The sequence below is a fragment of the Diceros bicornis genome, chromosome X, assembly GCF_020826845.1.
Source record: "Diceros bicornis minor isolate mBicDic1 chromosome X, mDicBic1.mat.cur, whole genome shotgun sequence".
Classification (NCBI taxonomy): Eukaryota; Metazoa; Chordata; class Mammalia; order Perissodactyla; family Rhinocerotidae; genus Diceros; species Diceros bicornis.
This window is the reverse complement of record NC_080781.1, coordinates 128,027,182-128,099,270: the sequence shown is the minus strand read 5'-3', so window position 1 is coordinate 128,099,270 and position 72,089 is coordinate 128,027,182. Positions and strand designations below refer to the sequence as shown.

Here is a 72,089-nt window from a genome sequence, read left to right as displayed (position 1 = left end):
TATGAAGTCTTGGGAGAGTTTGATTGGGAGGCAGATTTGATATTATTTCCTTATTAAAAATCTTTTATAGCTTTTACAGTTCTGTGAGGAAGCAGAGTGACAGGAAGCTGTTGTAGGATCCATCAGAGTGATGATGGAGATTTAAACAAGGTCTGTAGCAAAGAAAACAGTGAGAAGTAGTTGAATTTGGGATGTTTTGGAGATAGAGCTGGTTAGATTTGTTGGTGGGTTGGATGTGGAGAGTAAGAGAAATAGAGAAAATCAAGGATGAGTTCTAGGTGTCTGACCTAAGCAATTGGATGGATGGTAGTTTAATTTATTGAAGTGAGGAATGCCACAAAAGCAACAGATTAGGCTGAGATCATGGATTGAAAGACATATTTTTGCCTTGTTAAGTTTGAGATGCTTATTAGATACTTAAGTGGAGATGTTGACAATCTGCATATATGAGACTGGAGTTGAGGAGAGATCTATGTTGGAGACATAAATTAGTAGTCATCAGGGCATAGATGGTACTTAAAGACATGAGATTAAAGGATATCACCTAGGAAATGAGTGTGGATATTGAACCTGGGCACTCCACCATTTAGAGGTGAGATAGAAGAGGGACAGCCAATCAAAGGAGACTGAAAAGGAATGACCAGTGACATAGGAAGAAAATCAAGACAGTGGGGTCTACACAGTCAAGAGTAAAAACCATATATATATATAAATACATGAAGTCATATATATATATGTAAAAGTTAAGAAGCACAATGACTCAGCCCTATGCATCCTTAGACAAATTTCTTATTGCAAACAATGCATTATACAAGGGAAGAGAGAGCTCTTCTGTTTGGGTGGTGTAGTCTTAATAGGAAAGTCTTAACAGAGGAGGAAGTATTTTGTCTGAGCTCTGAAAGATGAACAGAATTTTGATAGGAACAAGAAATGGAGTAATTTCCCAGACTAAGGAAACAGCATGAAAGAAAGACCAATAGTAATGAGTTATTAAAATTTGCTAACTTTCATGCTTATTGTTTGTCATGTTCTGAGGAAAGCACTTTACACCCATTAACAAATTTGATCCTAAAAATACATCTACAAGATAGATACAATTTTCATTCCCATTTTTTTTAGATAAGGAACTGACACTCATAGAAGTTAAGTGACTTAACTTCCAACTAATTAAGCAACTAGAATCTGGTTGAATCTTGATGGGAACCTTTGAGATCTGACTCCAGAGTCTGTGCTCCTGACAACTATACAAAGAAAATAACACAAGGAGTGTACCTATATAATGGAAGCTCCAAGTGAAAGCCTAATGCTATATAAAATAAAAATGTCTGGAAATCTGAAAAAGCATAGGCTTTGTACTATGGGTCACAGTTATACTTTTCCAAAATCTTTTAGAAAAGTCATAGAAATCCATCAGATCTTAGAGTTGTGAGATCCTTAGCAACTGCTCAGAATAATCCTTTCTTCACTTTTGGGGAATGTATTAGTTAAGGCTAATACATAAAGAGTCCCTCAAATATACTAGTTTATATAATATGGAAGTTTTTCTGTCTCTTGTAACAGTACAAATGGCCCAGGGTGGTAGAGCAGCTCTGCTATACAAGGTCATTCCAGAATGTGGGAACTTTCCATCTTGTTATATTGCTACCTGTTGCCTGCATGGTCAAAGTAGGTCTCTTTCATGTCCAGTTTCCAGCCCCTGAGATGGAGAAAAAGAGGAAGTCCAGAGGAAAAAAAAAAAAAATCTTTTTAAGCCAGTAAAGTAGAGGTTGCCCACATTACTTCTGCTCTCATTCCATTGGTGATAAATTAGTCACATGGCCACACCTGTTGTAAGGGAGGTGGGGAATGTAGTCACTAGCTGGGCATGTAGTTGCTCAAGAAGAAAAGAATAATGAATTTTGGGAGAAAAACTAATATTCCTCAAGAGGGAAACTCAGGCCCTGATGTAACTGTGCCTACTTAGCTAGCACTTTGCTGCTATTTTTTTTTCGTCTTTTAAAATTTTATTTATTGGGGCAGGCCTGGTGGCATAGTGGTTAAGTTCACATACTCCGCTTCGGTGGCCCGGGGTTCATGGGTTCAGATCCCCGGCGTGGACTTACGCGCTGCTTATCAAGCCATGCTGTGGCGGCGTCCCATATAAAGTAGAGGAAGATGAGCATGGATGTTAGCCCAGGGCCGGTCTTCCTCAGCAAAAAGAGGAGTATTGGCAACAGATGTTAGCTCAGGGCTAATCTTCCTCGCACACACAAAAAAATTTATTTATTATCTACTCTCAGAGGCAGATTGACTGAAACTATTGAAGCTTAAGCTTCAGACAATTGTCAGTTTCGCAGACCTTTTCCATGACCCTGCACCTAATTTTGTATTTTCAGTTTTATATTCATTTTCTTAGAGGCCTCTAAAAATTACATAAGCTTTAGGACCCACAAAACTTAAATTCTAACCCACTCATTACAAAATATCATGTATTTACTATAAAATATTTTTAAATATAAAAATATAGACAAAATCACTTACAGTGGAATCATCCAAACATAAACAATGCTAACATATTTTTTAAAAATTAACTTTAATGAAATATAATTTGCGTATGATACAATACACCCATTTTTAAGTGGCCAGTTTGATGTGTTTTGAGAAATATATACACCCATGAACTACCACCATAATAAAGTTAAAGAACAGTTCCACCACCCCTCGAAGCTCCCCCACACCACTTTGAAGTCAATTACTACCACCACCCCAACCTAGTTCCAGGCAAGCACTGATCTACTTTCTGTCAAAACTGATTAGTTTTGTTTGCTCAAGAATTTCATATGAATGGGATTGTACAGTAAGTGTTCTGTTTCTGGCTTCTTTTGCTCAGTATAATGTTTTTGAGATTCATCCATGTTTTCACTGTATCAGTAGTTTATTCATTTTTATTGCTGAGTACTCTTCCATTGTATGGATATACTTCAACTGGTTTATCTATTCATCAGTTGGTGAATATTTGCATTGTTTCCACTTTGGGGCCCCTATGCATACAGCTGCTATTAGTGTTTGTGTGCCAGTCCTTTTTGAGGGCATATATTGGTATTTCTCATTGGATAAATATCTGAGAGTGAACTTGCCGGCTCAGAGTGTAAGTTCAAATTTAGCTTTAAAAGAGATGATTAAATTGTTTTCCAAAGTAGTCGTTACGTTTTACATTCCCACAAGCAATGTATGAGAGTTCCCATTGTTGAACATCCTCATCAACAGTTGGTATTGTTAGTTTTTACTTTTAACTTTAGCTATTCTAGTAGGTATCTCATTATGGTTTTATTTTGTACTTCCCTGATGATGAGTTAGTCTACCATATTTTCATGTACTTACTGGCCATTCACATATCAACTTTTGTGAAGTGTCTGTTCAAATCTTTTGCATATTTTCATTAGGTTGTTTGTCTTATTATTGTGTTGTTGAATGTTCTTTATATATTCTAGACAGGAGTTCTTTTGCAAAGATTAGTAATAAGAAATGTAATGTCCGTGGCTTACATTTTCATTTTCTTAACAGCATAGCATTTAAGAGCAAATATTTTTAATTTGTTGAACTCATTTATGAATTTTCTTTAGGGTTCATTCTTTGTGTAACTCATATAAAAAATATTTGGTATCCCAAGATCTTCTAGAAGTTTTAGAGCACTAACTTCTACATTCAGATGTAAGACACATTTTGAGTTAAATTTTACATATAGTGTGAAGGAAGAGTTGAGGTTTATTTTTTTCTGTATTCTTATCAAGTTGTTTCAGCAATATTTGTGGAAAGAGCTATCCTTTCCTCCCATTGAATCACCTCAGAACTTTTGTCAAAAATTAATTACTATAAATGTGTGGGTCCATTTCTAGACTCTATTCTTTTCATCTATACGTCTCTCTAGCACAAGTACCGCACTGTCTCTTGAAATCAAGTATTGTTAAGTCCTCACATTTTGCTTTTCAAATTTTCTTGACTCTTCTAATTCCTTTGCGATAAAAATTCCAATAAAAATTTTAGAATCAGCTTGTCAATTTCTACAAAATAAGTCTTCTACCATCTTGATTGGAATTGCATTAAATCTATAGATCAATTTAGGGAGAAGAGACATCTAAACAATATTCGGTCTTTTAATCTATGAACATGGCATATCTCTCCATTTATCTAGATCTACTTTTATTTCTCTCAGTCATGTATTATAATTGCCAGTGCATAGTTCTTACATCCCTTTTTGTAAATTTATTCCTAAATATTTCATATTTTTAATACTTTAATAGTAATTTTAAATTTACTTTCTAATTTTTCATTGCTAGTATATACAAATCAATAAATATTTATATTGACCTTGGCTACTATAGCCTTGCTAAATTTGATTATCACTTCTTTTGGATTTATTGGAATTTTCCTTGTATGTGATCATGTAATCTTCAAATAGAGTTGTACTTCTTCCTTGCCTATTTGAATGACTTTTTGTTCTTACCTTATTCATTGGCTAGAATGACCAGCAAAATGGTGATTAAAAGTGGTGGGAGAAGATATACTTACTTTATTTCCAATCTTAAAGAGAAAGTGTTCAGTCTTTCATCATTAGTGATGTTAGGTTTAGCTTTCCGTAGATGAGAATACATAAAAATTAACTCAAAATGGATGATAGATTCCACTAGTGGAAATGATTGATAGTGGCTCTAAATTCCTCTTTTTTTTTTTTTTTTTTTGGCATATAGATAGTCAATTTTTCCAGCACCATTTATTGAAAAGACTATCTCTTTCTTGCCGTCTTTGTAAAAAGTCAATTGGCCACATATGTATGAGTGCCTTTCTGTACTTCATTCTGTTCCACTGATCTATATAATAATGCAGATCTATATCTGCACAAGTGCTCTGCTGATGATCAGCCTTATAATCAAGCAGTGTAAATGCTCCGACTTTGTTCTCCTTTTTCAAAACTTTTAGCTACTCTAGGTCCTTTCAATTTCCATATAAATTTGAAAGCTTTTGAATTTCTTCAAAACGCCTTTTGGAATTTTGACTGAGATTGCATTGCATCTATAGATCAATTGGGAAAGAATGGACATCCAATCATTTAGTCTTCCAAACTACGAACCTGTTATATAGCTTCTTTTATTTAGATCTTTAATTTCTCTTAGCCATGTTTTGTAATTTTTAGCGTATAGGTTTTAGACATACATTGTTAAGTTTATCCCTAAGTAGTTCATATTTTTTATGCTATTGTTAAGTAATATTTGCATTTCAATTTCTAATTTTTTGTTGCTCTTATGTAGAGATACAATTTATTTACACATATTAACCTTCATCCTGCAACCTTGTTATACTTGCTTATTAGTTCTGGAAGATTTTTCTGTAGATTCCTTATAATTTTCTACACAGGTGATCATATTATCCGTGAATAAAGAGTTTTATATCTTCCTGCCAATCTGTATGCCATTTTTTTCTTGCCTTAATGCACTCTATTCTAGGGGAAAGGCGTTCAATCTTTTACCATCAAGTATGCTATTAGCTGTAAGATTTTCTAGATGTTCTTTGTAGATTACGATAGTTCCCTTCCATTCCTAGTTTGCTGTGAGTTTTTAACATGGATAGCTCTTGAATTTTGTCAAATGCTTTTTTGCTCTGTTGAGATGATCGTTTTTGCCTGTTAACATGGTGAATTAGACTAGTCAATTTTCAAATATGAAAACAACCTTAAATTCTTGGGATAAACCCCATTGGTCATGATGTATTTGTTTTTTTAATATTGCAGAATGATATTTGCTAAAGTTTTCTTAAGAATTTTCATCAATATTCATGAGGGATATTTTCCTAGTTTTCTTTGGCTGCAATGTCTTTGTATGTTGTTGGTATTCGGATAATGTTGGCCTGTTAGAACTAGTTAGGAAGTGATCCCTCCTCTTATTTTCTGTAAGAGTTTGTGTTGAATTGGCACTCTTTCCTCCTTAAATGTTTGATGGAATTCACCAATGTAGCCATATAAGCCTAGAGTTTTCTTTGTGGTAAGATTTAATTTCAAAATATTTGGGGATTTTCCAGATATCTTTTTCTTACTGATTTTTTTTAATGCAATCCTGTTGTGGTTACACAACACACGGTCTATGATATTAGTCCTTTAAAATGTATTGAGTCTTGTTTATGGTCTATCTAGTTTAATGTTGCAATGTGCCTTTGAAACAAATGCATATTCTTCTTTTTTGGTGGTGAAGTGTTCTATATGTCAATTTGGTCAAGTTGGTTGATCATGCTTTTCCAGTCTTCTATATGTTTACTGATTTTGTGTCTTTCTCTTCTATCAGTCAGTGAAGTAAGAGCAATGACATCTGCAACTATAATTGTGGATTTGTGTTTCGTTTTTAAGTTCTAGCAGTTTTTGTTTAATCTATTTTGAAGTGCATAAACATTTTGAATTTCATGCCATTTCAGTGAATCAATACTTTTATCATCAAGAACTATCCCTTTTTATCTATAATAGTATTCATTATCTTGAAGTCTACTTCTGTTATTAATATAGACACTTTAGTTTTCTTATGATTTGTGTTTGTGTGATATGTGTATTTCCACCCTTTTGGTTTTAAGATATTTATATCCTTATACTTACAGTCTGAGGTCAGTTCATGTCTTCTGGGAATTAGACACCAAAGCAGGACTAGACATGCAAAAAATGTATTAGGTGAAATACCTGTGAGAGAAAACTATGAGACCATGATGCAGATCTGACCCTTGTACTCAGAAAGTCAAATGGAGAAAATCCCCCACAATAATATTTTTTAAATTACCACTTCAATTATATTTACCATCTTCCCGTTATCCATTATCCTTAAGTAATGTATTTATTTAGTAATTTTATTTATAATCTCTCCCCTTTGAAATGTATCTGAAAAGGAAACATGTCAAGCATGGATAAAAGAGCCAAGCCAACTTTATCCATAACTGCATTTAAGTGGGCTGAAAGCTGGGGCTCCTCAGATCTCAGGAACGGGCAGCAAGAACACTGTGTCCATCTTGGAAAAGGTGCATGCCCAGTCACTCATCTGCACTTACTACTCCCTCTGCTTCCCTGTTTCTCCCTTCCTTCCTCCTTTCCTATGCCAAACCCAAGGGCTATGGATGCCCCTGCCCCAGGTTTAAACCCCACCAGCTACCCTGGCATTGGCCAAGAACCAGCTGCTCCTGAATTGTGCTGCCTGATACGTTTGGGCAGAGAAGGATTATGTACACAACACTAAAATAATTTTGCATATGACTAATAGTAATTTTTCCACACCCTGGGAAACTGTACTTAGTGATGTCACTTCTCGCATTTTACAGTTTCAAGAATGCTCTTCTGGCCAGTACTGCAAAACATCAGGCCTATAGGGACGACCTTTTCATAACTAGATTCTGATCTTGATTCTCAGCCTACCAAAACTTGATACTATTTATGAAACCATCTTCACCACGTTATGTTTATAAACTCATGTTCACCCTGTTTATTATCTATGCTTGGCATGTCAGCATATACAGATCTGGAAACCTAAATTCCTTCAAGATTCTTTTCTTATGTTAATCTCTTGTACCTCCCACATTCATTTTTTTAAATGTTGCCTTCTGTTCCCTTTAGTAACTGGTTTCGTGTGTTTATCAGGTCGTATTTTATCGTCTTTCATCATAGTCAGTTTAAGCAAATATCCTTATCTCTATGCTTTCGATATACATTCTAACTTGAACGAAGAACCCATCCATCTGGTAACTAAAGCTATACTTCAGAAATTCATATCCTATTTCCTCAATAGACAAACATTATTGACTACCCACTAAGCTTTCCAGGCACTCTTCTGGGCCCTGGGAATACAGTGGTTAAGTAGGACAGGTGAAGTCCTTGATCTTACAAAACTTACATTCTAGAGGGAAGAGACCAACATATAAACAAATAAATGTCACAGAGGAATAAATGCCAGACAGAGAGTAAAACAAGGCGATAATATTATAGTCTGACAGGGCTACTTTATTTCTAGTCAGGGAAGTTATCTCTGAGGAGGTGACATTGGAGTTGGACCTGAATAATAAGGAGCTAGTTACAGGAAGTTCTGGGAGAAGAGCCTTCCAGAGAGAGTAATCCTCTAGTGCAAATGCCCTCAGGTGGGGATGAGTTTGAACTTGCCTGAGAAGTAGAGAAAAGGACACTGGAGCAGGAGCAGAGTGGTCAAGGGAGAGAATGAGATGAGTTTCAAGAGGTCAGCAGTAGCCAGATCATAAGGGGGCCATAGCAGTCATTGTAAGGACTGTGAATTTCATTCCAGGTTCAAGAGAAGCCACTGGAGATTTCTAAGCAGGGGAGTGATGTGATCTAAGTTTTACAAAGGTCGATTCTCTTGGGAGCCCTTCACCAACCAGAGCTGCCTCTCTCATCCCAGACCCCAACCAGCAGTAGGAGGGAGAGAAGAAAACATTACTTGTGTTACCAAATCTTTCTGTTTCTTGTCCGATGCCTCCTTGGTCTTTTCATCGGACACCATGCAAATAAGCAAAAGAGAATATTGGACAGAGTGTTTCACAAAGCACTCTATGCCCTTCATCTATGATATATGCTCCAAAATGATAGCACAGCTTCCTGCAAGAAGGCAGATGTGTCTTGGTTCTAACCTAAAGAGGTGTGTTCTGAGGACTGCTGGGCAGATTCACAGCATAAAAGCTGAGCACAGAGTTACAGAGATTTAGTGGGAAAGATTGTTTATTCAAAAAAAGAGAATTAAAATGTAGATCCTAACGTCACCTCCAGTTTGTTTGGCATCTGTGTCATTGACTGCTGTTGTTTTCTACTATTTCTGTTTGGTTCTGAAGCTTGTGTTTCTAAAACGGTGACCCAAGTTTTACATAACCTGTAATTTAGAGATGTTCTATGTTGTAAACTGTACTTTCTTTTCAGTAAAAGCATTTACGTGTCAAGTAGCAAAACAAGAATGTCATGAAAGGAGGTGAAGTTCCCCATTAAAGAAAGAGAAATTGGGTAGAGACCTGCTAATGTATACTGCAGAAAATAAAAGGGATGGTGATATGAACATGCCTATCAACTTACCCTTATAATACAGTGATTTTCAGATGTTAGAGGAGAATTTGTGAGCCTGTGTTATCATAGTGGAATAGTGCCAGCGGATGCTGTTTTCAGAAGGTCAGAGTTCCACAGCTGATCAATCAGTATGTTGAGAATTGGTCTTTAATCCTCTGGCTTCTTTGTAGTTCTGACATCATGTCCTTTCTGTTTTGCTATTATAGAAACATGCCTGAGGCTAATACTGTTGCCCGTTGTACTGTGACATTTACCCTCTCTTCTTCATAAAACAACACAACAACAACAATAATAATATCAGGAGCTACTATTTATAGAGTGCTAGGCACTTTGCATCATGATTTTACCTAATTTTCAAGAGTCCGTAAGTCAGGATTTGGGTCCAATTTCCAGATGAAGAAAATAAGGCTACTTCCATGGAACTGACAGAAGGGCCATTATTCAGGGAGAGGTCAGGAGATGGAGGCCTGTAAGACAGCACTGTTTCCTCCTTTTCAGCACCGTAGAGCTAGCCAAGTGAGTACAGCCTGGCAGCCTCTACAGGAGCTTTGCTAGTATTAAACAGAAAATTCAATTCTCACTGTTATTTGAAGTAGGGACCTTTAAACCTGATCCTATTTAGCTTGCCGTAGACTGTCTGTCTAACAGGAGATAACCTCTTCCACTTCCAGATAGTCCATATATAAAAGCTGCCCTATGAACAGAAGACGTATAACACATAATTATTGCCCAACAACTGTAATTTGCATAGAATAATGTAGTATATTAACTTCTTCTCTGTTGCCTCCCAGCTATATTCAATTCAGCTTGAAGGTTGCACTTCTGGTAAAAATTACAGCTTTTCTTTCAGTGCAAATGCTTGGTACCCAAGCACTTATTAAAACTAGAATTCCTAAGAGGCAAATTTGAGAAGAGAAAAGTGCCGTTGTTGGCACTAATGGGAAGGAAGCTGTGCTTTCATCCCCACATTCTTTTCGTTTGAAAAGAGGACTGAGACGATGGAAAGAGTATAATTCTTTTTTTATTTCTCTGATATTAGAAGATCCAACAAACACCAGGACTGGGCTCTCTGAACCAGTTGCAATTGCATCCTGTTACAGATACATGGGACTACATCAGAAATATCAATACCTTCACTCTCAAGATAAGATCACATTAGTTTCAATCCAATCCTGAGTATTTAATCTAAGGAAGTGTCAGAAAAACAATTTATCTCTACTCCTTGTGAGAAAAATGCGCATACTAGGAGCGGGAGGTCTGATTATACTATTTATTTGAAAACCACCAGCCTTAGCACTGCCTCGCCGTCCGTGGAATCAGTTTCTTCATTCTTTTTGACACACAAAATCTTCCCTTTGGTCTCACTAGGTCACAGCTGTTTATTACAATGTCTGCATCTTCTCTATGTGTCCTACTGTTTACGTACTATTTTTTCTGAAGTAACTAGGGAGCTTTATACTTATGTTCCAAACTCTGCATCTAGTATGGGGGTGTTTAGCAACACTACAGCATGGAATAAACAGTATTCATTATGACAGACTCCTTAGGAATCATTCATCTGATAGACAGTACAGTCATTACATGGAACTAATTTGACACTGTATCTCTAAAACATGTTTAGACTCTTTGATGCTAAACATTGCATTTGCAGAAGTGATTGTTGGAAGTCACTGTAAGTGAGAGCAGTGTCCAGTTCTCAAAGGACAAACAGTGTAATATCTTTGGGGTCATTACTCAGGCCTCCCTGCCGATGGCTTGCTTCTGGCCTCAGAGACAGCAGGCCCAGTTTCCTGGGTTTCTGGCTTCTGTCTTCTCCACTCAATAGCTTCTTGGCTTTCTACTGACTCCCTGCGGTGCAGAGATGGGCTGGTGGCCAAGAGTCTGACCAAAAACTACCCAATAAATTATGCAGCCAAATGTCTGCTGGGGAAGCAGATGGTAGGCTTACCTGAATGGGGAGCCGGATTGTGTTACAGAGAGAACATGTGCTTTGTTAATAGGCCGGGGTTCAAATCTCAACTCTACCACATATTGGCTGGATTTATCTGTTAACTTCTCTGCCCCTCAGTGTCCTCATTTATGAAATGTAGATAATTACACATACCTTGTAGAGTTGTTGTAAGAATGAAATGCTATAACGTGTGAAAGCACTTCACACAGTACCCAGAATATAATAGGCACTTAATACCTGTTAAGGTATTCTTCTCACCCATGAGTTAGGAAGAATACGATTTGCCCTGCTTAACTCAAACCAAACAGCACAGTGGTTTTTAAACTTTCTTTTGGGGTAGAGACTTTTATTTTCCCCACGGGGAGAGTTTACGTGGAAACTTGCACAATAAAACAAATTAAAATAGGGCTCTGGAGCCCACCCTATTGGTCTTTCACTCATTGCCTTCAGTGGTCTCTGAGACATTTCCAAGTAACCCAGTTTGAAACCCAGAGGTAGCGTGTTACTATGGCCTGAATGTGTGTCTCCCCTGAAATCATCTATTGAAGCCCTAATCCCTAAAGTGATGGTATTTGGAGTTGAGGCCTTTGGAAGGTAATTGGGTTTGGACGAGGTCATAGGGGTAGAACCCCCATGATGGGATTGGTGCCCTTATAAGAGGATGAAGAAACCAGAGCCCTCTCTCTCGCTCCCCACCATATGAGAATACAGCAAGAAAGCAGCCATTTGTAAACCAGGAAGAGGGACCTCACCAAGAACCTAACCATGCTAAAACCCTGATCTCAGACTTCCAGTCTCCAGAACTGTGAAAAATAAATGTTTGTCATTTAGGCCACCCAGTCTATGGTATTTGTTATAGCAGCCCAAACTGACTACGAAATGTGTGCAAGTGCTATGTAAAGTGCAAAGTAACTCGTAGATGTCACTTGTTATTTTTATTATAGGTTAAAGTGAGTTTTGGAAGTGAAGATGGAAGGGTGGTGGTGAAGGAGTAAGGAGGTGCTCTGGGGGGAAATCTGGTTTGATCTGGACCAGCCAATTATGCTATGAGCAGGGCCAACTCTGTGGCTATTTATATAGTTGCACAAGGCATGATGCTCAGAATGGTCCCACACTCTGTTTAAGGTGTTGCTGTTGCCATCTTAAAATTTTAGTAATTTGTGAACAGGGTGCCGTGCATATTCATTTAGGTCCGGGCTTCACAAATTAGGTAGTTGGTCCCCTCATGGGAATATAAGTTTTATAGAATTCTGGCTGCTTGTTCTTGTTTCACTCAGATAGGAGTATGCCGTTATATGGCAGCTAGATCCTACCTTGAGTCCACTCTCTTTTCTTTCCTCTTGAAACAGATGATCTTTGTATGTTAGCCCTGACTTTTTCCTGCTGCTTGTCCCACTAGGTCTCATTCCAGAACTAAGCTGAAGCTTCACCAAAATCATTTCATCATTAAATATGAGCAAAATCAGTAGTACTTGGGAACACTGGAATAGACACACTGATTGTATTCATCAGCATTTTTCCTATGTGAAATCAGGGGAGTTTTCCCTAATCTGGGTCCCACGACCACCAGGGGACAGTTTGGTATCCACAAGATTTGTAATGCTTGTTATAGCCAAAACACTGCAAAATGCCTACTTTAGGTATGAGAAGGTATTTTTTTTTTCTGTATCTTGATCATCAGGAATGATCATATAAGTATTCATCTGAACTAGGCCACTTTTAAGTTTGAAAAAGGGTACGGTTAATGATTATTAATAATTGTGCCACTTCAACAGTTGTAAACTTTGACTGTCCTGGACAGTCTAGGATTATGATCACTATCAATATCTTCAATGGGTCATTTTTTCCTCTAGGTTTGTCTGGAGAGAAAATAATGTAGTTACTTTAAAATGTTCTTTTGAATGTAGACTTGGTTATCAAAGTAAGTCATTTAAGGAGAGGTAGATTGTGAACATAGCCTGAAATCTGTACACTTGCTTACTCACAGATTTCTCTGCAGCAGTCCATATGGGTACGTATGGCACAGGTTTCTTCCTAGAGACATTGATACACATGAGCCCCAATGTATCAATGCTCCCATTTGTCAGGAACAGTGATTTTACATGTGACAACATGGGCTGATCCACACGACCCATCCTCTTTAATATATATCCTACAGTATGCTACTATTTTCTATAATGCTATTCCCTTCAACACTGTTTGTTATGAGAGTGGTGAGTGTTAAGATGTCTTTCATCCTTTGCGTCCACTGTGTAGTGCAGGCTCTTCTCTTCCCTTGCCTGGAATACTGCCAACACTGGTTGTCCTCTGCACTCCCACTTTTCTCCAACCCACCCCTGACACTATGGTCTTTGTGATATTTCTGAAACAAAAACCAGGCCACAGTGAGTCTTCATTGTAAACCCTTCAGTAGTTTCCCGTTGTCCTTAGGGTGAAGCCTAAGCTTCTTAACTTGGCTGGTAAGGATGTTTGTGATCAGGCAGAAATCCAGGCTCAGTGTAGATATATCAATGTGAACAGAGAGGAGGGTGATGGAGCAGAGATGAGAGGGGCAGGGTCAGATTTTATCTGCATTATAGGTGCTCTCTGCAGTGCCCACTAGTTCTCCTTCTCCTTTTGTTCTGGCTCTTTTTAGGCTCATTTACCTTTCCTGCTACCAATTGCCCTCTCCTTGAGTTTTCTTTAAAAACTTATAAGAGCAGGCACACTCAGTAACCACAGGCAGGTTTTGTCTCTGAATCTGGTTTCTGGTTTTAAAACATCACTCAGGCTTCAGTGTGAGATGGACAGTCCCCTCTTCACAATGTGGATCAGTGAGATCCATCAAGTGACCAAGAAAGGATCAAAATTTCCCTTACCTAGCTGTACAGATATTACTTTGAAAGGATTTTCCTAAGCAACACAAAGTGTAGAATGTGTTGGATAGTATCACTGGACTTCCCATTCCCATTTTATTCAGAAAAATAGCCCAAGCGCTTGTGGTGGCCTACAATCCCTCCATGACTTGTCAGCTGGCTGCATCTCTGCCCTCATTCCTACTGTTGCGCTCTCCCTTCTGTGGTAGGCTGAAAAATGTCCTCTCCTAAAGATATCCATGTCAAATCCCTGCAACCTGTGAATGGTACCTTCTATGGCACCATGTATGATTAAGTTAAGGATTCTGAGAGGAGGAGCTTATCCTGGATTATCCAAATGGGCCCAGTATAATTCCAGGGGTCCTTATAAGGGAGAGGCAGATAGAGACATACAGAGCAGTCACAAAGAGGAGAAGGAGATGTGAAGAAGGGGGCAGAGGTTGGAGTGATGTTGCAAGGAATGCAGTCACAAGAAGCCAGAAGAGAAAGGAATAGATCCTCCCCTAGAGCCTCTATAGGAAGCGTTGTCCTGCTGACACCTTGATTTTGGACTTCTGACCTCCAGAGCTATGAGAGAATAAATTGCTTTAAGCCACCTGGTTTGTGGTCCTTTGTTACAGTAGCCCTAACAAAATAATCTACTTTCCTTTCAGTCCCACTAGTTTCCTTGCTGTTCCTCAAATAGGCCAAGTGAACTCCACTTTAGGACTTCTGTTCTCATTGCTCTTTCGGACTAGAAAGCTCTCCCGCCAGATAGCTCCCTATTGAGACATAGCTACATGGCTTTCTCCTTCACTTCCTTCGCTTTCCTAATGCTTTCCACGACCACACTATTTAAAATAAGCCCTCTGGCACTTCTTAACACTCTTGCCCCATATTTTTGTCTTCATAGTACTTGTTGCCTATATGACATACGATCTATTTTATGTATTTACTCGTTTATTATTATCTGCATCTGGTTGTCTATACACCCAATAGAAGATAAGCTCCATACTGCCAGGGATTTTTGCCCGTTTTGTTCATTGCTGTATTCCCAGTGCACATAACAGTGCCTCAGCACCTAGGACAAGGCCCAGTACATATAAGCATTCAATGAATATTTGTTAAATAAGAATCATCTAGCATCAGAGATAAATGATAAAGGAAGTATTTTATAACTTACCAGTCGTGCTTTCCAAACTGTACTTACCATTAACCATTCAAATGCCCTAACCACAACAAATCGCTTAATTTCCCATTTTCAAATGTTGGGGTTTGAGGAAAGACTTTAAGACAGTTCATATATTACAGTTGACTGCAGCTATTTCTTTTTTAGTCACATAGTCACTCAACAAATTTTTAAAAATAAGAGTGAAGTTATCAAGTATTTTCTTCTGTATCATGCTGAAATCCTAAGCACAGGGTTTCCAAAGTAAACAAACAAACACTTTGAAGATATGACCAAAAATGGTGAGTATATTTATTTTGAAGAGCTTGTATCTTTTCTTTTCTTTTTTGGCAGATGTCAGCAAGAAGCACAAAAAGAAATTCCCCCAGGAGCCCCCCATGTGCTTCTACCTTCCTGAGTCCATGTGACACAGGTTAATTTCAGGGCTGTTTATGGTTCAGACGCATAAAGAGAGAAGATACAAAGGCACACTATCTACACTGTAGCCAGCAAGATATGCATACAAAGGTTAGCCAGAAACAGATTTACTGAGTGAACATGGGTGGGGAATCCAACAGACTCTTTTATTTCTATCTGAAAGTAAAGCACCGTATTGTTTGAGTTCCTTGGTCCCATTTTGTGGAGGAAATTTGTGCCAGAGATACCAGAAGGGAGTTGGAGGACATCTGAGGAAGGATTCCAAGATTGTAAACTGCACTCCAGCCCAAGCCTGTATTGCTGCCAATACTAAGAATTTCTTGATGAAGATCAGTCACAGTACTTAATGTTGCTATTATATGGTGTCAAGTGGAAGGGTCAGAGACAGGCTTTTGATGACTCTGAAGCTTGATTTGTTGAAATAAAACTCCTCTTAAGCTGAAAAGCTGAATCTACTCAAAAGTGAAAAGGAATGGAATAAATTGTGAAATTCTTGTGTTTTGATGTTACAAAAGTCCACAAAAATTTTTGCCTTAAGCTTTGGAAGAATGCTTAGAATATTTGTGGCCAATTAGTATAAATATTTATGAGTAGATTAGACTGATTTGGGGAAAGAAAATGGTAGAAATAATTGTTTTAATTGTTGATCTATTACTCTCTTTAAGTAAAATTGGTTAATTGAAAAAATGACATGCAGTAGTCCCCTCTTATCCACGGGGGCTACGTTCCAAGCCCCCCAGTGGATGCCTAAAACTGTGGATAGTACCAAACCCTATATATTCTGTGTTTTTTTTTTTCTATACATACATACCTATGATAAAGTTTAATTTATAAATTAGGCACAGTAAGAGATTAACAACAATAACTGATAATAAAATAGAACAATTATAACAATATACTGTCGTAAAAAAGAATCACAAAATACAACACTACCAATCTGAGAAGTCCCCCCGGTCCCCCCTCCCAGTTACTATCCTCCCTTCCGCCCCAAAGGTAGCTTCTGTACATTTTTTGGCAACAAAATACTTACATTTAATTTCCCATCTCCACGGAAAGTTCAACGGACATTGATGCTACTGTAGGGGGAAGAGGGAGAATCTCCCTCTGCCCTTTTCTTTAAAGTTCTTATGGCTGGCCAAATAATTAACAAGACAGGTTAGCAGGAGAAAATAATACCAAGTTTAATAACATGTATACATGGGAGAAAGCAGGGACACTGCGTTTTTTAACACAATAGCAGAAATTTTTGTCTTAAATACCATGTTTAACCAATGACAAAGGAGGATTTTGGGGGTGGGGGGAGTCAGTTACAGGAGATTACCACTAAAGCACAGTAAACAAGAGTAAGGTTATTATGTAGCTTTAAGGCCTCAACTTTTACATTGATAAGCCTCTAGAAATGAGGCCATCCCCCTCTCTTCTCAAAACAGAGAGGGAGATACCTTTACAAATGGAGATTTCCCTTATAAATGTAAATGATTGTCTGGCAACTCCTCGCAGGGCCATCCAGAGAATGTGGCCAGAGAGACAGAACTTTTGATGAGGGGCTTGTTGGTGCCTTTCCTATTGTAACATTTACCCTACGTTATCTTTACAGCCATCATGATAGATCTGTTCCAGGAAGGAGCCACCATGTCAAATTTTTTAGGCAGTTAGTGGGGGAGGTCAAATGTCCCTAGAGAAAACAACCAAGGTAAAGAGAGAGATTTCAGGGTGACCAAATCTTGATCTCCCACACTACAATTTCAACTCACCCACCATCAACTTTTATCAGAGTCTATTTTGTTTTTCTTAAAAAAATAAAAGCTGAGGTTAGGGAGCTGTAAAATTTGATCTGAAACAACGTCTGTTTCCCCCATCCCTGCTTAATTTATGTGCTCTTATAGACATGCTTTCAAATAAAAATCCACACTCCATTTTCTCAAATTAAAGATGTGCTATAGTAGCCAACCACTGCAGAGCAAGGCAGAGTACAAATGCACACCAAAAGAAAGGCATTTTGGTTTAGAATGCTGGCTTTAGCTATGAGCTTAAAAAAAGTAAGTAAAGTGATATTTTCAAAAGGATAAAAATACCTTAACTGGCCTCCTAAATAAGGGTGAGCTCAGAAGTTAGCCCCCTTGAATTTGAAAGCTCTTGTCCCCTTTACTCTTAGCCACTGAAATTTTTTTTAAAAGGTAATAAAGGGCACAAAAGGTGGGTACAAGACACCACTGAAACATCATCTCCCTGTCATTGTTACATTTCAGTTAGATCCATCAGGACCTCTCAAGAGAGCCTTGACACTGCCTCCAGGGAGCCCCTGGCAGATTCTGGCAGTGCCTGCAAATGGACTCGCTCCGTGGGTGGCAGCTTATTATCGTGACCACATGTCCTGGGTGGCTTTATGAAAGGATGAACATTCAGCAAGCTCTAGCCCAAAGTTCATCTCGGAAAGCCAACAGTTATGTAATTTTCATGGCATCTACAAGTATCTGCCACTGACACAGTACCTGCATACATATGCATGAGCGAAACAAAAACATGGCGGTGCCACGTCCGGTTGTAATTTCTTCTATATATAGCAATGTTTTCAATTGATAAAAAAGATTAATCTTGCAGTGATTCACTTAAAAGACCTTAGAGACAAGGCCTGAGAGGCCCAGAATCATCACCTTTTGTCCTTTCAGAAAGGTTCTGACTTTCCTGTGATAGCCACTGAGTAGCTTCCACATGTTTTTATTACTAAGTACTTGAACATTGTAAAATAAAGTTATCTGAAAGAATTAAGTAACCATACTCTAAAGATACTTGCCACTGAGGAGGTCTGATGGTTCTTCCAGTATTGGTTCGTGTGGTGATAAAATTCTGGCATCCTCACAGGGAGAGGTGCTGATATAGAGGTGAAACAGAACTTCTTCAGTTTAAACCCTCCTCGCTCTGCTTGCTGAAAGATGGATCTTTTTTGATCATCTGTGTTATTTAAGTAAAGTTCAAGTTGTGTATAAAGAAATCTAAGTAAGGATCTTTGAGATATTATTTCTGCATGGCAGTCATTTAACACAAGGCCACATCACTCATGTATTTGCCGTTAATACATTTTGTTCCAGTAGAAATGATTATTCCCTTGGCATCTTTAACATCTGTGCCTGTCGTCATGACAATTCCAGTAAGAACTTTTCAGTGCATGTGAGGGGAGGAGAAGTCAGTCAGATCATCACATTTATCCAGAACCAAGCACAATAGCATCCACTAGCACTCATGTTTTCTTCATCTTCTCTATCCATGACGAAATACTTTTGAGGATTTCTTGACTGGCGGAGGCTGTTTCTCTCTTGAATTTTGTTTAGTTTTTATGTTTCCTCTGATCCCAAGACAAAGATTCCTTCAGTGCAAGTAGAACTGAGATAATATCTCAGAAGAACTGAAATAATAACAAGTACTATACACTTGGTCAGTGTGTTTTCTTCAATCACTTCTTAAGCTCTCCATGTCCGACTTGAAAGACTTTACTCTCGGCCACAGCCACACAATGTCACTCCAGGACTTTGCCACTGCCACCAGCGTGGCCACCTCAGCCCTCTTCTCTTAACTTCCTTTTGACTAGTTCTGTCTGATTTTGAATTTTACATAGATGGAGTCATACACTATATTCTCTTTAGTGTTATATTTCTTTCCATTAAATTTATGTTTGTGAGATTCATCCACGTATTGCCTGTGACAATCGTTCATTAATCTGCATTGCTGTGTAGCTTGCTGTTTTAACAATATACCACAATTTATTCAGTCATTGCACTATTTATGAACATTTGGGTTGCTTCTAGTTTTTGGATACTACAAATAGTGCTACTATGAACATTCTTGTCCATGTGTTTCAGTAAACATATGTATACATATATGTTGGAGTAAAATTGAATTTGCTGAGTCATAGGATATGAATACTTTCAGCTTTGGTAGATACTCAAAGAGTTTTCCAATGTGGTTGTACCGATTTATATTCATACTAGCAGTGCATGACAGTTCCAGTTGCTCCCCATCTTTGTTAACACTTTGTCTTGTCATTTGTTTTAATTTGAGCCATTCTGGTATTTGTATAGTGGTATCTCACTGTGGTTTTGTTTCCCTTTCCGTCATGACTAATCATGTTGAGCATCTTTACCTATACTTACTTTGTTTGTTTCTTCATGTGCTTTATTGACCATTTGGATATCCCCTTTTTTGAGCTGTCTTTTCAACTCTTTTGCCTATTTTCTATTGGATTGTCTATCTCTCTTTATTGATTTATAGGAGCAGTCTGGCTATGAGTCTTTTGTAATTCATATATATGTGTGTGTGTGTGATATACGTGTATACATATATATATGTAAAGAGAGAACAAATGTCTCCTTTTTTAAAAACAGTTTTATTGAGGTATAAAATTCATCCATTATAAGTATATAGTTGAATGTTTTCCAATAAGTTTACAGAGTTGTGCAACAATCACCAGAATTTAATTTTAGAGCATTTCCATTATCCTAAGGGATCCCTCATGCCCGTTTGCAGTTAATCCCCATTACAACCCCTAGCCTCAGACAACCACTGATCTGATATTTTCTCCTATACTTTGCCTCTTTCTAGAATGCCAAGAAAATGGAAACATACATTATGCAGGCTTTTTTTCTGGCTTTCTTCAGTTAACATAGTGATTTTGAGAGTTGTTCTTATTGTTGAACGTACCCTTAGTTCCTGCATTTTTATTGCTGAATAATATTCCATTGTATGGATTTGCCAAAGTTTGTTAATTCAATCACTAGTTGAGAGATATTTGGTTTGTTTCCAGTTTTGAGTGGTTAGGAATAAAACTACCATAAAATTGTGTACACAGGCTTTGTGTGAATATTGGATTTCATTTTACTTGGGTGAACACCTTGGAGTGGGATCATTGAGTCATATAGAAGTATATGTATAACTTTTTAAAAAACCACCAAACCATTTTTTAAAAGTGACTGGTAACATTTCACATTTGACCAGCAGTGTATGGAACCTCTCATCCTTACCAGTAGTTGCTCCTCATCTTTGACAGTACTTGGTGTTCTCATATTTTTTTCCTATTTTTTAAGTTGTTCTAATAGGGGTATAGTGGTATATGATTGTGATTTTAAATTGCTAATGACTAATGATGTTGAGCATCTTTTCCTGTGCTTAGTTACCATCCATATATTGTCTTTGTTGAAATGTTTGCTCAAACATTTTGCCTATTTTTTTTTTAATTGAATTGTTTTCTCATTATTGAGTTTTGAGAGTTCTTAGTATATGCTAGCTACAAGGTCTTTATCAGATGTGTTATTTGCAAATATTTTCTCTGAGTCTGTGGCTTATCTTTTCATTCTCTTAAAAGTGTCTTATGAAGAGTAGAAGTCTTAATTTTGATGAAGTCAAATTTATCACTTTTCTTTTTAGGTATTATGTTTTGTTGTGGCATGTAAGAAATCTTTGCCCAACCTAGGGCCACAAAATATTCTTCAATGTTTTCTTCAAAAATATTTATTTTTTTAGGTTTTATGTTTAGAAGTATGAGCACTTTTGAATTAATTTTGTATGTGGTGCAGAGTATGAATACTGAGGTTCATTTTTTTTCATATGTATATCCAATTGTTCCAGCACCACTTGCTAAAAAACCATCCTTTCTCCATTGTACTGCCTTTGAAACTTTGTCAAACAATAGTTGAGTATATTTGTGTTGATCTATTTAGGGGCTTTCTGTTTTGTTCCACTGATCTATATATATATCTACCTCTATGTATCATTTTTAGAATACTACACTGCCTTGATATGTATAGCTTTATAGTAAATTTGCAAATCAGGTAGCTTGAGCCCTCCAAATTTGTTGTTCATTTCAAAATTGTTTTTCCTCTTCAAGTTCCTCTGTTTATCCAAATAAATTTTGGAATGAGCTTATCAATGTCTATTAAAAAATCTTCCTGGGATTTTGACTGAAATTGCGTCCAATTTATAGATAATTTGGGGGAGATTTTAAATTCTAACAACAAATCTTTTAATCTATGAACATTTTCCATTAATTTAAATTTTGTGTGATTTTTTCGATCAGCATTTCTAGTTTTTAGTATACTGATCCTGCACAAGTTTTGTAAGATTTATACCTACAAATGTAATGTTTTTTATGCTATCATAAATGATATTATTCCTTTTTTAATTCAATTTCCAATTATTCATTGCTAATATATAAATAAATTTTTTTGTATAAAAAATTTATTTCTTGTGACTTTGCTAAACTCAGTCATCAGTTCTAATAGCATTTTTGAGTATTCTTTGAGATTTTCTACCTAAACATGTCATCTGTGAATAAAGACCTTTCCAATTCAATTTTACCTTTCCAAAATGTATGCCTTTCAGCCCTTTTTCTCGTCTTATTGCACTGGCTAGGTGCAGTGTTTATATGGGTGGTGTATAGAGATAGTTATGAGGGGTGACAACAGACATCCTTTCCTTGCTCCTGATCTTAGGGGGAAAGTATTCAGTCTTTCACTATTAAGTATGTTAGTTGCAGATCTTTTTTAAAGATATTCTTTCTCTGGTTAAGGAAGATGTCTTCTGTTCCTAGTTTGCTGAGAAAATTATCATTAATGGATTTTGAATTTTGTCAATTGCTTTTTTTTCATCTACTGAGGTGGTTATAGAGTTTTTCTTTAGTGTATTGGTGTGGTAGATCAAATTGATTAATTTTTGAATGTTGAACAGTTGAATCTTGTGTCACGGCAATAAAACTGATTTGGTCATAATGTAATATTCCTTTTCTATGTGGCTAGATTTGATTGATATACTAATATTTTGATCAAGATTTTTATATCTATTTGCATGAGAGATATTTGTCTGTAGTTTTCTTTTCATGTAACGCCTTTGCTTGGTTTTAGTACCAGAGTAATTCTGTCCTTACAAAATGAGTTGGGAAGAGTTTGTGTAGCATTAGTATTTTTTTTACCTTAAATATTTGATAGAACTTGCCATGATGCCCTTTGTGCCAGGAGTTTTATTTGTTGAAAAGTTGTTCATTTCACATTCATTTTCTTTAATAGGTATTGGTTTATCCGAGTTATTCCTTTTTTTTTGTTAAGCTTTAACAGTTTGTGTGTTTAAAGGAATTTTCCCACTGCATCTACATTATATTTATGGATGTAGAATTATGTGTAGTATTCTCTTATTATCCTTTTAATATTTGCAGGGTCTGTTGTGATATCTGGTCATTCATTCCTGATATTTAAAATTTATGTCACCTCTTTTCTCGGTCAGACTAAAGCTTTATCAATATTATTAATTTTTCTTCAGAGTACCAGATTTCATTTCCTGGATTTTCTGTATTGATTTTTGTGTTCTCAATTTCATTGATTTCTGCTTTTACCTTTCTGATATCCTTTATTCTGCTTGTTTTGGGTTTAATTTGCTCTTTTTCCCAATCTCCCTAAGGTAGAAACTTAGATCATTGATTTGAGAACTTTTCCCTTTTCTAATATAAGCCTCTAATAGTGTGTTATAAATTTTCCTCTAAGCTCTGCTTTAGCAACATCCCACAAATTTTGATATTGTCGGGGGAGAGGGAGAATCTCCCTCTGCCCTTTTCCTTAAGGTTCTTATGGCTGGCCAAATAATTAACAAGACAGGTTAGCAGGAGAAAATAATACCAAGTTTAATAACATGTATACATGGGAGAAAGCAGGGACACTGCGTTTCTCAACACAATAGCAGAAATTCTCGTCTTAAATACCATGTTCATCCAAAGACAAAGGAGGGTGTTGGGGGTGGGGGGAGTCAGTTACAGGAGATTACCATTAAAACACTGTAAACAAGAGTAAGGTTATTATGCAGATTTAAGACCTCACCTTCCACATTGATAAGTTTCTAGAAATGAGGTCTTCGCCCTTCTTCCCAATACAAATGGAGATTTCCCTTATAAATGTAAATGTTTGTCTGGCAACTCCTTGCAGGGCCATCATCCAGAGAATGTGGCCCGAGAGACAGAACTTCCAATAAGATGGGCTTGTTGGTGCCTTTCCTATTGTAACATCTATTTTACATTATATTTACAGCCATCATGATAATAACTCCTTCCTGAAACAGATCTTTTGTTTTAAATTCTTTAGGCAGTTTGGGAGGGGAAACTCAAATATTCTTCCTGAGCTCTTTGAGTCCTTATTGTCTTCAGCTCGAAATAATCCGCATACCAGAGTAGTGCCTCCTGGGGTAACTTGCCCTGAGCACCATCAATATATTTCCATTTTCCTTCCATTCAAGATATTTTCCAATTTCCTCCATGATTTCTTCTTTGATCCATGGGTTATTTAGAAGCATGTTGTTAATTTCAAAATATTTGGAAATTTTCCTGTTATCTTTTACTTAGTTGCAGTTTAATTCCATTATGATCTAATAACATACTTCTTGTTTTCTTTTAAAGTTCCTATAGTTTGTTTTATAGCCAGGTTATCATCTACCTTATTGGATTATTTCGTATACAGTAGAAAAGAAAGTATATTCTTTTGTTGTTTGGATTATTCTATGTATGTCATTGTGTCACATTGGTTGGTAGTGTTGTCCTGGTCTTGTGTAGACTTACTGATTTCCTTTCTATTTATGCTTTTGGTTAATGAGAGAGGAATGTTGGGATCTTTAAGTACAAATGTTGATTCATTGACTTCTCTTTTCAGTTCTGTCCAGTTTTGCTTCATGCATTTTGAAACTCTATTATTAAGTGTATGCATATTTAAGATTGTTATGTCACATTGAAGAAGTGACCCCTTTATCATTAGTGAAAAAGTGAACTATCTAAATCTAGAACTATATTCTTTTAAAACTTTTTTAAGATTCTTTTAAATCTTTCTTGTACTTATTTGCATTACCTGCAGACAAAACATGTAATTCCATCTTCTATCTCTTTTTCTTACAGTTTATGTCAGATTAATCTTCTTTAACCTTACTTTGATAAAGTCATTCATGAGTTTAAAAAAAAACAACAAACTTTGACTCCAACATTGCCTATTGAGTTGATATGTAACACCTTCTTCATTGTGACTCTAAATAGCTTTAATCGTTCACCACTCACTTGTTCTCTATCCAGAGTAGATGGACTAGATGGACTACACTTGTCCAGACACGGATCACTTACCTACTAATTCAGCATCCATTTGGAGCAAAATTATTTGACTAAATGCCATGAAATATTTAAAAAACGTGTTTCCTATTCTTGAGATGATTATAATCTAATGTAAAAAGAAATATGGAAACGAGCATAAATAAGAAGGTAGAGCAAGGCTGCAATCATGAACAGAACTGGACAGGGCAGAGAGGCGGGATAGCACTCTGTAAATAGTGCAATGGACTTAATGAAAAATGACCCAGGGATATGACTTTATCAGGATCTAATGTTATTTTGTCATCTATCAATTCCCAGATACTAAGGGTCAAGAGCAAACAAAAATCAGAAAACTTCGTGGTTGCCTATAATGCCAGGAACTACAGCATCAAAGAACATAGTAATTGGCTTTGGAGGCATTGATCCTAAATGTCTGTCCATGACAGAATAACTTGCATGTTGGCTGACTACAAGTTGTATGGGTTTTAAATGGCATTTCTGCTTAACATTCTTGTTCATAGATGAATTTGGCTTAGATTCTAGTCTATATTAAAGAAGACTGAATATTAATTGTCTTAAATTATGTATTTGGAGAATAATTTATTCATATTAAATCTAGACCCAAATATGAAATTCAGCACAACAATTAAGACTAAAAAGCCAAAGAACCTCATGCTTAAGGCATTTAACATCTAATATAATTTTGCATACTTATAAGGAGCACTAGAATGACCCTGAAAACACAGGGAGTGGGTGCAATATATCACTCTGTAATTAGAAGGAACAGGTCTATAAAAGTACTATTAAAATAGTTTGAAGAAGGAAACTAATTTTTTTAAATGCTTGTGTATTTTGGAAGTTTTTAATCTTTTATCTTAACCTTTTCAACAATGATTTGATTAACTTCATAACCCATGAGATTACTTACCTGTCAAATGGGCTATTTTATAAATTATGTTATAATTAAATTATGGTCTCTAGAGCCCAGTGTCAAATCAAAGGAGGAAGTACAAGGTTTCTCTTAATTTCTGGCAAAAGTCATTTTTTTAAAGCACTGGAGTGGTGGGCTGCCCACTCATAATAAAAGAAGGTGTGTGTGAATGTGTGTGTGTGTGCGCACATATGGTTTTCTTGTTGATTTCTGTTGGAATTGCATAACAAAGACAACTGGGAACTCTACTCGTTTTTTGCTAAATATTTAAGAGAACCAGCAACTAGTCTATCGTTAGCCTTTGTTGTATACTTTGATTCTACCCAAATACAAGTTGTTTGCTTGGAAGACTTTTTTTTACTTAATAAACTTTATTTTTCAGATCAGTTTAAGGTTGAGAGCAAAATTTAGCAGAAACTACAGAGAGTTCCCCTATACCCCTTGTTCACACATACACATAACCTTCCTCATTATGGACATTCCATACAACAGCAATACATATGTTACAGTTGATGAACCTGTATTGACCCATCATTATCACTCAAAGTCCGTAGTTTGCATTAGGGTTCAATCTTGATGATGTACATTCTATGAGTTTTGATAAATATATGATATGTATCCACCATTGTAGTATCATATAAAATAGTTTCACTACCCTAAAAATTCTCTGTTTTGCCTATTCATCTCTCCCACCCCAACCCCTGGCAACCACTGATCCTTCCACTGTCTCCATAGTTTTGCCTTTTCCATAATGTCATTTAGTTGGAATCAAACAGTATATAGCCTTTCAGATTGGTTTCTTTAACTTAGTAATACGAATTTAAGTGTCTTCCATGTCTTTTCATGGCTTGAGAGCTCATTTCTTTTTAGCACTGAATAATATTTCCTTGTCTGGAAGTACCACACTTTATTTACCCATTCACTTACTGAAGGACATCTTGGTTGATTCCGAGTTTTAGCAATTATGAATAAAGCTGCTATAAACATCCATGCTCAGGTTTTTGTGTAGACATAAGTTTTCAACTCTTTTGAGTAAATACCGAGGAGCATGATTGCTGGATGAGCATGCTTAGTTTTGTAAGAAACTGCCAAACTGTCTTCCAAAGTAGCTGCGCTGTTTTGCATTCCCACCAGCAATAAATGAGAGTTCCTGTTACTCCACAGCCTCATTGGCATCTGGTGTTGTCGGTGTTTTGGATTTTAGCCATTATAAAGGTGTGTACTGGTATCTCATTGTTGTTTTAATTTGCAATTCCTTAATGATATATGATGTTGAACATCTTTTCCTATGCTTACCTGTCATCTATATATCTTCTTTGGTGAGGCAACTGTTTGGTAAGGTGCCCATTTTTTTATTGGGCTGTTCATTTTCTTATATTTGGGTTTTAAGAATTCTTTGTGTATTTCAGATAATAGTCCTTTATCAAATGTGACTTTTGCAAATATTTTCTCCCACTTTGTTGCTTGTCTTTTCATTCTATCAACATTGTCTTTCGCAGAGCACAAGTTTTTAATTTTAATGAGTCCAGCTTATCGATTAATTCTTTCATGGAGCTTACCTTTGGTGTTGTATCTAAAAAGTCATTGCCATACCCATTATCAATTAGGTTTTCTCCTTTGTTGTCTTCTAGGAGTTTTATAGTTTTATGTTTTACATTTAGGTCTAGCATCCATTTTGAGTTAATTTTTGTAAAGGGTGTGAGGTCTGTGTCTAGATTCATGTTTTTGCATGTGGATATCCAGTTGTTTCAGCACCATTTGTTGAAAAGACAGTCTTTGCTCTGTGAACTTTGAGCAGCTTCCTCAACTGTCTGAGCCTTATTTCCTCAGCTACAAAAATGGAATGATAATAATACCTACCTTATGGGGCTGTTGAGAGGATTGACACGTGATAGGTGCTCAGTAAATGAATGTTAATGGCTAAATTGTTACAAATATCATCAGAGTTTCCAGCAAGTCTCATACAGGCCAGATGGAAAGCTGTCCCCATGGAGTCAGTATATGGGAGACAGAGAGCACTTGGAGATGGATGAAGCCTGAAGAGTCACAACCTAAGGTATTTTATTAAACTACAGGGAAAAGAAGAGTATTATCATGAAGAAAGCCTGGATCATAAACCAAAGAGAGAGCAAAATGGGTATAGAGTTGAATGGGCACGGCAAAAACATTGTGATAAGAACAAGTTGAAGAATAGAAGCCAGGAGAAACAGAGAATTAATTGAGTGTAGAGAGAGACAATCTAGTCTCCAACACTGGGTGTGGTGTAAGATTTTGCTGTTATGCTCTTGGCTGACTTGGCCAGAACAAATGTACCTCCTTCAAGGCACTGCATAGGCTCCACCAGCACCACTCCCAGGACATCGGGAACCTGATTTAGTGAACCCCCAAGCACATCAATCCATCTCAGCTGCTGTGTGCTTAATCCTTCCCAGGATCAAGCACATAAAGCAGTGGTTCACTGGGTGCAAGAGGAAGAATTTGTCTTCAATTTCCGCACATTTATCCCTTTCTCTCTGTTTTAGAATGCATGAGGCCAGACCATCATTAAACAGAAATACTATCTTGGATGTGCAATCCAAGGAAATAATTTTTCTCAACCCACTGGACTGAAAAATATTTAGTCTTCCTATAGGGTAGAGTGGTAGCCCCCATGGTTTAGCTTCTTGCATTAATACTCCCTATGGGTTAATGTGCTATTAATATGGTAAACAAAAAGAAAGAAAATCCTTTAAATAGCAGCTTGTGCTTCTTTTTATTTTTTCTCTTGCAAAAGCTGATTTACTGTGTGTTTCTTCCATCTGGCAGGAAGCTAATCTGAATATGAATCAATCCTTGCAAAAATAACTGCAGGAAATTTTAGACATTCATAACTTTCCAAAGTATTTTTTTCTCTTTAACAATAGCATTTTTGTCATTCTTTCTGTTAAGCAAAGTTTTTCAACTGAAATTAAGTGTGACTATTTAAAGAATTGTGCCACCTCATCCTGAATGCCTCCTTTACTGTCATGGATTCACGTTGCTCATATTCTAGATATTTCCACATAAATGATTAATTGCTGTTATCCCAAAAAGTTTTAATCATGAGAGGAAAACAGATTAATATGATATTCACAACTTGATAAGCAAAATGATCAGAAAAATCATTCTGAAACATCTGATTCTTCTTTCCTTGCAGTATATTTTGTAATCATGCTAGTTTCTTCTAACATTGGCTGTACCAACTAATATTACTGGTGCTATGGGGAAAAAAATTTCTACCTCATAAAACAAGACGCGATTTTCTTAGCAAGTAACTCCTGGCTATTTTCAAAATCAGTGCTTCCTGACCATTCCCACATAGTGGCACACCAAGGAAATTATAATGTTTACCCTGGGGTAAAAGGACGAGTCTGCTTGTACAGGAGGTAACCAGCCCAGGGAATCCAACTGCTCCAGGCCCCATTAGGCCACCCCAAGTTTGAGGAAATAAATATCCTGTCACACCTGTAACCTATTTTCAGCACATAAACTCTGTTCAAAGAAACCTGTTCCCCAGAACTGGGAATTGGGGAAGGAAAATGTTCACCATGTGAAAATGGAAGCAACATCATTCAGACTAATACATGAGTATCTTTAGCAGAATTTCCAGACAAGAGTTATGTGGCCAAGTCATTCCATTCTGGTCTGACTTATCAAGTGTGACTGACTAACCCAGTGTTTTCCAAATTGCATTAGTAGAATGCTAATTTTCCATGAGATGTTAATAGATACTAAAGCGACTTTCCCTGCTGTGGTCAAATAATTTTCAAATTTATTGGGTTAAATGGATTTCATGCCTATAGGATTTCCTGAGCTCTTTCATATGCTAATGTGATTTATGAATCTTCAGGAAAGAGGTAGAGCTGATCTGCCACATATGGTTGTTCAGACTGTGCACTGCACAACACTAGAAGTCACTCTTTGTATTGTAGCCTACTATATGGCACTCATTTAAGCAATATATAACCTATACGTGGCAGCACTAGGATATAGCATGCCATATTTTCCATGTATATTTGACCATGGCTCATTGTCCAGAATAACTATTAATACCTAATGGAACATATTTGGTTCTTTAGACACTTCATTGATCCTTTTGTTTATTATGCTACATTTCAAGGATACCACATTCTAAGTAACTCCCTTCATTTTTTTCCCCAAACAGATTGTGCATTCTTCTGCCTCAGTGAGGAAAGAACATGGAGTTTGATGTCAGATTGATCTGAGTTAAATATCAGCTCTGCCACTTTTTTGCCTACCAGCTCTGGGCCTTGATGTTATGTGTAAAATGGAAATTGTAGCATGCACATTACAAGGTTACTGTGCAGATTAAATGAGCAAGCATATATAAAGCCTTAGTCCAGCACATGACGCATAGTAGTATACAGCAAATATTTCTCTTCTCCCTCAGTGCCTTTGCTCATGTTGTTTCCACTGCCTGAAATGCCTTTCCATGCTCAATCTGCCCTTCAAGGACTACTTCTTTTACATAGCCTTCCCTGATGCAAATACTTCTTCTCTAAAACCTTTGCGGTACTTTGTGGCTCTTCCAAAGGTATATTCTAGCACATTTTTCTGATACTAGAATAATTGTGGCCAATTTCTCATCCACCTCCTGCTTGATTGTGAAATCTTTAGGGCAGCAACATTGTCTTGTTCATCTTGATCCTCACCAAAATGTGGGGTATCTTAGGCACTTAATAGATGTTTGTAGAACCTAATGAAATCAAAATAGCAAAGTAGCAGGCAGGTATCCACAATATATTTTTCACTATGGAGGTGAAAATAGCAGCTCTTCTTGACTGACTGGATGCACATTATAGTCTGCAAAAATCTGTTGGTATCCAGAGACGGTCATAGCCAGCCCTGAAGATTTTGCATAGCACTGTGGGAGATAAAAATTAGCTATGCTGAAATACGTCTCTTTACCTTGATTGTTTTCTCTGATGGACATTTGACATCCCCCAAACTGCCTAAAGAATTTAACATAGAAGACCTATTCCAGGAAGCAGCCACTATCATATGATGTCTGTAATATAATGTAAAATAGATGTTACAATAGGAAAGGCACCAACAAGCCCATCTTATCAAAAATTCTGTCTCTCCCAGGCCATATTCTCTAGGTGGCCCTGCAAAGAGTTGCCAGACAAACATTTACATTTATAAGGGAAATCTCCATTTGTAAAGGTATCTCCCTATTTGTACTGGGAAGAGGGGGGATGACCTCACCTCTAGAAATTTATCAATGTGGAAGGTGAGGCCTTAAATCTGCATAATAACCTTACTCTTGTTTACTGTGCTTTTCAGGTAATCTCTCATAACTGACTCCCCCCTCCCCCAACATCCTCCTTTGTCTTTAGCTGAAGATAGTATTTAAGATGAGAATCTCTGCCATTTTGTCAAGAAACTCAGTTTCCCTGGTTTCTCTCATGTATACATGTTATTAAACTTGGTATTATTTTCTCCTGCTAACTTGCCTTTTAATTATTTGGCCAGCCATAAGAACCTTAAAGGAAAGGGCAGAGGGGGATTCTCCCTCTTCCCCAACAGTACAAAGAAAATATTGTGAGGTTTATATTGCAAATTGGTTATACAATCAACACCTTCTGTAAAATAAAGACATTTAAACATAAGGGTGGTGGTGGATAACCTAATCATCGATTGAAAATTCAAAAGTAAAGCAAATATTTTAGAACAGAGTCCCAGACTCGAAGATCAATATGTATAAAATCCCTACTCCTGAAGTTCTCTTCAAGTGCAAATCTATACTAAATACCAAGCTAAGTCATTTTTGAAATGTCTGTTAACATGATACATTTGCTTATATTACAATATATACTGTTTTAAGTATATTTAGACAGCCTGTTTTCACATTAATAAAATATACATGAGCTATATACCCAGCATCATATTTTATTCAGGTTCTCATGCTAAAGTATTTTTAAATAAGATGTATACGTGCAAAATAAATTACACAGTAGCTTTTCAAGTAAGAATTTTGTTATGAAAGTTTGACAAATGCAAACGATCTTGTGAAGTTGAACTACATTTATCAACAGGAATTAGACACTTTAGGAAGAAAATCCAAGAATAAGAACCTCTTTTTAAAATAATGTTAGAACAAAAATATTTTTTATATGAATTACCTAGTTTAGACTCACAGTTCCATTCTTTAATAGGTGCTTCAGCCCTTGACATACTATTTAAAGAGGAATTTATCAGAAAAGCACAAAATTGTGATTGTTGAAGGTTTTCATAACTACCATTGACAACTGACTAACTTCCATAACAACATATTGAAATGCCCCAATATAAAGTGGTAATAATAATAATCAGTTATAAGGATTTGAGTGGTTTGTCTCTACAATTCCAGAGTTGGGAATTTAGAAAATGTAATAATTATATTTGTAAATATCCAAAGTGTATAGACACAACCTTTAAAGCAAGTTATCAACTGATTATTGAAGAAGCCTTAGTGTCTTCAGGACAAATATCAAAGATACTATTATAATTGCTGTCGTTTTTGTTTTTATTAGCCAACATTTTATGGGCTTTTACTATTTTCCACCCATTATGCTAAATACTTTATACACATTATCTCCATGCTTAAAAAGCAAACAAATGTTGACAACCGAGAGGGAAAAAGAGAAAGGGGAAGATGAACTAACATTTTAAAAGACCAGCTGGAAAAAGAGAGACAGATAAAGGTAATCTGGCTAGCTGGTGAGAGATACCAACGTGATTCTGACTAGGGTGAATCGACCCTGGTCCTGGATCTGACCTTCAGCTTTCAAAGTCCAGAAATTTTGACTTATATATTCCTTCAATGAATGCAGATCTATGTAGGAAGCCAAATTCTGATCAGAGGGCTAGCTGGTGAACTTGGAAGTAGAGCAAAGGAAAAAAGACGGTCTTTAGGGATATTTCATCCCGGCCACAGTGAAACCCAAAAAAGAGGATAGTTAAAGCTGTCTAGGAACAGTATGTACAAAAGCAAAGAGAAGTCAAAAACTACAATGTGTTTCTGAAAGATCGTATAAGTAGAGATCTGGGACAGACTGGAGCAGGAGAACCTGAAGCAGAGGTGTGATGGAAAACAGGGCTGCAACAGTAGGCAGGACCAAAATGGGAAAGATCTAGAACTTACCTTAATTGTAGTGAGGAAGTGAGGAGTTAGTTACTATTTTTAAGCAAGGGAATGACTCTTCAGACTCTTCTGGAGTCTGTTTGGTGAGAAATAATAATGAATGCAAGCAAAACAGAAGGCTGTTGTAAGTGGCCCAGGTGAAACATTATGCAGATCTAAGTGAAGATATGATTCAGGGACGAAACCCCTTTAGAACACTGTTTCTCTGAGAAAATGTGTTCTGAATTGCCAACTATTGACTTCATTAAACATTATACGTGGTATTCAATACTTGGTACTCAATACATTTGAAAGTTGGCATTAGCCCCTATTTAAAAACAAACACTGTAATGCAATTGTTATGATTATATAAGACCATGCTTAGTGCAAGTCAGAAACAAAGGAGAGAGAAATTTAAAACTTAAATGATCAAAATGACGTTTATAAACTTTTATTAAAAAGCATAGGTCACATCCCCCAAGATTAAAAATTAGTGTTGCGTTCATTAAAAAATTACCTTATACTCTACTAAGCTTTTCCCCCCTCTTTTCATTCTCTATTTCCATGGAGACTGTTAGCTAATTCATTTCACTTCTTCGCTAAGCCTTTTAACACATTTAGATTTTAGTTTCATTGAGAGATCACTGATTAATTTCCACCAATTAGTAAAACAAAGACAGACAAACTTCTCAATTTTTATTTAATTGACAAAAATGTTTGAGCCCATACCATATTAATCAAAATTTTAAAATCATTGTTATCAAATATTTTTCAATACAAAAACACTAAAATTAATATTTTAAGAGTAAATCCCACATCGTGCATGTTGTGTATGATTGTGTAAGAATGACTATTAGTAGTATTAAAGAAAAAATAAAGAAAACAAAGTTTCCATTGTATGTATCTGTCATTATTTGTTGTGCATGTTTCTCTTAACAGGAGAAATACACAACTAAAACAAATGAGAAGTAATAAGAGATTGAGGCAATGTCTACACATACACATCAGTTTGTGAGGGGGAACATTGATTTAGCCAGTCACCATTGATTGTATTCAAATGCTTTCCTCTAGCCTGATCAGTAAACACAGATAAAATTTTTGTTTTTTAAATTTTAGAATAGGGATAATGCTCCTTGTGTTAGAACACAAGTACTTTTATTCCCAATCACATATAGGATGTTGTAAGAAAGTACGCGCGCGCACACACACACACACACACACACACAGATTTGGCCTTATCTTTAAAAACCAGACAAATTGTACAAGAATATTCATAGCAGCTTTATTCACAATAGCCAAAACTGGAAATAGCCCAGATGTTCATTAATAAGAGCATGAATAAACAAACTATGACATATCCATACTATGCAACACTCATCAACATTTAAAAGGGATGAACTATTGATATTGACCAAAGAAATAGATAAATCTCAAAAACATCCTCAGGGAAAGAAGCCAGACACAGAAGAAGAGTACATACTCTATGATTCCATCTCGATGGAGTTCTAAAAAAGGTGAAACTAATTTATAGTGAAATAAAAATCAGAACATTGGTGCCTGGGGGCAGGGGTAAAAGATTGACTGGGAAAGGGGCATGAGGGAACTTCCTGGGGCCAATGAAAATATTTTATATCTTAATAGGGATTAGGGTTACACAGATGTATAAATTTTTCAAAAATCAGTGAATTTGTGCATTTAATTTAATTTTGCATTTGTGTATTTAAAAATTTTACAATTTTTAAAATTGAAAAATCTCAAATATCAAACTCGAGTTAATACTATGCATGCTGAACTATTTACGGGGGAGTCTATTGATGTCTGCAACTTACTTTGGAATACATCAAAAATATGATGAATTGATGAATGAATAAAGGTGATGTGCCAGTAGATAGATATGTATAAAACAAGTATAAGGAAATGTTAATGGTAGAATCAGGGAAATGGATGTGTCAATAATTTCTTGCCTAATAGCTCCAACCCAACTCTCCTTGGCCCCATTTTGTGATTCTGGAGCTAGACTCTGCAACTCATTCTCTCCTTTGTCAACTGGTCCCCAGTCTCACTCTGCCAATAGTGGGTGCAAGAAAGTGACTGCAAGCCTGGAGATAGACAAAAGTACTTCCTTTTTATTTTTTTCTTGTTTGTAATTTGTCTCTGAATCAGTGAGTGTTTCAGATGCAGCTGATATGTGTAGTGTTCCCCATGGTGGCAGGTTGTTCTTGGCAGCCTCCAGCAACTTTCTTCTTCTCCATAACTGCTCTTATGGTTCTAGAGTGTCCTCTTCTTTATTCACAGCAGTAGAAGTTATGCTTCTTTTCACAGTTACAACTCCTCAGATATCTGAATCTCAGAACTTAAAGGAAGGTCAGATGGTCAATTTTCCTTCAGTCCTAGAGTGGTGGCTTCTTTCTGCAGTTAATACTTCAGTTATACATTAAAATTCTTTTTTTATCCATATTAGTAGAGACAGACCCGACTTTGTAAGGCTGTGATTTGCCACAATTTAGTTAAATAACACCAGTTCCCTAACAACACAGTTTGAATTTTAGTTACAAGGGTATAGTAACTGAGTAATTGCATAAAGTACAAACTTCACTGGTCGCTCTTCAGTCTACAAATCACTATACAAATAACAGATGCACATTATGATCACTGACAAATCATGCCACTTCTTTCAAAGTCTGTCAGTGATTGGTCACTGTACATATGATTATTCAGTTCATGCACAGACAGCAAAGCATGTAGTTGTGTTGAATCTTTGTCTCCCAGTGATAAACCCATGTGATATTTTACAAAAATGGATAATTGAAAGAGAATTGGTCAACAAAGATGAAAGTACAGCAAAGAAACAAAAAGAACAGAAAGTGATAATGGTAGAAGTGAAATTAGAATCAAGCATGAATGAAGTTATAGAAGAAACAGCTAACCCTGGGAACGTTGACACTGTTGCCATTCGAGAAACCCTAGAGATGCAGCCAGAGGAACTTAGTGAGGGTGAAATTATTGAAATAAATGTGGAAAGTTGTTGTCATGAAAAAGATGAAGATATCCCACAAGTGATGCCAGCAAGAACTTACACATTAAAGGAAATCTTAGAGATATTTGACAACACTGAAAGTGCAAAGGACACAATATTGGAAGCTAATACAAACTTAAGAGTATGACAATTCACCAAGGCTTGTTCCATATCATAAGTTGTACGCCAAGAAGAAGAAGGCAAGCACTATTCAAACTACTCTTGTTAAGCTTTTACAAAAAAATAAAACACTTTAATACTCAATGTTTCTAATATTTTAAATTACAGTATACTAAATAAATATTAGTTTTGCTATTTTTATTCCCTTATACATTTAAAACAGACAATAAGAGAATTTTTAAATATTTTGACAAAAATTTAAATGCAATCATAATTCACTTCATTGATTATTAAGATCATTTTGCAAAGTTTCAGCTTGCACTGTCATTTTCATGGTTCTGCACTAATGTGAGAAGTGATGACTGCCTATACTTAGCCAGCTTTCACTTGGTTAACAATTCTTTGTATTAAATTTCACTGTTCAAAATTCTGATGTAGTTTCTGTCTCTCAACTGGGCATTGATCAAGTGAGTATAACAGTATTCACTGTAAAATTCTTTCATCTTTGCTATGCGTTTGAAAATTTTTAGAATAAAGTGATGGGAAAAATCAGAGAAACAAGTATTGTGTTCTACTTCCAGATAAGTCAGAAGAATGAAGGAAAGTTATCTCATGCAATGAGAAACAACAACAATATTTTAAACAATAAAAATGGAAGAGTGGTGAATTTACCAGCAGCAAATTAACATAAGGATATAACCTCATGCCAAACACTTCCAAAAAGTCATGGCCAATGGGAAAAAAAAGATTCTGATATTCTAGGGTGCTATAGCAAGAAATTTGACCCAACCACAACCTGCAGAGGTAGTACCCAGGGAAAAAGTATTAATAAAAGCTTTAAAATTCTTTCTAATACCCATCATCTGGTCAAAATCACACTAATGGGATGGATAGACAGCCCAGAGAAAAGTCAAGACTGAATTGTTGAGAGTAGACGCCATTACTTACTGCCTTCAGGAATTCTTTGGTCATCCAGACAAGGGGAAAAAGGTACTTGCAAAAGAGAAAGAAATATGTTAGGCTGGCCTCAGACTTCTCTATAGCAACATTCAACATGAAGGGATCTTGGGAATAGAGAACTCTTATAAAAATGATGATGAAATCTAGCCAGACAAAAGATGGGTGGAGAAGTCATGGTAAAATGAAGCACAACACTCAATGCCATTTCTGCAATCCTGAGAGGGGGGAAAAACATGGCATATAATTTTATAACCAATCAAGTTGCCCTTTGTGTATAAAAGCAAAAGGCTTCTTCAAGCATGCACACATTCAAGGGCTACCATGAGCCCTACCTGAAAAAATTACTTGAAGATGCAACCAGTCAACTAAGAGATTAATACAAACATAGAATTTGAGGATGGAGAAGTTGTGGCCAAAAAACTAATGGTAAGCACCGAATGCTTTTAAATGGAGAATTAAAACTAAACAGTTATGGGAATTAGGATTTTAGAAGTCAATCTAAATGCTAATAGCCTTTAAAAAATAAAAATAAGTAACAACTACTCTCTAAAAATCTCCCATGGAGCTTAAAAAACATAAAAAATAATACTTGAATAATTATTTTGCTTAACCTTGGCAATTTTTTCAATTTTACTTTGAATTCTTTTTCTTCTACTAAATTCAAGTTAACTTCAATGTACTTCTTTTAATTTTAAAATGAATACAGTATAATTCCATTTTTATAAAACTGCTTTATGCATCTATCCAGACATCCAGCCATTTGTATATTTGCATAGAGAGATATATGGAATGATATTCACCAATGTTAATGATGGTGTTCTGGGTAATGGGCTTTGAGGTGATGTCCCCCTCTGTTGTACTTCTGTATTTCTTGATTTTGTTTAAATAAACAAGCATTTACGAAAAAGTAAAGTCATTTGATAAAAAAGAAAATAAAACACAGGGATAGGATTGCTAAACCAGTAACATATCAATAAACAAAAGTGAAGAGGAATGTTGAAACCCCATCAGAGGGCCTACTATAATCAAGCATCAATTTACAAACAATTCAGGTGTTAATAATAAATCATTCTCGTCAACTCATGGAAAATATTGGGTTTTACAGACAAGGCGATAGTTAGTTGGCCTATGTAACTACTGTGTGTATGAAAAAGTAAAGAAACTCCATTTCTTTAAAACTATGCTATAAACTAAAGTTTCAACAAATTTAAAACTTCCCTCATCCAAATTGGTGAAAACTTGCTTTATTGCTGTCATATTTATTAAGTAATTAAAAAACGCCATTAACCAACATTTGAAATTTACAACTGTTATCAACTCCCAGTCAAAAAATCAAATGGATTCTTGAGCCTTAAGATATCTTATTTTCCTTTGTCATTGTGTTTTGCGTTCTATCAAGCAAATGTTAGCTTACTTCCTATCCATTTGTCAAAAATTTCACTTTAAGTTATTAAAGATCCGTGGCCTTCAGTATTGACGCCATGCGTTTCCACCAACTGCACAGAGATTTTTGTCTATGTGTTTTTATTCATTCATTTGTCAATAATTTCCATGGAGTCATCTAAATGTGGGCAAATCACAAAACTTCAGTTCAGGGGCACAATTATTCCCAATTTCATTAAATTACTTTTGGCAAATGGTGCTGGCTTTTTACAATAGTTTTCAAACATCTAATAAGAAATTGCTTGTAATTGTGCCATTGTCTGATAGTGAAGTGAAAGAGTAGGCACTGCGGAGCTACTGAACCCCTCCATTTGTGTTGTACTGCAAAGCTTTCTGGCCACACGGTTCCTCCTGACTGTCATGCTGTGGAAACTGCAGGGGTTTGCTGCACATAGGCTTTTAACTTATGAAGAACAGCCAAGAGGAAAAAAGGAATGGAATTACGTAAATGAGTCCTGGCAGCCAAATTCTGTTTCTCCTCTTACCTGACAAGACAGTGCTGGCCACCATGGAAGGGCTCACCACCTTCTTTAGCTCCTTAATTACTTAGCAGCTTTAATTTTAATCCCCTACACTGGTACACTGTGAGGAGACTCTCTCACCACTAGAGGTAGTTGCTAGGCCCAAAGGCCACTGTGCCTTCTCGATCCTTCTCAGGAGAAGGAACTGAAAGAAACCATCTGACAAGCTGCTATTTCAAGCTGTGCACTGGATCATTCATTTATTTATTCATTGATCATACATATATTGAGCACCTACTATGTGCCAGGCACTGATCTAGTCACTGGGGATATAGCGGTAGGTATGATAGACAAGGGCCCTATTTTCAAACAGCTTACATTTTACTAGGGGTAGATAAACAATTAACTACATAATATGTCAGACTGTGTTTAGTATTGTGATAAACAAGGCAGGCTAAGGGGGCTAGAGAGGGACTATTGTGGGGACAGGAGTGTTCAGAGATATGCCAGCTATAGAATGGACACTAAAAGTAATTTATTGCAACCTATTTAAAAATACTTCCTAATATACACTGGAAATTGTCCTCTATGTTACACAACAGGAGCTCACAATCATATTCCTTCCATGTTTTCCCCATTCAAAGTGAGCTCTCTCCTCAGAACTGGCATGGTCATTCACTTAAAATCCTTGCCTGATGCTTTGTAGAAGTTACTTCTGTACAGCTAATCTCCCCTAAATAGGAATCTCTTTGACATCAAGGACTGTGCTTTATTTATCTTGGCATCTGCTATAGGTCGAATCATATTCCCCAAAAAAGATATGTTGAAGTCCTAACCTCTACTACCTCAGAATGCGACCTTATTTGGAAACAGAGTCTTTAGAGAGGTAATCAAAATGAGATCATTAGGGTGGGCCCTAATCCAATATGACTGGTGTCCTTACACAAAGAGGAAATTTAGACAAAGAAATAGATATGCACATAGGGAAGACCATGTGAAGACACGCAGGGAGAACATGTGAAGACAGAGGATTGGAGTGATGCATCTATAAGCCAAAGAATGCCAGAGATTGTCAGCAGACCACCAGAAACTACAAAGAAGCAAGGAAGGATCCTCCCCTAACACCTTCAGAAGGAGCGTAGTCCCGCTGACAACTTGATTTTGGACTTCTAGCCTCCAGAACTGTGAGAGAATAAATTTCTGTTGTTCTAAGCCACCCAGTTTGTGGTATGATACTTTGGCACAGCAGAACTAGCAAACTAAAGTAGTATCGCTTTAAGGGCTTAGGAATGAACAGTGAATATTTGATGAATAAATAAATGAAGTACTTTATAAATAAGAAATTTTGTGTACACTTCACAAATGAACAAACTCGGACATAAATATAATTGAGCTCTGTATTTGACACAGGATGTGGATTTCGATGACCTTCAAAGCTTAGATATTTTTATAACAGAGAAGTAAGGTTTTGTGATAGTGTCCCTTTTCCTTGATAAACACCATTCCTTTAGCTTTCTACAGTTTGGTACGGCAAGGGTATGTGTGTAAGACCTCTACCTTGCTGGAAGAGAAGAAATAGAAATCAAAAAGGAGAGTTGATTATTTGGAGATGACCTCACAAGTCAGGCCACAAGGAATCAAGCCGCAGAGGCTAGCTGAGAGTATATTAGAAACTGTGATTTTGCAGGCTAGGAAGCACTGGTGCACAACCCATCCCAACCCTGCAGCCTTCCCAATGTAGATTATGGGTAATTCTGCCTTGAACATTTGCCCAGAAACAATGGCTTAGGAAAAATCCTATTCCGAATCTGAGCATGTCCTCCTCAAAAAAGGCAAACGATGGACTCATGCAACCCTTAGTACTACTTAGATCTTGCCTCCCATCTAGAATAGCAAGCCCAAATGACATCAGGGAGGCAGTGTACTGTAATATTGAAAATCATGGGATTTGGGTTTTATTTCAGCTTTATTGAGGTATAATTGACATATTTAAATCAAAATTGTACCTATTTAAAATGTATGACATGATGTGTTGATATACATATACATGGTGAAATGTTTACCACAATCATGCTAATTAACATATTGATCACCTCACATAGTTACATTTTTTTTTTGGGATGAGAACAATTATCTACACTCTTAGCAAATTAAAGTGTAAAATACAGTACTGCTAACTACAGTCTTCATGCTGTACATTACATCTCCAGAATTTATTCACCCTGCATGTTTGAAACTCTGTACCATTTGACCAACAGTTCTCCATATTCCCCACCCCTTATCCAGGGTAACCATCATTCTATGCTTCTAAGAGTCTAACTTTTTTAGATTCCACATTTAAGTGAAATCAAGCAGTATTTATCTTTCTATGTCTGGCTTATTTCACTTAGCATAATGTTCTCCAGGTTCATCCATGTTGTCACAAATGGAAAGATTTCCTTCATTTTTATGAATAAATAATATTCCATTATATATCTATACAACATTTTCATTCTCCATTCATTCATTGATGGACACAAGTTGTTTCCATATCTTGGCTATTGCGATTAAAATGGACATGGGAGTGTAAATATCTCTTCGAGATACAAATTTTATTTCCTTTAAATATACAACCAGCAGTGGGATTGGGGATCTTATGATAATTCTATTTTCAATTTTTTGAGGAACCTCCATACTGTTTTCCATGATGTCTGTGCCAATTTACATTCCCACCAACGGTGCACAAGGATTTCCTTTTCTCCACATCCTTGACAACACTTGTTATCTTTTGTCTTTATTTTTTGTTTTTTTTCGTGAGGAAGATTGGCTCTGAGCTAACATCTGTTGCCAATCCTCCTCTTTTTGCTTGAGGAAGATTGTCGCTGAGCTGACATCTGTGCCAATCTTCTTCTATTTTATATGTGGGTCACCACCACAGTATGGCTTGATAAGTGGTGCATAGGTCCGCACCTGGGATCCAAACTCACGAACCCCGGGCCACTGAAGCAGAGCATGCAAACTTAACCACCACTACATCAGGCCAGCTCCCTCTTTTGTCTTTTTGATAATATCCATACTAACAGGTGTGAGGTGATATCTCATTGTGATTTTAATTGCATTTCCCTGATAATTAAGGATGCTCAGCGCTTCTTCATGTACCTGTGGGCCATTATATGCCTTCATGGAGAAGTATCTATTCAGTTCCTTTGCCCATTTTTTAATTGAGCTGTTTCCCTTTTTTTGCTAGTGAGTTGTATGAATTCCTTACATATTTTGGACATTAACCCCTTATCATATATATGGTTTGGAAATATTTTCTCCCATTCCATAGATTGTCTCTTCGCTCTGTTGATTGTTTCCTTTGCTATGCAAAAGCTTTTTAGTTCAATGCAATTTCATTTGTTGATTTTTGAATTTTTGCCTGTGCTTTTGGCATAATATCCAAAAATCATTGCCTACACCAGCATCAAGAGTTTCTCTCTCTGTTTTCTCCTAGCAGTTTTACAATTTCAGGTCTTAACGTTTCAGTCTTTAACTCATTTTGACTTTATTTTTGTATATGATGTGAGATAAGGGTCCAATTTCATTATTCTGCATGTGGATATTCAATTTTCCCAAACCATTTATTGAAGAGACATCCTTTCCCCATTGTGTGTTCTTGGCAACTTTGTTGAAGATCAGTTGACCAAAAATGAATGGATTTCTTTCTGGGCTCTCTATTCTGTTCCATTGGTCTACATGCCTGTTTTTATGTCAGTACCATATTGTTTAGGTTACTATAGCTTTGCAGTATATTTTAAAATCAAGCAGTGTGATGCCTATAGCTTTGTTTTTGCTCAAGATGACTTTGACTATTCAAGGTCTTTTGTGGTTCCATATGAATTTTAGGATTGTTTTATCTATTTCCATGAAAAAATGTCATTGGAATTTTGATAGGAATTGCATTGAATCTGTAGATTGCTTTGGGTAGTATGGACATTTAAAAATATTAATTCTTCCAATCTGTGTACATAAGATACCTTTCCATTTTTTCTGTCTTCGATTTCTTTCACTAATTTGTTTAATTATCAGTGTACATGTCTTTCACCTCCTTGGTTGAATTTATTCCTAATATTTTATTGGTTTTGATGCTATGATAAATAGGATTGTTTTCTTAATTTATTTTTCAGATATTTCATTGATAATGTATAGAAATGCAACCAATTTTTGTAAGTTGATTTTGTATTCTGCAACTTTACTTCATTTATTAGTTCTAATAAATTTTGGTGGCATCTTAGGGTTTTCTATATACAAGATCATACCATCTGCAAACAGAGTCAATTGTACTTCTTCCTTTCTGATTTGAATGCCTTGTATTTCTTTTTCATCCCTAACTGATCTGGCTAGGACTTCCAATACTGTATCGATTAGAAGTGGCAAGAATGGACATCACTGTCTTGTTCCTGATCTTACAGGAAAAGCTTTTGGCTTTTCACCATTGAGTATAATGTTAGCTGTGGGCTTGTCATACGTGGCATTTATTATGTTGAGGTACCTTCCTTCTATACCTTATTTGTTGAGAGTCTTTATCATGATAGGATGTTGTATTTTGTCAAATGCTTTTTTTCCATCTATTGACATGATCATATGATTTTTATCCTTCATTCTGTTAATGTGGTGTATCACGTTGATTGATTTGCACATGTTGAAACATCCTTCCATCCTAAGGGGAAAAAAATCTTACTTTATCTTGATGTATGATTCTTTTAATATGCTGTTGAATTTTGTTTGCTAGTATTTTGTTGAGGATATTTGCATCTATGTTCATCAGGGATATTAGTCTGTAATTTTCTTGTCTTATAGTGCCTTGTCTGGCTTTGGTATAGGGTAATGCTGGTCCCCAAAAATGAGTTTTTAAATGTTCCCTCCTCTTCAATTTTTTGGATGGAAGAATTGACATTAATTCTTCTTTTAATATTTGATAGAATTTACCAGTGAAGCCATCTAATCTTGGGCTTTTACACGTCAGGAAGTTTTTGATTACTGATTCAATCTCCTCATAAGTTATTTGTTTGTTCACACTTTCTGTTTATCCATGATTCCATTTTGGTAGTTTGTATATTTCTAGTAATTTATTCATTTCTTCTAGGTTATTCAATTTGACAATATATAATTGTTCATAGTAGTTTCTTATGACCATTTCTATTTCTATGGCATCCAATGTAAGGTCTTCTCTTTCATTTCTAATTTTATTGATTTGAGTCTTCTCTTTTTTTTCTTAGTCTAGATAAAACCTTGTCAATTTTTTTGATCTTTAAAAAAAGAAAGTGTTCTTAGTTTTGTTCATTTTTTTATTGTCTTTCTAGTCTTTACTTCATCTATTTCTGCTCTAATCTTAATTATTTCCTTCCTTCTGCTAACTTTGGACTCAGTTTATTCTTCTTTTTCTAGTTCCTTGAAGTGTAAAGCTAGGTTATTTGATATCTTTCTTCTTTCTTAATGAGGGCATGTATTGCTATAAACATCCCTCTTGGAACTGCTTTTACTGCATTCCATAGTTTTGGTATGTTATGTTTCCACTTTCATTTGTTTCAAGATATTTTTTTATTTCACTTTTGATTTTTTCTTTGACCCACTGATTGTTCAAGTGTTAATTTAATTTAATTTCCATGTATTTGTGAACTTTCCAATTTGCCTCCCATTATCGATTTCCAGTTTCATACCACTGTGATTGTAACAGATTCTTGATATAATTTCAGTCTTCTTAAGTTGGTTAAGACTTATTTTGTGGCCATACATATTATCTATTCTGGAGAACATTCCATGTGCACTTGAGAAGAATTCTGCCAACATTGGATGAAATATTCTGCATATGTCTGTTAGGTTTATTTGGTCTATAGTGTTGTTCAAGTTCAATATTTCCTTTTTGTTTTTCTGTCTGGATAATCTATCCATTGTTGAAAGTGAGGTATTGAAGATCTCTAATATTATTGTATTGTTGCTATTTCTCCCTTCAGATCTTTTAGTATTTGCTTTATAGATAGGGTGCTCCAATATTGGGAACATATATATTTATAATTGTCCTATCCTCTTAATGATTTGATCCCTTTATCATTGTATAATATTTTGTTTCTTATAACAGTGCTTCACTTAAAGTCTATTTTGTCTGATATAAGAATAGCCACATCAATTCTCTTTTGGTTACCATTTGCATGGAATATCTTTGTCCAAACCTTCACTCTCTTGCTATGTGTGTCTTTAAAGCTAAAGTGAGTCTCTTGTAGGAAGCGCACAGTCGGGTCTTGTTTTTTAATCCATTCATGCGTTGTATGTTTTTTGATTGGGGAATTTAATCCATTTACATTTAAAGTAATTAATAAGTAAAGACTTATTGCCATTTTAATTGTTATCTGCCTGTTTTGTAATTCCTTTTTTCCTTTCTTCCTCTCTTACTGTCTTCCTTTGTTATTTGATGACTTTTTTTTTAATGGTATGCTTTGGTTTCTTTCTCTTTATATTTTGTGTATCTATTACAGGTTTTTCACTGGTGTTTACCATGAGCCTTAAAGCAATGAATAGTTATAACAATCAATTTAACCTGATAACAATTTAACTTCAATCACATACACAAATTCTACAATTTGCTTCCTTTCCCCCAACGCTTTATGTTATTGATGTCTCCTTCTGGGTCTCCCATAATGTGCATATTGGTTCAATTTGTGGAGTCTCATAAGTCCCTTGGGTTTTCTTCACTCTTTTTCATTCTTTCTTCTTTTTGCTCCTCAGGATAATTTCAAGTGGCATGTCTTCTAATTCACTTATTCTTTTTTTTGCTTTATTTAGTCTGTTTTTGAATCCTTCTAGTGAATTTTTCAGTTATTGTGTTCTTCAGCTCCAGTATTTCTGTTTGCTTCTTTTTTTATTGCTCAGTTCTGTGCCTATTGCCAATCTCACAGAGCAGTGCCAGCTGTAAGGGCTTAATCCCCCCCCACCAACTTCCTTTGTTCCTAGCTGTCCCATAGGACCAGGCTTTTCAGGCCATTCAGCCCTCAGTATGAGATAAGAGAGAAACTGGCCCCACAGAAGGCACCCTGAGGGACCAAGAGGCAAGGTACATACTCTACATTCTCTTCCCCCCTGTGGGAGAAATCATGGACTGATGTGATCTTCCTGTTGCTCAGCTAAACCAGTTTGGGGGAGAGACTGACACTTGCAAAGAGAAATAGCTTTTCTTACCCAATATACATGTAACTACTCCAAGTTTGTGCTCCTCCAGGATGCTTCCACTTCTTAGCTGAATTATGAATTTCTCTTCAAGGTATTTTGGTGCCAATATTGTTTTATTGGTGTTTCTGTGGAGGAATGAGAGGTCATGCTTTCTACTCTGCCCTTTTGCTGACAACATTTCTCAAAAATCATGGAATTTGGAGCCAGATAGAGCTGAGTTTGAACCCGGCCTCCACAAGTTAATAGCTGTGTGATTTCAGGCAAGTTATTACTTAAAACTTATAGGGTTTTATGTATAGTTTTAGAAGTGGTATATTTCAATTCTGCACACATCCCATTGGCCAGATCCAGATATAGAGGCCCAAAATAACAGCAAGAAAGACTGAGAAATGTAGTCTTCCTGTGTGTACAACAAGAGTAAATTGGATTCGTGAGCATTTAGGCCCTCTCTGCAAGTCTTATTTCACATAAAGGGACTTTCAAGGTTTTGAGTCTGTCCATGTCAGTTTTATTTCTAACTTAGTGTATGTTATTTCAGGAAGACTTTTACATTTTCATATAAATAATTGCCTAGGAAATGTCTCTCTTCCACCTATATTCTGAGATAGTTTCTTTCTTTTTTATAGGGGGCTGACCTTGCAAAATGGTGAGCAAATTCTCAGTGATAAAATAGAATGGTTTTTATAGGCAGAGCACAGTGGCCTGGAATCCAGGTAGGTACTGTCAAGGATCAGATCTCTCCCATCCAAGGAAAGCAGGCTACCTATATGTAAAACTGTGCCATAAATGAGTATTTGATCTCCAGGGAGAGTACTAGCAAGGGCAAGTATTGTCCATATAATAAAAGTCATAATATGATTGAATAGGAATAACCTTTAGAAGCTGCAAAGGGCATATAGCAGAGAAAATGTTTAATGCTGTTTCATAGGAAGTGCCATGGTATACATATTTCTTCATCCTCAGTTTTCACCTTAATCAAGAAGGATGTTACTTTTCCTACTTAAAGGAGCTAACAATATTTCCCCCTTCACTGTAATGCAGCAGAAAACCTGAAGAAAAGTATTACCACATGGCAAGGTTTTCGGATACTAAATGTCAGATTGGAGTGAGTGAGATGAAGATTACAAACTGACACAAATAGGAGAGAAGCCATTTCCTAGTAAGTAGTAATACAGGCAGACTACATTTTGCTGCCTGTATTGTGGTGGGGCGAGGAGGCTCCTTAACAATTCAGTGACAAACACTCTGTATCCAAAGTGAACTTTGATAAAGGTTATAAGCAAAAACTTAAGAATTTTCTGCAAAAAGTAACATGGACCCTGAGTGAAAATAACATCCCAGTGGAGACATGCATAGAAATTAACTCAATAAATATCTGTTGAATGAATGAATGAGGGAGAAGTGGGAATATCAAGGTGCCATCCATGGGGGAGTTAGGAAGAGGAGAAGCAAGAGAAATGAGATAAGAGGAGACAAGTAGGGTTCATTTCTTAAGTACCTAAGAAGTACTACTATTTTAAAAAATATATACTTATATACTGGCTATGGGGCTTGATCCTCCTGCAAAAAAACCATACCCTGTGTGGAGTATGTAGACTACTGGTAACAACGTTTTTTCATATGCTCTTTTCACTCAAGTTTCCTAGCAGTATTAAAGGCATGCTTCAACCTCAAGGTCAACTCCATCAGCCCAGATGGAAAGAATCTTGAATAAACAAAGCCAGTGAGCAAATCTTCCACACAACATCGGTCAAATTCTACTGACTGCCAAGAAAGACCAATTAACCTGTTTTCCCCATTTTCACTAGGACCAAGAGTGGAACTGCTTATCTATCATAAGAAAGCCTGTTCTAACAATATAGCCAGCCAGATAATAAATGGCTTACAATTTACTAGATGATCTGTTTTTTCAGAAATTGCTCCTAAAATTGTGTATGAATATACTCTTTGACCAAGAGATCATACTTCTAGGAAAGACACACTGGCAAAAGTATGAAAAGCTATGTGCAAGGCTATTTATTGCAGCATCATTTATAATAGCAAAAGGCTGGACACAAACCAAATGTCCACCAATAGGGTACCGTTTGAATAAATTATATTACATTCATGCAAGGTGAAAAGCGTGTATATTATGCTACTGTTTAGCTAAGAAAGGGGGGTACATCTTGTTATACCAGAAATCTAGGAAGCTGTCAAAGACTACAGAAGTTGTATCCAAACAACTCAGGCACAAACTTAAAGAGACTTCCATTGACCAAATATAGAAACATTTGGGCATCAATTAGAATAATAATTTTGATGAATGAAAACACATCAAATATGTGTAAATCCATAGGTTCATAGTGGTATTTTAAAAAGTTATTGTTCACCTTTGGAGGTTGCTAGGGAAATAATTCATATGTATTGGCTTATATTTTAAAAATGAAAGCATAAACCCAAATCTCAAAAAATGCTTGAGGAAGAAAGGAATAGGATGGAGGATACAGGAATAGAAACTATATTTGTTTGAATATATCTTGATTTATAGATTCGCTTTACATAATTATTTTTACATAATTATTAAAAGCTAAATCCAAATAAAGCAGTCTCTGAAATTTGAAAGCAAAATGAAACATAAATCTAGCTACATATCAGGTGGTGGCAAATAACACACAGAATTATTTCAAGAGACTTGTAAAAAGAATTACCCCCCCCAAAAAAAAACCACACAACAATATAAAATTAAATTAAACTTTGAGAAATCACATTTATGATGGTAGTTCTAGATTGTTATTCTGAGATTATGGTGTGTGTATTATAGGATAAAACAAACAATTATGTCAGTGTCAGTGGGAAGTAGAATTTTCAATGTGAGAGAAAAGAGATACAGATCAAAGAGGTTAACTAAAACTTTTGCAATCTTGAATTCTAATTGGAATATTAGTGTGAACTCCTGATGTTATTTTTCCTTAAAGAAAAATATTTCCTAGCTCTGCCCACTGAAATGTCCTAGAGATAATAATCAACATAATGGCAACAAGAATGCTGAGTGTCCAGATTATGGTCTTGAGACACTATTTCCCACTAAAGGAAAGCAGTGATCCTTGGAAAGATAGAAGATTACAGGTCTAGGACTGGAAGTGAACGAACTGAGTGAGCCTGGGACACATTGTCATACAAGAGGGTAAGGAAGCTACCAAAGGTTACTGGGGTTGTGTACAAAAATCTCGGGTACCTGTCAAAGAGGTTCACATTAGCCAAAGATGGGACAACTTGAGCCTCAATAAGAATAATCATTTCAATGAGTTAAAATGTGTCTAACCCATATGTTTAAATTCATGTGTTCATAGTGATACTAAAAAAAAAATGCACTGGTAGACTTTGAAGGATGCTAGGCAACCAAGTCCTTATTCTGAAAACCGGTAGAAAAAGAGAAAACAATGAACCATTGACCTTCTCCTTTCCTAAATAAATTGTACCATTGGGTAACTAAATAGTAGATGAGGAGAAAGTTTCCCTTCATAGAAGTGTTCCAGCTAATAAACGAAGAAAGAATGATAGAATTGGAATATCACCATTTTGCAACCTTACAGTAAAATAATTGATATAAAATCATCAGTGGATGTGGGCATCACAAAAGGAGAAACAACCTAGAAAAGTTTCAGATGGCATACCCTACAATCCCACAATTACAGTCTTAGGTATATACCAGAGAAGCTCTTGCACCTGTGAACTGAGAGACATGTATAAGATGGTTCATAGCAGCACTGTTCCTAATAGGAGAAAAATGGATGACAATCCAGATATCCATACAGTATAAAGGATAAATAAATAGAGGTATAGTCATACAATGAAATACAATATCACAGGGAAAATAAATGAACTCCGACTGTACACAACAGAAGTGAGGAGGGGGAAAAAGAGAAAAAAACACAAAAGAATATATTCAGTGTGAGTCCATTTACATAAAGGTCAAAAAACAGGTGGCATTAAACAATCATTGTTTCAGGATACAGACATTTGTGGTATAACGGTCAAGTGATGTAAGAATATAATTAACAGAAAATTCAGAATAGTAGCCCAGGGTGGGTGTTGGGGGCATATATGATTGGGAACAGACATGCAAGAGGCTTCAAATGCACTGGTGATATTTTATTTCTTAAATTGGATGGTAGGCATATTTGTTTCCATTTTATTATTATTGTTTAAAAAGTGTGTGTGATACATATTATATATATGTATGTGTATACAGGTATGCATATATGTGTGTGTCTATATATAGGCACACACAAAAGAGGTTTATATAATGGCTGAGATATAACATTTGTAGAACAAACATTTGAAAAAGAAAAGAATTTGACCATAAATAATTAAGGCACATAAAAGTAAATAATTAAATAGAATTATTATAAAGCTGCAAAGAAAATGCAATTGTTCAACTTTGAAACACTACAAGAGTGATTCATTCATCAAATGTTGTTTAAGTCCCTATGTGACAGGTACTGTGCTGTGTGATGGAGATGCAGTGACAAACAACAAACGCACAATCCCTGTTCTGTAGTGGGGGGGAGAAACATTGAACAAGTAAATGACCCATAAATGTGCCCTTATAAACTGCAGTGAGGGTATTAGTATAACAACCAACATTTACTGAGTATGTTTCTGTCAGAACTGTTGTAAAAGGTAGACTACCATTTTATAGGGAAGAAAACTGAGGTACATCTATGTTAAGCAACTCACTCAAGGTCAAATAGCTTAGAAGCAGAGCAACTGTGAATCAAACCCAGGCAGTCTGACTGCGGAGCCCAAGCTCCTATGCTATCCTGAGTAGGAAAACACGAATTATTAGGCGGACAACGGGGCTTAGTTTAGCTTTTATGGGCCAGGGAAGGCCTCTCTGAGCGCCTGACATTTATGCACAGACATATAGCATTAGGAAAAGCTACCTTGATCCTTTGTATGTATTAAATGATCTTCTAAGTGGTGGGAAGCCTAGAGGGCAGGTAGGCAAAAGGAGAATCCTGAAGAGGGAGGTCGTAATGAGAAGCTTTTCTCCTTCAGCCCCTCTGCTCTTTCTCTCCGGCCTCAAGGGAGCGTGCGGCAAAGGGGACTGTAGTGCAGTGTTTGGCCAGGGCCTGGCACCAGGGGGCAAAGGAGTAAGAAAGGAGCATCAGTTACCATTTTGGCTGCATCAAGTCTCTCTACTTTGGCTTCCCCTTGGGCCACTCTCGGGTTCCAGATAAGCCCCCAGGCCCTGAGCAGCTCCTTCTCCGTGTCTTCCTTTAGTGCTCCTTTGCTTCACTGAGGCCTGCACCACACTTTCCTTATGACCAGGCCTATGTTCTGTGCCTCAATTCAGGCTACTACTTCAAGGCTTCTGTACCCTGAACAAGCAGCAAGCCTCTGCACGGAGCAGCAGGCTAGCTGACAAGAAAAAATAATCAAGTATGGAAAGATGATTGCAATGCACTTCAAAAATCAATCCAGACATTGCCTGTTAAACAGTCTTCCAAGAGTGTGTTGCTATTTGGCATGAAAGCCAGAAAGACTTGTCCACAGCAATGCAATCAGTATTTGACTTGGAGACAATTCTGCAAATGCACAGCAAAACAGGCTGCAGGTTAATAAAGACCAAGTTAAGAAAATGCTAGGTGATTTTTTCTAATGATGACAAATTTTGAAATCACAGAGAATTTGCAGAGAATTAATGACGGTCCTATTATTGTTTTCACAAGAAAAGACATTCAAAATTACTTTGACTTCAGAGTAAAATACTCTATTGCTCTTAAACCTCATTCAGAGCTAAAATCTTCAGGTGTTTTTGAGGCAGATATTCCAGAGAATACAAAATCCAAGGATAGTTTGCTTCCAGATAAGGCTATGAACTTAACCTGAAGAACTAGACAGATAAGGAAACATATTTGGATAACCTAATGGCAAGCCCTATACTACGACTTCAAATATGGAGGATAAAACTTTTAAAGAGAAAGAAATTCAAACACATGTGAATATGATACATCAATGGTCTCTTATTCAGAACTATTTTTCACATAAATATTACAAATTCTAAACCATTGGATGGTCAAGGAAATAATTGAATGGTTCACAAATGTGTTAGTTGTTTCACTATGAGATGATGCTGTCAAGAATAAGAAGGGAGATGGCAATGATTTAAGAGTTGGGGATACTAACAATAGATTTCCCCAACATTTGTCAGGCTAAGTGTATTTTAAAAAGCCTTCCTGCTTTAAATGTCAGTGAATGGGGTGGAGTGTATGGGGAACAAGAGAAGCCAAATGTAACAGAATAATAGCCCTAGCAATAGCCACTCTCCCCACTTAGAGTTTCCAACCATCCTGGGGCATGCTGATGGTTACAGAATCTTTGTGGATGTTGGATGTTGTGAATGGAGAACGTGTTCTCTATAAATCACTTTTGAAGCTGTAGCACAGACGGGAGTGTATGGCATAATAATTGTGAAAGAAGCTCTCCTGAGTTTAATGACAGACAAGGAATTTGGGAGAGTACTACTCATGAAGAAGCCACTTGCTATGAAACTTGTGTGTCCATTTTGAAAAGGAACAAGGAATAAGAAAATCATCAGGGAAAAGTTTAATTCTCATTGGGAACATTTGAAGCTTTCTCTGGAATTTCAATAGAAAGAGTTGTTTTGTTTTGTTTTTAATTCTTTCCCTTAATATTGCACGTAGCCATTGCTCATTCTGTGGCACATACTTTGTCAGAACTCCCCTAAAGTTTTGGTGAAAAGTATTCAAAGCAACTACAAAGAACACTTCAAAATTGAAATCCAAAAGAGTGAAACAGAGAAATTAGAAACTTCTTATGAAAGAGGATTATACCCTAAAACCTGAGTATGCCTATGTTTAGGACACATAAAATGTGTTTCATGCATTCTTCATTTTCAATAAAGTATGTTCTTTTTATATTTTATTAATGATATTTTTAAAATAGATTTTTACACTTTTTGAAATGTATTCTATAAAATATTTTGTATATATCAACACTTCAGAATACTGCTCATTGGAGAGTGAATTGTTTCAAATACAGACAATTTCATATCAGTTGTGATGTTCTGCTTATCATATGGACCATTTTAAAGAAACTGTTAAAATATCAAATAATTCAATAATTATATATCATTATTTACTTTAGCATTTCTTAATTTTTGAGCACAACTATTATTTTTGTACCTAAGTAACTGTTATAAAATTCAAGTTTCTTTTTCTCTCCTAGTAATCTTTCATATTGCATTTATCTCTAAGGAAAAAAAAATCAGCTATGTTGTCTGCAGAAGGAATATATATATATATAATATACATGAATTATAACTTGCTATAAATGTATATAATATATACATGAAAAGATTTTTTTGTTTTATCTATAATAGCGAGGAGGAGCAGAAAGGATGAGGAGGAGGAGAAGGAGGAGGAAGAGAAGGAGGAGGATAAGACAGGAAAAGGAAGAAGTAGGTGGAAGGAGGAGGAGGGGGCAGATGGGAGGAAGTGGAGGAAGGAGGAGGAGGAGAGAGAAGGAGGAAGGAGGAGAGAGGAGAAGAAAGGGGCAAAAAAGACTTTATTAATAATAAGGGAACAGCTAAGTTTATTGTATCCCATCCATTCCATGGAATTTTCACAGTTGTTAAATATATCTGTGATGACTAGTAATTTGTCAAAATGTTTAAAACATATAGCATAAAAAGCAGAATACACAGTTGTATGCACGCAATGGTTATGATGGTGCTCAGGGCAGGCCACCCCAAGACGCACCACTCTGATATGTGGATTATTTCGAGCTGAAAACAATGAAGATGCAGAAGACTCAGGAAAATCATTTGAGTTTCCTCCCCCAAACTGCCTAAAGGAATTTAACTCTGGGTGTAGACAGACTGCCAGGGTCCTCGCTAAGCCCATTCTTAACAAAGTTCTGTTTACCAAATATTTACATTTGTAAAGGTATCTCCCTCTGTGTAGTGAGAAGAGGGGAGGATGACCTTATCTGTGAAAACGCTTAACAGGATGGAAGAAGACTTAAATGTACACACTCTTGATTACTATAATTCCTGTCTCTCTGGCCACATTCTCTATAGGTGGCCCTGCAAAGCATTGTCTGACAAACATTTACATTTCTCTCTCCATGTGAATTGTCTTCTTCCCCTCTGAAATCCCAAAACACCACCCCCAACACCTTCCACGCCTTTAGCTACAATACTTAAGCAAGCAGCTTATACAGAATGACAAGTTGCTCATTTCTGAGTTTCTCTCATGTATACATGTTATTAAACTTGGTATTATTTTCTCCTGCTAACCTGTCTTGTTAATTATTTGGTCAACCAGAAGAACCTTAAGGGAAAGGGCAGAGGGAGATTCTCCCTCTCTCCCGACAGTTACAAACTATGTAAAAAGGTATATGCTTGCGGGCATTACTTGGAAGAGAATAAGCAGAAAAAAAGTTGTTTTGCATCATGGGACTAAGAGTGGAAAGTTATTTTTTGTCCTTTTTCAAAATGTTTTAGCACTGTTACATTGTTTTTGCAATAAAATTTTTAAAAAGTGAGGAAATGGATCACTGCGGTTAATTAATCAACATGGCTATGATAAAGAACCAAAGATTTACCTGAGAATGATCTTTTGGCTAAAAAATAAATCCCCCATTACTTATCATTTTAAGCATGGATCTTCTCAACCCCACATACAATTTAGTGGCAAGGTAAGGAGCACAAGGAAATGAAAAACAGTCATAAAATATAGGCAGACTGTTCTGAGGAAGAGAAGCTGCCAAAACAGGCTTAAATGTGCATCTTCATGGTAACAGACTGTGCAGCTGGGAAACAGCATCCGCCTCTGAGTCTCCCATGAAAATGCGATCAGAATTGGAAGCTAAGGTGTGCAGAATATAAAATGAAATAAATAAGAGTCCTCCTTAAAGTGCCTAGACTTTTCCTTTTGTGTGCTAATTTTAAATGAATGAATCCCCCAAAATGATTAAACACCTAAAATTAGCATTCTCTATTTTTCAGCTAACTCCTTGCACAAAGATTAGAAACGCAGCATAAGCAGAAATTTTGCACCTGGGTCAGAGAGTCTATTCTTGACCAGATGCTACCTATTGGTCACCCCTGAAAAAGGCTTTAATGGCCCTTTCTTTTCTGGCTATTACTATTCTTAGCATAATTCCTCTGGCCTCACTGGGGATAAGTGCCTCCATAAGAAACAAAAGGGCTGAGACCAGAGGCCAGCAATTTTTCACCTGGAATACACTGCAGGGTTGGAGAGAACAGGGTAATTACCTTTAGCAATGAAATTCTGTTTTGATAAGACCCTGGGGGAGGGGGCAATGTGAAGGAATAAATAGGTCAGTTCATTTTTTTCAGCTTCCCTGAGTCAGCAGCCGCTTGGCTGCTCTAACACAGGGGAATGGGAGCCCTGACGACTCATGGGTCAGCAGAACATATGTTGTTTAAATAAAATCTATCAATGCCTTGAGATATGGCTGGTCTTCAAAAACCTGTCTTTCGTACAAAAATATCAACAGCTCAGCTCCCACCCTTTGGCTGCTCTACATCTCAGTGCCAGCCTTTCACTAACCACTTTTTTTCAGAGCTGGTATACAGAACCCGTAATCCTTCATAAAATTGCACATCTCCCTGAGGTACGAATATTTTTCAAGCACCGGTTGAAACTAGGGAATGAAGACTGTTAAAATTTCAAGCTTCCCACGGAGTTACAGCCACTGATCTGGACTGTAACAAGGTCTGATGACTTGGAAAGAGTCGAGTGAATATCCCACAAGCTTATTAATGTACAGAATAATGCAGACTGGCAGCATCTCCCTGCTCGTCCGCTGGCCTTCACCTGTGGAAGCCATCACCCTTAGATAAAGTCTTTAATTATTTCTCGTCTGATTACCACACTCCAGCCCCACCTCCAGAAAAGGGTGTGCATTATCCACAACCTGGAATTCCCTGTCCACCTGAGTTTCACACTCATGAGTGGGTGCATTGGATTGCTCCCCTGGCACACATACACAGCGTCTGGATTCCAAACACTGATGTGAAAAATCACAACCTCTAACACATTTCTAATCTACCACAGGTCAAAGCTATGCCTGTGATACTGACCTAGTAGATCAAAACATGAACTAGGTTATAAGTCACTGTTGGAACAAAAGAAAGAGAAAGAGTAAATGGACATTATGCTAAGTGAAAAAAGCCAGACTCAGAAAGACAAATACTGTATGAATCTAAAAAAGTCAAACTCATAGAAGCAGAGAGTAGAATGGTGGTTGCCAGGTTCTGGGGGAAGGGGAAATGGGGAGACATTGGTCAAAGGGTACAAAGTTTCAGTTGTAAGGTAAATTCTAGAGATCTAATGTACAGCATTATAACTATAGTTAGTAATACTGTATTATATACTTGAAACTTGCTAAGAGAGTTGATTTTTTTTTTTAGCAATCATATTTTTCATGTGTTTTTAAACACTTCTCTACAGAATTGACAGAATGGGCAGCACATCCATTCACTAATATAAAACTGTTAAGAGAGTTGAACTTAAATGTTCTCACCACAAAAAAAATCATAACTATGTGAGGTGATGGATATGTTAATTAGCTTGATTGTGATAATCATTTCACAATGTATACACATATCAAAACATCACCTTGTACACCTTAAATATATACAATGTTTATTTGTCAATTATGCCTCAATAAAGCTGGAAAACAGAGTAAATAAGCAAGAGGGCAGGGTGAAATTATATGCTTTTGCAGTGCTGTCTTGGGATAGGAAGAGAAAGTCTTTGAAAGGCACTCATAGATCTGTTGGTGGGGAGGACACATCCAGCGCCTGATGGAGATGGTGGGAGGTCATCATGTGTGGAACCAAGGTTCTCTCTCTGTAGAAATGAACAGGAAGATAAAGGACAACGAGTAGGCAAACATAAGGAGGAATCTCTCAGAGAACTGCCCACCAAGAATATTAAGTCAAGTTTGCTCAAGTGCTTTCACCTAGCAACTAACATTTAATAAACGCTGTTTCAACCACTGCTCCAATTGTTTTACATGCACCAATAATTTAATCATCATACACCCTATGAGATAGGTAATGCTATATCCCCGTTGAACGATGAGGAAATTGAGGCACAATGCATGCTCTTTGCTACTCCACTATAGTCTGTATCAGGAGTCGGCAAACTTTTTCTGTAATGCCAAACAGTAAATATATTTGGCATCGCAGGCCACACACCATCTCTATCTCAAGTACTCAACTCTGCCATTGTAGTGTAAAAGCAGAAATAGACAATACATAAATGAATGATCATGACCATGTTCCAATAAAACTTTCTTTACCGCTAAATTGAATAAAGGCTGCAGGACAGATTTTACCCTAGGGCCATAGTTTGTAGACCTCTGATATATGTTTCTGGGGTCACAGGGAACTCGCTCAGAGACATGTAGCATCAGAACACAAAACTGTTGCTTGTAGGTAATGGGATTTTTCACATTGTCAGGCATTTTGATCTTGTGGGTCTGCATCACTGAGCCAGTTTGCTTTAGGTGTGCAATGTGTCCAAGGAACATAACTGCAATTTATGAGAGCCAACAAGACTCTTTGACTCCAAAAGGTGCCATTAAGAAGGGATCTCAGGGGCCGGCCTGGTGGCGAAAGCAGTTAAGTGCGTGCGCTCCGCTGTGGCGGCCCGGGGTTCACCGGTTCAGATCCTGGGCGCGCACTGACACACTGCTTGGCAGGCCGTGCTGTGGCGGCGTCCCATATAGAGTGGAGGAAGATGGGCATGGATGTTAGCCCAGGGCCAGTCTTCTTCAGCAAAAAGGAGGATAGGCAGATGTTAGCTCAGGGCCGATCTTCCTCACCAAAAACAAAAAGGGGGGGGGATTTCAAACACTACCCACATCAGAATAGGGAAAGAAGTACAGGCCTGGCATCTTTAGACATGTTCTGAGACTCCTTCCCCCAAATTATAAAGGCAGAGCCCATCAGAATCACCCATCCTAAGAACAGTGTCATTCCAGAGGGTATTTGATGCAAAGGATGAGAGAGAAACATTCCTATATTGTTTGTAATTTAATTTTAGATATTTCAGCATAGACAGTGTGTTAACTTTTTCCTACATCCTAGGTTCTGATAGTTACCATGTGAAGTGCTCTAATAAGGAATGCATACTCCAGAGGTGATTAGTTAGCATCTGAAGGACCCTATCTCAGAGGCCCTCACTCCATAGGAAGCTACTGCAAACCTTCCAAATACAGGTATCTAAATCTGCACCAGAGGCTTGGTTAGTTAGCATGAGGATATATGGTTTCTAGAAAGCGTTTACCTCAAGCCTTTCCTGAAAGAGACTGAACGGTCTGTTAAGACCAGCAGCTTTACATATTTGAAGTAGCACCCTAGATCTAGAACCCTGTTCTTTTGGATCCATGTGCTGCCACTAAATGAGAAATTCTATCACTTGAGCCTACAAATATGGTAAGTGACTCTGCCTTTATAATATGGTGCCTTTGCCTCAGAGATTTTCTTTCATGTGAAGTGCTTTGTCTAAGTGCCCAGGAGCCCTAAAGGGACAGAGAGTAGGAACTGCTTACAGAAATAGACTATGCAACTGTGTTTGTGACTGTTCGTTAATAAATGTTTGCACATGTACCGGAGTGTGATCTGAGACTTGCTTTTATTATAACATACCACCAGGTAGCAGGTTATAGGGGAGGAGATATGTAGCTCGCATGCACTTTTAATTTTCTGAAGCTATTCATATCTACCAAGAAACACTGACAATTGTTTGACAGACAGATTGACTTATGTCCCGTTACACAGGTACATTCACTTGTTTAACCAGAGTATCTTTTGTGCAAATTGTTCTATTCAGTGCCGCGATGGGTACCAAAGACATGGAAAACATGGACCCTATCCTCCAGGAAATCGGTTTGGTATTGTAGGGAAAAGAAAACGTAGTGAGTGTATTTTAATATTTTCTAAAGATTGCTATTTTCAGACTTTGCATTAGCTTTTAACTCAGTTTATAGAGCATTTAGCAGCCACATTGATATACACGTATTTTCACCAATCTCGTTTTACAGCTGAGGAAACTGGAAAATGAAAAATTATAAATACAGCTTGACAAAAATCTTATATTTCCCTAAAGCCTTAAAGTATTTATTAGTAAGAATGATTAAAGAGGTAAGTGGGAGGGCATACAGAGGATTGCAAGCAAGTTGTAGTTGAATGCAGAATAGAGAAGTAATTCAAAGAGCAAGATTCTTATCCAAATTGAGCTTGAAATCCTTACTACATAACCAATCACAAATAAAAACATGTTCAAAGGCATTGAGTCAATTCTCTCCAAAGAAAATCTATTCAAGTACAAAGTGCAAGCTGTAAACATTTGAGCTGCCACGATAAATCAGTCTCCCGAGATCTTTGCACGAGTGTGCACATCTGGTTTCCATGTGGCACATATTGAAACCAGAAACTGACTCCTGGATAATCATATTTGTAATTACGTTCCTGAAATCGAACAGCATAATTCAAGAGGGTTTTAATTCTGAGCCCAGTCTTGCATTTTAATCCAATCTTGTTTTATCTGAAAGGACCACCGCACTCAGCAATAATGGAGACAAAGACGCAAAGACTTGAGATCACAAAAAAAGACGTCTAGTCTTTGTTTTCTTTTCTGTCATACTAGCCAGAATATAGGACATGTTAACATTAAGGAATATCCCCAGAATCCTCTGTCACTCCTTAAAACTTAGCTGGGAAAGATAGTGGCATTGAATACCCAGTGACAATAATGTTGTCATTCTCCAGACCCCTTGAAACAGTGAGGAAGGTATAGTTGCCTGGCTTTGACACAGCCTTCCTATCTTAATGAAAATCAAAACTAAGCAGCTCTGCCAGGTGGCCATTATGCCCAGGAAGAGTCTCATGATAACCTACTCAGTCTCTTCCCAAGTCTCAAAAGAGAAAGTTAATTCTCCAGCTTCACACACATACAAAAATATTTCTAGCTATGGATCAGACTTTCAAGTCATATGATGACTTCTGGTGCACACAGTAAACAAAGTCACAGATTAGCATCTGGGAGTCAGGGTTCCCAGCTACTAGAATGCCAGTAGACCTCAAAGTCTTATTGGTACCTCTCAAGACCAGTGGTGCCATCACATCTCCCTCACTCTGGTTTTCAAGAATCCCTAGCAGTTGGAGAGCAACTGCAGCAGCATTTGCTCCCTGACCCCACTCGGATTGGAGTGAGCAGTCTCTCCACCTGTCCCCTCTTTGACTCCTGCATCCAAACTCCTAATGTATACTCCCTCTTCCTTCCTCTATCTCCACACCCCAACAAACACAAGCATACTCTCTTCTGATCTTATAGCTTCTGAGAAAAGTCATTCCTTCCTACAAAATTATTTGAACCCTAGAATACAATATAAAAAATATTACAGACACACACTTCTGTGGATCAACAAAGAAAAATAAGTGTGTAACCATGGGCCCTCCAAGACCAGTTCAACTGACCCCATCTCTTATCAACAGAGTGATTAAGAATTGCCTTTCAGAAAATCTGCAAAGTCACATAGCTAGAGCATGTACAAAAGAAGAAATCTTGACCTGAAATGACCGAGGAACCAAGGATCCTCCTTCTCATGGAACCCAAGGACCAGGACACAACCAGAACTTGAAAGCTGGACACTTATCAGAAGCGAGGGGTCCCTCATTCAGGAAGATTGGTGTTAAATTTCCTTCCCCACCTCACCATAAATGTTTAGAACGCTGTCATAAATTTTAAAACCTTACCATAAGTGCTTGAAGCCCACCAATCAAAACCTGTCCCACCAGAATTTCTGAGTGCCAGCCTGTTCTCCCTTACCTCTTAAACTTCACCCCAAATCCTCAATCAGGGAGATAGATCTGAGGGCACATCCCAACCTGTTCTCCCTGCAAATCAGTCTTGTAGAATAAAGCTGATCTCTTTTCCCAAAGGCTGATGTCACAATTAATTGGCTAGTTTACACGCATCAGGCAAGTGAACCCCAATTTTGTGCAGTAACAAGTGCAATGACAGATTCAATACAATTCTAAAGATAATTGCCAGTTGAAATTCTTTAAATAATTTGAAATGAAACCCTTTGAATATGAATTTTATTTAGCAGTGAATGGTGAGTCTGGCCGTAGAGTGAGAGGACAGGGGCTAAATTATATTAAATGCACACCTATACCCTCTTACATCAACAATGTGGGGGATCAGAATTGGCCACCCCAAAATGTGTCTCTTTGCCTTGCCTTGATTATTTTTAAGAAGAAAAGACTCTGAAAGAAAGTTTGACCTCCCCCGCAACTGCCTGAAAGAAATTTAAGATAGCTCCATAGATAACTCTGTGTATCAGTAGACTGGGAGTGTCTTTGCTAAGCCCACTCTTATCAAAGTTCTGTTTACCAAACATTTGCTTTTCCATCTCCATTTAAATTGCCTTCCTCCCCTTTGAAGTCCCAACCCACTACCACCAACACCCTCCTTTGTCTTTAGCTGAAGATGCTATCTAAGATGCATTGCCATGTCTAAGATGCAACCTTGCCATTCGGGCTGAGTTACTCAGCTTTCCTGGGTCTCTCTCATGTATACATGTAATAAAGCTTTGTGTGATTTTCTCCTGTTATTCTGTCTCATGTCAATTTAATTTGTAGACCAACCAGAAGGACCTAGAGAATAGAGAATTTGTCTTCCTCTCCTACAATGATTAAATAGGCTGAGGGGAATGAATACAAAGTCATAGAAAATACAAGAATAAAAAGTAAGGTGAACAAATATTGAACTGATAGCTTATTCAAGTAATAGATGGGAAGTTATGTGTTCAAATAACGGACTAAAAAGAAAAAACAAAGTGATATATTAGAAAGACAGTTTTCTACATAATATTTTGGTCAAAATAAAAAAAGCCTCATATAAGAATTCTGTACTCACCAGCCGATGAATTACTATTTTTCACTCTGAAGTGGTCACACAGATTCTTTGTTTTGCAGATCGGCAGTATGGCGCAGTAGAATGCACATGGTCTTAGAATGAAGTTGTGGTTCACATAAAGCAGAAGTTTTCAACCTTGTTACCTATTGGAATCACCTAGTAGGTTTTAAAACTCCAGATGCCTGGGCCCCACCCTCAGACAGCCTGATTCATTGGGAAGTGCCTCAGCATCTACGTACTTTTACTTTTTTAAACTCCCTGAGAGATTCTAATGGACATTCATATTTGAAAATCACTATCTCAGAGCAGTGTTCTTAAAGTGTGGTCCCTGTCCCAATAGCGTCAGAATCACCTGGGAACTTGCTAGAAATGTAAATTCTACAGCCCCACTCCAGTCTCATTAATTCAGAAACTCTAGGGGTGGGGCCCAGCAAACTTTTAACAAACCCTCCAGGAAATTCTGATGCAGGCTAAAGTAGGAGAAGCACTGCCATGGAACAGTGATTCTCAAACTTCGGTTTGCATAAGAAAAACCTGGGGATCTTGTTAAAATGCAAATCTGATTCAGTAATTCTGAGGTGGAGTCCGAGATTCTGAGTTTCCAATATGCTCTCAGTTACTACCTGAAAATTTTGAGTAGCAAGGCTATATAGAGAGATTGTTCTCCAACTCTGATGTACACAAGAATGGGCAGGGTGCTTCATATATATGCAGATTTCCTGGTCCAAAAATTTTGGAGCTAGCATTTGGGAGGTGAGGCCTAGGAATGTGCATTTTAACAAGAAGCCAGGTGATTCTCACGCAGATATCCCCATACCAGACTTTGGAACATTGACCTAAATGCAAACTTTGAGACTTGACCTGGGGCAAATCACTTAGCTACCCGGTCCCCATTTCCCCATCTGCAGAATGAGCCTAATAATTCCCATCCTGACTACTTCATAGACTTGTTGCCAAGAGCAACAGAAATAACAAAGGTGAATTAGCCAAGTAATCCACACCAAAGATCAAAGACAAAACCAGAGTTTGGGACTCAGCTACCAGAGTTGTGAAAGTGGAAGAGGAGACATGATGTGGGACTGGCAGTATCCAGTTCCTTGTGAAATGACCCCTCGAGGGTGAGAAGAGCACCCTCCTCAAACCCCCAAGAGTAGCATTCTTTGTGCCATAACTTGTGATCTAACCTACATCAAAAACTCAGAACCACTCAGAAGGCTGTGCCATCTTGATTGCACAGATGAAAGAAAAGACTCCTCTTAAAACACGCGGGCATGGGCACACACACACACACACACACACACACACACATACACACACACACTGATGTGCTGTACTGGTTACTTTGGTGGATACTATGGTGCTCCGCCCAGATCTCCTCTTAAAGAGTTCCTATACCCATCCCATTAACTACTGGGAACATGAATTGCCGATTGCTCACAGCTGCATCACTCACTGCTAATTGCGCCCCCCCCCCCCCCCCCCCCCGCGCAGCACATCCACCAAAATAGTAAATCAAAAACAATGCCTTATCTCACATGAGAAATGGTAAGAGATTGGCGCCACCCTCAAAGACTTAAAGAATGCAGGAATGGTCATCTCCATCACACCCCCATTTAGTTCACCAGTCTGGCACCTACAAAAACCGGATGGATCACGATGAATGACAGTGGACTACCACAAACTTAGCCAAGTACTAACCCTAAGTGTAGCTGCGGTGCCTATGATGCGTCGATGCTAGAGCAGACTAATGTTGATCTGGAATTTTTTCCCTTCTGAAATACTGATGAAACTGTCGGGGGAAGAGGGAGAATCTCCCTCTGTGCTTTCCCTTAAGGTTCTTCTGGCTGGCCAAATAATCAACAAGACAGGTTAGCAGGAGAAAATAATACCAAGTTTGTTAGCAGGAGAAAATAGTACCAAGTTTAATAACATGTATACATGGGAGAAAGCAGGGACACTGCGTTTCTCAACACAATAGCAGAAATTCTCGTCTTAAATATCATTTTCAGCCAATGACAAAGGAGGATTTTGGGGGTGGGGGAGTCAGTTACAGGAGATTACCACTAAAGCACAGTAAACAAGAGTAAGGTTTATTATACAGCCCCAAGGCCTCACCTTCCACATTGATAAGTTACTAGAAATGAGCTCACCTCCCCCTTTTCCCAATACAGAGAGGGAGATACCTTTACAAATGGAGACTTCCCTTGTAAATGATTGTCTGACAACTCCTCGCAGGGCCATCCAAAGAATGTGGCCAGAGAGACAGAACTCCCGATAAGATGAGCTTGTTGGTGCCTTTTCTATTGTAACCTCTATCCTAAATTATCTTTTATAGCAGTCATGATAATAACCCCTTCCTAAAACAGATTTTTTGGTTTTAAATTCTTTAGGCAGTTTGGGAGGGGAAACTCAAATATTTTTCCTGAGCTCTCTGAGTCCTTATTGTCTTCAGCTCGAAATAATCCGCATACCAGAGTGGTGCTTCCTGGGGCAGCTTTCCCTGAGCACCATCAGTTCCCTCCTCTGAAACTTCCTTAGAAGTTTCACATATTAAAGCTGAGCTGGTGACTGTGGAGAGAGAAATCGTGTTAGTACCCGAGTGATAAGAAGTCTGCAAAGAGAGAAAAGAACATAGATTAGAATGAGGATGAACAAGCAGAAAAGAACAAATCGGAGCACATTTCCCCACACTCCATTAAACCAGTCCCCCAATCCTGGAAACAAGTCAGTCCAATAAAATGTGTGAGCTTCGTTTATCTGATGAAAAATGTCAATCTTCTCTTTTAATAGATTTAAGTTAGATATTACTTGACCTGTTTGATTCACATAAAAGCAACATTTTTTTCCAATGATTGTGCACGCTCCTCCTTGCTGGGCAGTGAGTACGTCCAGAGCACGTCGATTTTGGAGCACCACAGATGCTAGGCTGTTAATCTCTGACTGGAGTATGTTTAAGGTTTGCATGGTGGTGTTGAACTCTTGTTCTATTACCATAGAGAGATTTAATATTGCTTTCTCCAACTCATAATCTCCAAAGCCGGGGAATAGGACTCTCAAGGCTGAAAAGAACTTGGAGTTGTGATACACAAGTGGATTTTCCACGATTTCTCGACTGGCACGTTTATGTGGCACAATCTTATGAACAAACGAACCCAAGTTTGTAATTTGGCTAGCATTTAAGGTGGAGTGTTTGGTGACAGAAGGAGCCAGGTATCCAAGTCCGCATCGTCCTGACCAATTAGGTGGGAATCTTTTATATACTTTGTTGCCGCATAAAATGAAAAGACCAGTGTAGTTTAAAGACAAGGTTAGAATTGAGTCTGTAGTTCCCAGGATCTGGACTATTTCATGATCTGTGCCACTTGCACTGTTACTACCTAAACATCTCCATTTCCCATGAACTCCTGTCAGTCTGCGAGAACAGAACAGATTGCGGAATAGCTGGTACAGGAGGCCTGCAGTCTGATTCTGACAGCTATAAAGCCTGGTCTTGTCACCTGACCAGGTGAGTCCAGATTTTTGATCCACCCATATATAGTCTGTGGCATTGGGCAGCTTAACCATGCGGATAGCTGCTATACCCCAAGTTGCACACGGGTGGCTCGTAAGCCATCCAGAGCACTTGGTGATTTGGCAAATGTTTGTGCCAGAGGGAGTAGTGATAGAGTCACTTACAATTCCCTTGAGAGTTCTGAAGATGCCACATGCGGAATCAAACCACAGAGTTTGACGGCAATATTGTCTCGGTATATCACCCAGGAAAGGTCCAGCGCCATGTTTACTTTTAATGCAGAGGGAAAAACTTTTACCTATTGCTTGTACTTGGGCAAGGGACAGTCCTTGACCTTTTAAGTAATCTTTCTGGGGCCCAAGTGACTCACCAGGAGAAGAAGCAGAGTGAAGTTTCCCTTGTTGCGGATACCATACTCTGTTACTCGTCCATTTTCCGTACTTAGTCCACCAGGTGTTCACATCAGCAGGAACAAAGACGAGTTCAGGTTTTTTTGCACTATCTAGCTGTTGACATAACCAACAGTCAGATTGATTAGTTAACGTGGCTAAGGCTTGGTAAACTGGCACGAGGGGGTGTTTGGTCTGTGCCCGACCTGTTGAAAAGGAGAGGGTTAGTAAAAGCAAGACACAGATCGGAAAAGAGCCCATAGCGGAGACTTAGAGAGGGAAGAGGGACAGATAGAGACCAGCACTCTCCAGTCAGCTTTTTAATAAATGATTAAAATATATATATATATCCACTAATAGATTGTGTGTGTGAGTGTGTATATATATATATATATATAGGGAATTTTAAAGCAAGGGGGGGAAATGGGTCAAAGTAGGTTTTCTTGATCCGTGATCTTGGGAAAAGCTGTCTACTTCGTGATGTCGGCTGCTTCTGGGGCCTGGGTTTTGGCCCTCGAAATCCTTAGTTTAAGGTCACCTGTGGGGATTGTCTCCCAGTTGTCTTGAGAGCGATGTTCTGGGTCTATTTTGGCGTGGCTCGCATGGATCCAGGAAGATTTTTCCTTTATTTTGATGGCAGTGCAGGTCATCAGTAAGACTTCATAAGGTCCTTCCCAGCGAGGTGACAGTGCGTGTTTCCTTTTAAAGACCTTGATGTACACCCGGTCTCCTGGTCGAAAGGGATGGCAAGGCTTGTCAGAAGGTGGTGGCCATGCCTCTTTTACCTGTTGACGATATCCTTCAAGTATACTAGTTAATTTTTGTATCTAACAAGTCATAGCATCAAATTGTTCACTTAAGTTCCCATAATATTCATTTAATCCAGGAATTGAAGGTTTAGAGACACCAGTAGGCCTTGGACGTCCAAAAACTATTTCAAAAGGAGTCAATCCATGCCTTCTATTTGGAGTATTTTGAATCTTCATAAGGGCCAAGGGCAGAGCTTCTGGCCATTTAAGTCCAGTTTCTTGACAGATTTTTCCTAGAGTTCTTTTTATATCTAGATTTTTACGTTCCACTTGCCCTGATGACTGAGGGTGATATGGGGTATGAAATTTCAATGAATACCCCAGAGTTTTTGCAAGCAAGTGGTTTATCTCTGCTGTAAAATGAGTTCCTTGGTCTGATTCAATCTATAAAGGAATGCCAAAACGAGGAATAACTTCAGTTATTAATTTTTTTACCACTGTTGTGGCATCTGCATGTCTGGTCAGATAGCATTCAGTCCATCCACTAAACATGCAGACAATAACCAAACAGTGAGAGTAACCTAAAGCTGAAGGCAAGTCTATAAAATCCATTTGGAGTGCCGCAAAAGGCAACGTGGGCCTGGGAGGACTTCCTGGATCACACTGATTTCTCCCAGAGACTTGGTAAGATTTGCAAGTTGTGCACTGGGAGGTGATTTGGTCAGAAATTTTATGGATGCCAGGGCAAAACCAATTGTCTTTCAGTTCCTTAACTATCCCCCGTTTGCACATATGTCTCATTTGGTGGGAGATAAGTGTAAGCCAAAAAGTCAAAAGAAAAGGAGCTACTGGAAGTCTATTTGGTCCAATGTATAATCTATCTGATAATTGTTTGGCACCCTTTTGTATCTAATTGTCTTTTTCAGATTGTGGGGCATTTGCCTGGTAGTTAATAACATCAGTCAGGGATAAAGGCAGGTTTAAGAATTGGGTGGAAAACGGATAAGGGGGTCCATAGTGAGCTGCATGTTTAGCAGCTCTGTCAGCCCTGTCATTCCCTAAAGATATGACATCAGTCTCCTTAGTATGGGCTGAACAATGAACAATGGCAATTTTTGAAGGAAGGTGAATAGCTTGTAATAAGGCTGTAATTAAGTGTCTATTAGCAGTAGGAGTTTCTGTAGAAGTTAAGAATCTACAGGATTTCTAAATTGTGCCAACAGCATGGCAGACTCTAAAAGCATATTTGTGTAAATGAAAGAAAAACAAGGTTAATGGTTAGAGCAAATTGTAAACCAGTTTTTGAGTTCAGAGGACTGCCAGTGAAGAAGAATTTTAGATGTCAGCGTCAAAGTATTTTTTGCAGTTTAAAATGTCTCTGATGGTGTCGTCAGGTCATCTCTTAAGTTTATATCAAGTTTATCAGCTTCAGTTTGTAAGGCTTCAGGAAAAAGGGCAGGTTTAGTTTTCAGTGATTTTAAATGAAAATGATGGAAAAAATCAAAAACGTTAGTTTGGACATCTGTAGCCAGATATTTTAGGAGACTAGAAGAAATCAGGATCTAGTCCAGTCAACAGATATAAAACAAAAACCTCAAAAGACAACAAAACTAGGATCTAATATCCGCAAATTTATACTGAAATAGTTTTTACTGAAATATAATTTTTTTCTCTAAAATCACCCTCATTTTTATTAAGATAGCAAAATTAAAACTAGTTTGCAAAATAAGTCTAGTTCCAATAGAGTTGGCTCAATTATTTACATAAGTACAGCAAGAATAGCAGTTGATCACATAGGTTCCTTTAAATCTGCTTTGCTGGAACTTTTTATAAGGAATCTCAGATTGAACTTTAAAGGTCTCTCGAGGCCAGAAAAGCCAAGCCAAGGATTTTGTCATCAGACTTTGCCTGTAATACCTACAGATTTGGGTGCATCTCTCTCTTCCGAGGTTCCCCCCAAATATTTCGAGGTTCTTTGTACCTGCCAGATAAGTGACATTTTTTATTTATCCTGGTAAGTGCTGTTTGGAACATAAGGTACCAGGCCAATATTTCTACCTGGCTTTATTTTATAAAGTCAAATCTTCATTTTTCAAAAGCTGTAGGGTTATATCGCAAATATGATGTTCCAGTTACAACCTTGGTAACATAACCAGTGTTTCCAATTGTGTCCTGTTATAAGGAGAACAGATTTTTATTGAACTTATGTAAATAACTATATTGCCATGAAAACAACAATATTTATTTACTAAGAGTTTTCAAATTTGAGGGATCAGATAGAGAGAAAAAGATAAATATTTTAATTTTATTTACAAAAGTATCATTTACCAAATTGTTATAAGTCATAGCTAGCTCAGGAGAAACAAGAAAAAGTTTTTTTTAAATTTGAAAAAACAAAACATTAAAAATTCAGCAATACTTCAAGTGAAAAATCATAAAAATTATAATCATCTTTATCAGTTCATTCAGTCCTGTGTAATCTATTCTTGATCCCACTCTTTTTGTTAGCAGCTTCATGAAGTTATCAGTCTCTCTATCAGACTTTTATAATTTTTTTTTCTCAGTTCAGTTTTATGATCAGAAAGTTTGTCAGAAACCTGTACTCTAGTGTAAATGTCAGAGTCCTTTTTATGAATTTTTCTGAAGTCGAAACATTTTGTAAAAGCATTAGAGCAAAGAAATAAGTCTGTAAACAACAAGACCTCAAAATGGCAATTGACAAGGAAATTTGGTTAATTTTGTGACATACAACACTTTAAAATGATAATAACCAGAATTATGACTGATAACCAGGACAGATCAGAATTTCAGTAATGTTATACAATTTTAAAACACCTATATCAATAACATTTGCCCACATAATAGCACCTAAGCAGGCTTATCACCACTTGTCTGACAATGTTTTCTATGTAATTGAACATATTGAATAAGCCTAATAAGTTTAATATCTTTCCCCTTATAAGAAGAGAGCAAATTTCTTTGAGAAGTTCTAGGGCCCTTTGAAAATTCTCAAAGAAAAAAAGTAAAAATAAAGAATTTATTTAAGATATGAATTTTGGGAAGCTTGTCAAAAATATAAACAGTCAAAGCAAACAGAGCATTAACAGTCCAAAAAGCCTTAATAGAGAGACCTCAGTCTTTTGAACACAGGAAATTATTTTAACAGTTTTTTTTTGTCTTTTAGGTAGACTTACTCAAAGGTAAAGAAAAATCTTTTGTAACCTCTTTATCAAGTTTAAGAAAATTATCCTTTTAAGAGAAATAAGACCAAATTATAATTTTGTACCAGCTTACTTTTGCTATTAAAACTCATTTACTTAATTAAATTCATTTTAATTTTAGCCAACTTGACTATGTATAAAACTCCTTTTCCAGAATTCCCTCCACAAACCTTCTATAGTTTTCTTTTTACATTCAGAATTTGTCCCATTTCTTTTTTTTCCCTCCCAGTACTTGAGGACAAATTTATCTTTCTTAACCGAACAAAATATTTCCATTCTTTGTACCTTTATACATCTTACTTTCTTTGTACACAGACATATTTTTTTAATTTTTAATCACATATACTAATTAGAAATTTTAACTTTTAGAAACCTTAATTTGTGAGTAAAAACTAAGTAAACCATTATAGACTTTTTTTTACATTAGTATCTTGTGGCTTGGAAAATTTATAAACACTTCATAACTTCTGGAAACACATTATTTTATAGTACAATCTTTTAATAAAACACATGTTTACCAATAGACCCAAAACACCTTTTAGTTTTCCTGTAATGAAAAGCCAAAAGTAGACAAATGTATATTTAGCAATCAATGTCTAATATCTTATCTTATTTGGAAATGATGATACTCAGAGAATTTTTATCATAAAACTTAGCAAAACTCTCAAGTTTTAAGTCACCAAAAAGAGTTTGGAAGCTGTAACCACCATAACACATAATTATTGTTTAAAGTTCATCCAACATTCATCTTTTTTACAACTATTTAGTTACTTATTCTCAATAATTATTTAGATTGCCTACAAGACTTTATAAGACTTCAGATAAAATTAGCCATCATTTAAATTACTATTTTTGTTAACCAGTTCTGTAATAGAAATAACATCAGTTTTTTTCTTATAAAATTTCATGTAAATTTTGTCACCTCTTATATCTTTAAACATAATTATCATTAAGATTTTTATCAATAGGTCTTGATCTTCTAATTTTGGACAAGAGAAGCATTCTCAGTCAGACATTTTAAAACATACTCAGGCAAAGTTGATGTAACCTCTTTGTATAAAATTAGCTCAAACATTCCAACCTTTATAATCTTATCAACACTTACACTTTTACATGTTCTCAATTCAATTGTAACCTGAGTCAAGGTCTTAAGACTAGTCAAATTTTTCCCTTCTTTTTTCTGGCCTTAATTTTTAGGTACCAATTAAGCAATTATGTGAGAGCTCTCAAAACATTTTTTTTTCCCCCAATTTAGAAGGTTTTCCAATTTAAAGGATCCGTCGTCTGGCCATTGACGAGTAGGATCTTCATTTGTATATTTATTCCAATAGTGACTCGATCCAATAAGCCTTTTTAAGGAAAGACCCGGAGGTAACTTTTCACGCTTAGAATAAATCTTTCCCATGGACGCAAGAGGCGTCCCTGGTGAGGGCGCAGATGATGTAGCCCCCATGATCCACAGAATTCACTCCCAAAGATATTCAGACAAACTCCCCTGAGAGCTTGGCACAGCAGGACAAAGAGACAGTTCGGAACCCCAGTCTACTCGACTGGCCACCAAGGTGCACCCCGGTAAATGCACCTTCCGTATGGTGGAGATCAAGGAGAATATTCTCACTGGTCACAAAGCCAAGTTTTCTCAGGACACAGAACAAGACAGAAGGAAAAATCTCATCCGGTTTTTTTTTTTTCTGTGCACAATGACAGCTTTAGCCACGCCTTAGGTCTCTTGGAGCCAGAATAATACCTGGGGGGGAGGTGCCGCAGGGTTGGGGACTGTGTGCTTTTACAGAGTACCTCGTCGTTGCAGGGACATTTTCTTGCAGTTGGCGGGGGACCTGTGTCATCTACCCCGTTCCGTGATCCAACTTATCCTGTCATGGGAGTCTTCTGAAAGTGGTGAGCGCCCTAATGGCTCTTAACCGCTCGACCCGCGCCCACTTAAATTTGCGGCCTTTTTGGCTTCCAAGATGCCCTTGGCAATGACCTTCACTTCATGTGCATAATAACCCACAGCAAAGTTTGTAGACGCCGGTCTGGTGAGACCCGCAAACTCACCAGTCTGTGGGGCCGGCCCGGACAGCAGGCTTGTAGGGCCTATGCCTGCGTCCTACCCTATGGTATTTCCTTCTTATGACAAAAGACACAGACAAAAGAGAAAAACAGAGACTACCTCTGGGAGGAAAAGGGATCAAGATCAAAACCAAGAGTACTCTACCAAATTTAAACCAAGAGTCACTAAAAGCCCAAGAAACTAGTTTCCCAAATATTTTCTCCTGCCAATCTAAATTTAGAAAGAGAAAAAATTCTCACCACTTCCTTCCGCCGGGCTCCGCAGATAGAGATTCCGGGAGGCTGACGTGGAAAGAAGTCTTACCTTTTTGCCGGCTTTCGTCAGGCGTTCCCGTATCTCATCATCTGCAGTAGTCCAGGGAGAAG

At 37.2% G+C, this 72,089-nt stretch overlaps 1 long non-coding RNA gene across 2 annotated transcripts; it reads right to left on the bottom strand.

The window, feature by feature from the left end:
- Window positions 1-33,836: 33,836 nt before the first annotated feature.
- On the bottom strand, window positions 33,837-62,133 carry LOC131400131 (uncharacterized). Of its 2 annotated transcripts, none has more exons than XR_009217308.1 (3): window positions 61,781-62,133; window positions 36,712-36,756; window positions 33,837-35,036 (listed from the first exon to the last, which is right to left on the bottom strand). It is a non-coding gene; the product is annotated as an uncharacterized LOC131400131 (long non-coding RNA). The 2 variants fall into 2 exon arrangements; XR_009217307.1 differs by having other exon boundaries at window positions 33,837-34,980; window positions 61,781-62,132.
- Window positions 62,134-72,089: the final 9,956 nt, after the last annotated feature.